General features: G+C 44.1%; 2 protein-coding genes across 3 annotated transcripts; one reads left to right on the top strand and one right to left on the bottom strand.

Annotated features, from left to right (window-relative positions):
* Positions 1-1,956: 1,956 nt before the first annotated feature.
* On the bottom strand, positions 1,957-9,531 carry LOC148480511 (uncharacterized). Of its 2 annotated transcripts, none has more exons than XM_088454261.1 (3): positions 9,406-9,531; positions 3,632-3,744; positions 1,957-2,703 (listed from the first exon to the last, which is right to left on the bottom strand). In XM_088454261.1, the coding sequence occupies exons 1-3, from the start codon at positions 9,413-9,415 to the stop codon at positions 2,350-2,352; spliced, it is 477 nt and encodes a 158-aa protein (XP_088310387.1). In that variant the 5' UTR covers positions 9,416-9,531; the 3' UTR covers positions 1,957-2,349. The 2 variants fall into 2 exon arrangements, with proteins under 2 accessions (XP_088310387.1, XP_088310386.1); XM_088454260.1 differs by lacking the exon at positions 9,406-9,531 and adding an exon at positions 7,917-8,046.
* Positions 8,082-47,630, top strand: RPIA (ribose 5-phosphate isomerase A). The gene is made up of 10 exons (XM_088454258.1): positions 8,082-8,227; positions 19,307-19,423; positions 22,313-22,373; positions 25,613-25,668; positions 28,038-28,097; positions 29,736-29,800; positions 33,041-33,109; positions 35,930-36,071; positions 37,980-38,079; positions 46,083-47,630. Exons 2-10 carry the CDS (start codon positions 19,331-19,333, stop codon positions 46,178-46,180), a joined length of 744 nt encoding a protein of 247 aa, XP_088310384.1. The 5' UTR covers positions 8,082-8,227; positions 19,307-19,330; the 3' UTR covers positions 46,181-47,630.
* The last annotated feature ends 13,318 nt before the right edge of the window (positions 47,631-60,948 follow it).

The following is a 60,948-nucleotide window of genomic DNA, read 5'->3' as shown; positions in this document are numbered from 1 at the left end:
CCCCCTCGGCTTATACTCGAGTGAAGTGTAGCGCTGACCGGACGGAGTTCGGTCAGCGCTACACAGCACAAACACACAGCCGCCGGAGCCGGCAGCTGTGTGTTTGCTGTAATCAGCAGCCGCTGAGAGTCTGTCAGACTCTCATCGGCTGCTGCTGCCCCCACTGCGGGAGCCATCTTCCGGCTCCCGCAGTGGGTAATGGGAGAGACGTCATGAGTAATGATGTCTCTCCCATGCAAAGCGGCCGGAGGAGCTGTTAGCGGCGGGACCAGGAGCGGGGGTTTCAGGTGATTTTTATTTTTTATTCCGTCTCTCTCTACTGAGGGGGGGGGAAGACTACTGGGGGCACTACCAGGGGGCGATTACTACAGGGGGCACTAAAAGGGGTTATTACCACTGGGGGAACTACCAGGGGGGGATTACTATAGGGGGCACTAAAAGGGGGGATTACCACTGGGGGCACAACCAGGAGGGATTACTACTGGGGGCACAACCAGGGGGAATTACTACTGGGGGCACAACCAGGGGGAATTACTACTGGGGGCACTACCAGCTGCTGCCATTTCCCACCCTAGGCTTATACTCGAGTCAATAAGTTTTCCCAGTTTTTTGTGGTAAAAGTAGGTACCTCGGCTTATATTCGGGTCGACTTATACTCATATATTTATCCAGACAGTCATTATTTGAGGACACTGTCCTGTAGTCCCGATTGGGACAGCTTTAATCTGTGGGTCAATAAAATGGGACATATACTGCATCTTGTGCACTGTGAAAGGGTGTGGGTACACCAATAAATCAGTGTTTGGTAAGAAGTATGAGGCAGCCTAAAGCCCCAAAAGCATTAGGCAGGCCACAAGGGTTGTGTCTATGACGGCACTGTGATGTATCCATGTCCACACTGGTCTACTCTTCTGGAATATCTGTGAGACTCCCAAATCAAGGGTACTTCTGCCAGCTACTGGGAAAGTGGGAGCAATCGTCCTGCACCCCACCACTTCAAGTATTCACCAATGAGGTTAACCACAAATGGCACAATCAATGGTTAAATCCATCGATGGCTATCCCTTATGCTGGGTACACACTAGACTTGCAAACGATGCAACGGTCGTCTAGATTTCCCTGGAACTCCCGGACAAACGATATAGTGCAATCTTGCAAATGATATAACGTGCATCGTCCGGGACTTCCAAAATCGTTAGATTGTTAACGATATATATTGCTTTCCAAACACCTGATAACCATCTTAAGGATTTCTGACCAAATTTAAATGGGGGCTGTACTATCTACAGGGTATATAAAGCAGGCGCCATTTTAGCTCTGTGCAGTTCTGCTCTATGACTAGCGAGGCTTGGTGTATACCTGCTAAATGCTGTACATTGCTTTATTGTTTTGCCTGGTTTAACAAAGTTGTTCTATATTATCTCTTGTGATGTATACTTTTCACTATGGAGTTATGGCATCATATGCTGTGGCTGTGGTGTTAGCTGATAGGGAGGGCCCAGAACAGGCTGAGACCATGCTGGAGAAAGGAGTGGCCGCTGCTGATGGAGATTCAGGAGAACAATCCAGATGACTACCACAACTTCCTGTACATGGATGACGCCACCTTCCAGGAGATGCTGTGTCTGGTGACTCCCTACATCCGGAGGCAGAATACCACGTTGCGGAGGGTCATCCCTGCTGAGGAGGGGCTGACTGCTACCCTGAGGTACCTGCCTACAGGAAGATCCCTGGCTGGCCTGAAGTTTGGCTCCCTCATCTCCTCAAGCTTTAGATGCCTCAACATGCCAGAGACATCTAAAGCCATCATTACTGTCCTGAGGTAGCAGTACTAGAAGGTAAGAAAAAACACCACTTATTTCTTGTGCGAGAAACTGTGCCCCGTGTAAAAGAAGATGGCTGCATATTTTTTTTTTCATTTTTAAAAAAGGTATAAAATGCAAAGTAACATATAAGTAAAATTTTACAAATTTGCACATTTAATGGTAACCTGTATGTGCATAACGATTAATATAAACTAACTTATAAACTACTACCAAAACATTATCAACATGTTTTAGCATACCCAATAGCTTTGGTGGCTCTGATATACAGTATGTTGCTGCAATCTGCCCTTACGACACGGGTTTATTGACCTAGACAAAACGAGCGGCGTATATCACAGCGCACCAAAGTTATTGGGAATGACAAAGCTCGTTGATAATTGGGGTACATATTTATAGATCACATAAACTAAAGATTATACAAAACGGAGGGTCCTCCTCTGCATTAATGCAGTACAGATGCCACTTGAAGATGTGGATAGGTGGGTGGGGGGGCGGAGGGATTGATGGGGTGGGAACTCTCATTCTAGCAATTGGGCTCACAAACGAATGTGTGCGGTGTTAATTGGCCAAGTTTGCCCCGTATTATGAGATCATAGGTGAGGCGTTCAAATTGGAGCTGTTGATCCGGAGCCATTTGGCGCATGGAACTCGCCAAATGAGAGGCTAACAGATCAAACTTATCCGGGGGGCTTTGGAGCACTTTTTGGGCATTTTCAATAAATTGCTCTAGAGTGCTTCCATGTGGCCTTAACTGTGGTGCAATTCGCCGTTGTTTTTTGGTGGGTGGTGTCATGGCTCGCGAGGAACTTTTCCCCTCAATTTCACCGATGCCGGATATTCCCTGGGTCACGCCAATCTCCAGGTCAGAGGTTAAAGTCTGTAAAAAATAAATAAATAAATAAATACAGTTATGCATAAACGTCATGTATTTACATTTTTTTATGTTTTATTTCTAGTTCCCTACAACCGTGGAGGAACGGAAAAGCATTGCTGAGGAATTTGAACGACGGTGGAACTTTCCTAACTGCGAGGGAGCTATAGATGGCAAGCATGTGCGCACAACCCCACCTGCCAAAACCGTATCGTATTACTTTAATTACAAAGGATGCTGCAGCATTGTTCTGATGGCCGTGGTCAATGCGAACTACGAATTTCTATTTGCGGACGTTGGAAAGAATGGTCGTGCTTCAGATGGTGGGTCCTTCAAACAAATGGCTTTCTCCGATAAGCTCATCTCCAAAACCCTCAATTTACCGTCGGTTTAGGGAACGAAGCATGGGCTTAATTTTGTGTTCGTGTCGCACTAGACGAGCGCATTATGAAGCTATATGCGCAAAAGGAACTGACCAAGGAGAAGCGCATCAACAACTACAGGCTTTCCAGGGCACGCTATATTGTGGAGAACGCGTTTGGCATCCTCAGCAATCGTTTCCGCATCTTCCACACAGCCATCAACCCGCGTGTGGACAAGATCGACTGGATCAGCTTGGCGTGCGGTGTCCTGCCTAATTTTCTTAGGCAGAAGACCATCCAACAAAGTAGAACAAGCACAGCAATGCCGGATGACCCAGACCAGCCAGAGGACCTTGATCGGTGGTCTTCTGTAGCACCATCAGGGGTTTTACAAACAGGCACAGCACTCGCAAAACAGGTCAGGCCGGAACACCCGATATCTATTTTAGTGGAGTTGGGGGCGGTCCCATGGCAGGACAACTGCATAGAATAAACTATAGAGGAGAAATTTGAACTTTATGATGGACTATAGAACATTTGGCCTGGTGTCTTTGCACTGTGTCTCCACCTACCAAATCAACGCTGGACGTTTCACCAAACTCTTCCGCCTCTTCTCCAAGGTGAGAATCCAAAGAACTCCGAGATGGGCGCTGAGGATCCTGGTCCAAGGTGGCCATAGCCATATCTGCAAAAGTTTGTTTTTACAAAAAATAAAGACTATGTATACAGGATCCCATTGCCAAACACATTGAAAAATAAAGTGATAGATCAAAAACAATAAATGTATGACTACTAATCACTGGCTGGGGGGGGCAGATTTCTAGACATTTAGGGGCCCATTTATCATTGCATATTTTGCGGCTTAATCCCTGAAAACACTCGGGGGGTTAACAGCAAATATTACGTTACCCCTAGATGTATGAAGGAGAGACCTCCTGCCATCCCTCCATTCCCGCTGGCAGCAGCAGTATAGCCCATAGGTGTCTATGGGGGATGAGATGCTGCCAGATTTACCGCATTCCGGTTATTGGCCCCCGCAGTTAACGCCATCTGAGGATGGCGTTAGTCACAGTAGCCTATGCATCGCACAATTGGCTGGAACATGCTTATCAGCCCTGGGAGCACTCCGGGTACATCGCAGGGACTGGCTCCTATCGGAAGCCCCACTCCCTGCATGTGCCGGATGGTACATTCAGGTGACATGATGGCATTTTGCAATGCGATCATGGGTGGTAACGTCATGCCCAGTTCACATTGCAAATACCATCATTAATAAATGGGCCCAATCAACGGGAGCCTTTAAACATACCTGTACATACACACACATAGTGCGCGCACACTTCACGATTTGTCGTTCCCATGCGTCGGAATCGGCCAAAAAATATGTCTAGTGTGTACGGGGCTTAACTTTAAAGGTGGGAGGGTAGGGGAGCTTGGCGACACGATAGTAATGTGTCATGGCGAACACACTGCCATGAATCGCGATTCAGGGCGCCATGCTCTCACCTCTCCCACCCGGATATCACGCAGCACTCCTCCGATCCCGTGGAGTGGCTGCTTCAGGCAAGCTGGACTGCCTCAGGTCACATTCCCTTCCCCTGAAAACCCCCCCTGCACTCAGCACCCATTCATCACTGAGCCACACTACATCCCCATCTGCACGGCCAGATCGGGACAGAGCCCCCCCATCAGGGCAGCCTAAAGCTGGGAAGTGCAGAGTTGATATTACAGTGGGTGAGTGACTGGTGAAACGAAGGTGGGCCAAATAAATCCTTTCGGTTAACCAGCAGAACAGGGTTGTTGTGTTGCACAGTTAGAAAAGATTAGTCACCTATGCGCACAGGATAACAGATATCAACAAAGGGAATATTGCTTGAATGTTAATATAAATCAGTGTCCCATAGAGAAGGTGTTCAGTCTTGTGGTATAAACAATAAATGTTCCTGTACAAAAATAGAGGGTATCCGACAAGTATTCACAACGGCTTGTTCACAATGATCTTCAAACTCCCATAACACATCCGTTCATATGAAAAGAGAGAGAAGAAGGTGTGGGTGTAAGCAGAATACACCTAAATCGCTCAGATAACACTTCCTGGGAACAGGAGTCAGTGGAAGTAAACAACCTGCGGTGCCTCTGGATAGTCCCCACTTCCTGAATCCAAGCCTTCTAATAAAACACCTTCTGGATAATGCACTACGATGGTTCTTCTCTCTCTCTTTTCATATGAACGGATGTGTTATGGGAGTTTGAAGATCATTGTGAACAAGCCGTTGTGAATACTTGTCGGATACCCTCCATTTTTGTACAGGAACATTTATTGTTTATACCACAAGACTGAACACCTTCTCTTTGGGACACTGATTTATATTAACATTCAAGCAATATTCCCTTTGTTGATATTTGTTATCCTGTGTGCAAAGGTGACTAATCTTTTCTAACTGTATATATATTTTTTGGGGGTACATTTATAGGGATTACCCCTTGACACCCATTGCTGCATTTTCATGACGCGCGGGTTCTCATATTTCTTTTTTCCTTTGTTGTGCTGTATCAAACCTTCTAGAGAGGATAAATTGCCCATAGCAATCAATCAGCTTCATACTGTCATTTATCTATTATTATATATCAGATTCTAGTACATGCTATAAAATGACAATCTGATTGGTTAGTTTGGGTAACTTCTCCACGTGTCCTCCCTAGAAGGTTTGATACATATCCCCCTTAGAATAATAAGTTTACAACTATAATAACAAAAATAGTACATTAGGACAAACCTCAGTTACTTGCTGGGTAGCTGGAATCTTTCCACAGCTGAACTGTAATACTGTATAGCAGGGCAAGCAATCTGTGCCTGTGCAAGGGTGTGCTGGGACTTGTAGTCCTACACAGGGATGCCAAGAGAAATCTTGGGCACTGGTACAGCAACTTCCTGCCCCCCCCTCCCCCTGGAAGGGGTGTGGCCCTAGCTTGTTGGGGGACATGGCTGCACCTCTTTTGGGGGCATGGCTAGCAAGTGAAGAACCCCCACTCTCTTAGGAGCATGACATATTTCCCAGGAGCTAGGATAAAAGTATTCATTATTAGGATAGTGGGACAGTCCTTAGTGTGCTCTGCTTCATGCCATTCCTTCAACAGGTTTAAATTCATTTTAGAGTAGAAAATTCTCTTCGAGCACCCCAGATATTTCCCAGTGCTTTTTAAGACACAAAAAAATGTTTAAGAGCTGCTTTTTGCACACAAATAATGATTTTAAGAGTGTCCCCAATGTTTTTTTTTGGACACAAAAACATTTTTTTAACAGCAGCCCAGATACTGCACCAGTTGATGTTTATACACAATTTATTTTTTTCCTTAACAGCATTCAGATGCCCAATTGTTTCTTAGAGCTGTATTCAATATGAGCCGAGCCGCAATACTTTTTCGCGGCCCGGACTTTCCGCCTGTTTGGCAGGCGGAAAAGTATCGAGCGCGTGCCTGCTTTACCCCGTATTCAATATGAAAGTACGCAAAAACTGCACCCGGCGAAACGGAAACAGGCGCAAAGTGCTGTCAGGTTTGGGGAAATCAGTCTGACACCCCCCAAAAGATGCTCTGACATGGGGATTCACTATGATACCCCCCGATTTAGCTTGCTGAAGGTATTTGGAGTTTTTAAACGGGCTCAATAGCTGCTAAATAGCGTTTTTCTATATATGGTGCAGAATAGTATTCTGGAGGTGTTTTTTCCGAAAATAACTATTCCCAGCAAATTTGGGGTACTTGAAAATGGGGGTCAGCATATTTAAAAGTTGCTAAAGTGAAGTTGAAAAAATCGTGAAAAATCCACCTTCCGCAAGCACCTGCCATAAAAAAAAAAACACCTGGGGCATACTCGGGGACCCCCCCAGAGCCAAGTTCGCTAGTTTTTAACTTTGTACCCACATTTTTTTTAAACCCCCTTTTTCAAAGTCATTTTTTGGGGGGGGTCCTTAAGTGTTTATTTTTTTATTTTTTGACACAGTTCACCTTTGGGGGACTGTCTGAAGGCTGCAGGGAGGTTCCCGCAACGTTGCACCCCAGAACCCCAATTCTGCACTTTTTTCCACCTGCTATTCATAGGCGAAACTTTAAATTGAATACAGGGTAAGACCAAAACAGGCGAAAATGACGTCACCCACGAAAAAGTTTCGCCAAAAACGGCTTTTCGCTCCAAATTGAATACGGGCCCAAGACACAAAACATTTATTAAGCGCTAATTAGATACTGCCCACTTGTTTTTTGGACACAAATATTTTTTCTTAACAGCACCCAGATACTGCGCCACTTGCTGGTCACACATATGGCTCAGTAACACACAACACGTGGCGGCTGAAACGCAGCGAGTGGACGCAGGACGTCTGTTCACTCTCTTCACCAACACCCACACGCCCTCTCTTTTACACTGGTGGAGGGATATGGTCTGCCCTCCAATCGGACGCCTTCCGGGAACTATGACGAGGTCACTGACACGCGGCCAATAAGTTGTGCTGATGTTCTATATGAAATTTCAGTGCAGCGTGACGTTTGGGTGTTTCAAAGTGCCGGGCAGTAGGGGGAATTATGGGTGGGGAGAACAGTGATTGATATATATATATATATATATATATATACATACATACACACACACACTGTAAATATATCAGTGTTGGGTGTATGGTAATCAGCATGCACACACTATGGGGATGTGTGTGTAGATAGATAGATAGATATAAACAGACGTGTGTGTGTGTGTGTGTATATAATAAATATATATATATATATATATATATATACACACATACATATATATATATATTTACTTAGAATGTATCAGCACGCAGTGACTTTGTTACTCACTCTTCCTTGTATTGCTCCAACGAGCCTTCAGTCCTTCACTGAACTGAACCACAGGAAAGAACAGGCCGACCTGTATGGGCATAGAACCGCACTTCCGCCCTCACTCTACGTCACTTCCAGGTACAGATACTAGAAGGGGACCCGATAATGAGCAATGTCAGGTCACGTGTGTCTGTCTCTTGAATGCGCCCATCCCATACTGTTGTCTAACCCCGCCCAGTAGTGACGTTCCAGTGCCCCGGTGCATTACTGGGAAGGGACCATGTTGTATGCAGTGTGATCACATTGGGAGAGGCTCAGGATCCATCACAGTGAGTCGGGCGGGGATTTCTCTGTGTACTCTGGTTTTCTCTTCTCTATATATAATCTTACTGTGTAACCTCATACATTGCATTCTCATGTGTCCTATTACAGCATACATGTAACATACACGTGTTGCATGGATTTTCCCCTGTCATACAGTTCTTGTAGATCAATGTAGCTAAATATTGCAGGAGAGAGCTCGTTGTGCTGTATATTCATTCATATTCTCAATTAATGTGGCAGCACGGTTGATTAGTGGTTAGCTTGTCTCACAGCGCTGGTGATATGTGTTCAGTTCCCTGTCAGGACCCTATCTGTGTAATGTTTGTATGTATCCCCTGTGTTTGAGTGAGTTTCATCTGGGTACTCAATTTTTTTCCCACTCAAGACATGCTGGCAGGCTACCTGACTGCTAACAATAACATTAGTGTGTCCATGTGATAGGGACTGAAGTGAATGACTATTCTCTGTAAAGTGCTGCGGAATATGTATGCGGTATATGAATCAGAATAACTGTTAGTAGTAAATATGTTAATAATATGTATTCACTGGAATTTCTCTTCCACAAGTCTAGAAACTCTGTGGATCTATTCTTGTTATGGATTGCTGCTCTGATATATACACCGATCTAAAAGAGAGCACAGTCCTGTTCTCATAATTCTCTCTGTGCCTGATTCATTACGTAACGCAACTGTGAATGCAATAGCAATTACGCATGCAGTCTCACTACGATAGCATAGCGATCGCGATGTATTAGCATACTGACGAAAACTTTACCTTGCACAGCCGTAATGTTTAGCAAGACTGCAAAACCATCGAGTACCATCATTGATTGGTTGGAATGAAAATCTGGTAAGGTACAGGAGTAAATGATGATTAGCAATTTGCTCCTAAATGCCAGAAAACAGATGAAAATGGTCGTTCAGACAAGTTTGTTAAATGTTGTTTGAACAAATAGTTTGGATCAAAGTTTTTTGTCCATTTTCCGGTGTTTGGGAGCAAATTGCTGATTGTATACCTTACCAGATTTTCATTCCAACCAATCAACTTGTTGGCTGGTTGGACAGATAATCTTTAGATGTGTGGCCAGCTTTAGTCCTCCCAGACTTTCCTGTGTTCTGTGAACCAGACCCAGTCCTGTGTCTCTCCCACACTTCCGCCTGACAAAGTTCATGATACAACTTACTCACGCTCATAGAAGAACCCAGAATTCTCTGGAATGATGATGTCTCGTCGGCTCATTATTTCATGTGCCTGTGGTTACCATGGTAGTTTGATGATACTTTGCCAACTGTGAATCGTTAATTAATTTGCATCCAAAACTTAACAACAACTTAATGCCTACCCTCCAACATGACCCATTCCATTAGATACAAAACACTCTGCACAAAAAACTCTGCTCTTGGACTTCCCACCTAAGGTATGATTGCAGTCACCTCTGTTGAACTAGGTAATTGATGACAGGTGTTTCAGCACAGGTGTCTGCAATCATCAATTAAGAGGGAAGTCCAGGAGCGGAGCATTTTGTACCTAATGGAACGGGTCATGTTGGATGGTCTGTTAATGGGCACGATTCTATTCTATGCGATGTGAATAGCGCCGGGAGATAGCACCCGGAGCTATTCAATTGTGCGCTGTGTTTAGTCGGAGAATGCCCGTTCTCGCGACTAAACACCCTGTTTAATGGCGCGGTAATGGGCATTCCCCGACCTAACTTCCCGCCGCGATGCTGTTTTCCCGGCGCTAAGGGCAGAAAACAGCCTCACGCCGGGATTTTTGTCGGATTTCTGCTCTCATCCTCGGGGGGGGGGATGCGAGAATAAATCCTAGTCGGACTTGGCAGCGCGGTGTATTGAATAGCTCCGGGAGCTCACTCCCGGCGCTATTTTACATCGCATAGAATAGAATCGTGCCCTTCTTCATTTTTTTTTTTTTTTTTTTTGTACCAGTAGCAGCATTAGACAAAAGAAAAATAATATATTTTTATAGGGGACTGCAGCGTTAGTGTTTTTAATGTAAAATATTGAACCTTATGGGGTACAAGGTTACGTAGGGTTTGGCATGGTGCGACTCCACAGGATGGTGCAATGTTCTATGTACCATGATACCCTGAAATGCATGAAGGAGCACACGGCTTAATTAAATGGACCCAACGTGTCTAGAAAAGAACATTTGCACTTCTCCACTAAAGTGAAACAGGAAGGCCCAAAAATGGGACCACAGTTTGTGGAGTGACTTTCAACACATTAAGACATGTATAACGTTTGTACTATCTGCCCCTTAATCTAATTTTAGTCATCTCAACCAAAAAATATTATTATTTTTTTTTTAGCACTGTTGCACAAAACTGTCATCTGGTCCACTTTCTCTGCAATTAGCAAGGAACACCCTCACGCCGGTCAGGTTTTTCTAGCAGCAGGTGGATATGTAGGCGCATCTGTGCGGCAGCGCCACCTATTATTATTTTACCTGCACTTGGTAAATGAGGCCAAGAGCTATACTGCCCATGTATTGCAGCTGAAGTGGATATGTAATGTAGCTTTTGCTTTCCGTGTATAGTTCCTATATAATTTTATCTATCGCCCATGGCTGTAACTAATTTTGGGCAATGACCGACCACATCCTCTTTACTGTTGCTAGAGGTTGGGTAAGATTTGGGGGATGCGGCAATATTTAGACCTTAAACCCGTCTTCTTTGTGATATAAAGTTCTGTGACTGTCAGTTTGGAAACAAAAGAACATTTAAATCCTTTTTTTTTTTTTTTGTGTGTGTTTATAATACATTTGTGTATATGTTCATGCATCAGACACTAGGGGCTCAATCCTATTGTACACGATGTATTCGCGGGTGCAAATAATCACGCTTGACGGCAGCCTGGATTTGCCTAAAGTGCTCGCAGCCCCACAGGGCTCGGAGCGTGTCCCGCGAAGGGTGCGAGGTGCTGACGGCAACTCACACCCTTCTCGTGGAATAGGATTAACCCCTAAGGGGGAACTAAATTGTTTTTTGGATGCCCGTTAGTAATGGGCGCCCAACGGAGGTATTCAATTGTTGGTCCGATCGGGCATGAATGCCCCAGTTGTTGCGCCCAAATGCATTGGGTTTATTTGTGTAAAGCAGCTAGACTCGTCTAAAGTACTGTGTAGGGTGCCCAAACGGCCAGCTTTTTCTAGATTTTCTGCTCGCCACCTCAGGGCGGTACGAGCAGAAATGTGGACACTCGCGTCCCCCGATCGGAGCAACAGCTCTTTTGGGCGCCCATTGTTGAAAAACCAATTGAATTCCCTGCTAAGTGCTGTGCAATTGCCAGTGTCTGTTTGTATCGTATAAGTCTTTGCCAAAGACAGTGTGCTCTGTGTTGTGTAAATTTTATAAATGGTAACAACACTGATACAGATTGTTTGCCGGGGAATTAGTGTTCAGGGTCCTGGCAGGTGCAGCCTATAAATAACATCACCTTGTCTGCTTGTTGCATCCATTAAACTTTTATACCAAAGGGAACCTGTGTCGTTCTTAACATCTTCCTCTAATGCAGCAAGACCATGGAGGTTTCAGCGAGTGGTGGAAAGAGCAAGATTACCGATATTGGATAACGGGATGAAGAGGAAATATTTTCAGGGCATCTCTTGCTGTGTAGAAGAACCAAATGCCGTTTCCCCTCTACAAAGCCTCTTGATCATCTTTGCACCACCTCAGAGCTTGTGAAGATTAGGTCATGTTCCAGTAGAAGTTTGCATTGTGTTTTAGGATTATTTTATTTTTTTTGGGGGGGGGGGGGATCAGGGTTAAGTGTGGATTGGGGATATGACCGTCTAGTTCTGCACTTATGTCTGTACTAAATCTCTGAGCCATTTGGACCTTGGTATGAGCTTTATTGTAGACCTGTGGTTGGTAGAGGTCTAATACTAATTATCCGGTTTGATTCAGAGTTATCCATCCCCAGATTGAATTATATTTCAGTACCTGCAACTAGAACATGCACTTTGACATCTTAGGGGGAGATTCAATTCTTCTGCGGGAATTTAGCTCCTGTGCTAAGTGCCCTGAGCAATTCAAGTTACTAGCCACGGCCTGAAAGCTGCATCGCAACCACGCACTTAGCCGCAAGCTGACTCACCCTGGGAATTATCGCGGAAAAAAAGTGGCCATCACAGGAAGTAGTTGGATAGCTCCCGGGATCTAAATTGCCGTATAGGATTTAAAATCTCTCTTACTGTATATCCCTGATGGGTATCTTAGTTTTCCTTTCCCATCTGGCAGAGACCGTTGCTCAGTAATTTTTATATTATTTTGTTGCAGCCAGAAAACTTGCTTCATCCAAAATATATAGGATGGATTGGTGGAAATGATCCAGGGTGGTAACTCATGGCCCAATACTAGAGCCCTAAAATCTAAAAGCTCGGTCTTCTCATTTGTCAAGATAAATCCATAAATGTATATGACAGAAGGCAGCTGGTTCCCACCGTATTACACGTATCGTTGTCCTTGTTGGTGCGGATTCCAAGTCTTATTTGTTACCTATTGTAGTCCTTCCCCAAAGTTTCGAGTTTTTAGGACGACTTGATGGAGGACGTTCTAGGGTTATCAATTTCTGGCAGTCCCTGTAACTTTCTACCAAGTACAACGTTTCCGGAATTTTGGAAAGTACCAAAAAAAAAAAATAATAAAAAAAAATGTCAATTTAATAAATCTCTCAGCCCAAATCTCCGTACTATCCAAATCCCTCAGGCTATACTCTGCACGGCTAGATGTTGTCTCCGTAGTAAAAATGCCTCCTCTCTCCCCACGCACTCGTGCGCCATTTATCTTAATCTGTGCAACACTGACATATGGTGATGGAAATAATTTATTCTGTATTCCATAACAGAGCCCGCAAATTACCTTAATCTAGGGTCCCTGCTCTACTGTATTTCTATAGCAGACAGCAATCTTACTCCTCCTTCCCCCCACACTACTGAGTCTATACATTATCATCACTTTGCTTATCTCTCAATAACCAAAATCCAAATGATTGTATAAAGACTAGACCTAATAATGTATAAACGTCTAGCAGTGGCCTCCGGGGGCTCCTTTGCTTGGGGTTATCTTTGTAGAAGCCCTCCATCCCTCCACTTTCTTCCTCATTTATTATTTCCTTCCCTGTGTTACCTTTATAGATATTACTGTACAGATGTATGCATTGCGTTGCTGTAAATGAACTGCGAACGCGCATGCTGTGAGGATTCACAGGAACAGACCATTATGGGGGTGTTTACAGGGAATTCCGGGCAAAACGCAGCCGTCCCAGGGTCGTTTCCTGGGCGTGCATTAGCCAGCGTCTGCGATCATAATGCAGGCAGGGCGCCGGACCTAGGGCAAGGGCGCTTCTGTGCACGCCTGACAAGGGGGCGTGGCCAATGAAAAGGGGGCGTGTCTGCGTCCCCCTTTTCGTTACTCTTGGGCGTTCTCGACACTTACGGACATGCGGGGCAGACCCCCAAGCGCTGTGGTCACTGTGAATGGATGCCAGGTGCATGTGCCCGGCATCTATTCACCGGCTGTGACCGCTGTTCTGCCGTTTTTGCCTACCCGCGGGACACTGCGGCCCATGCGTGTAGGACAGAACTCGCAGGCTGTTTCAGCGGGGCATCGCGCTGGAGGGCAGGGTGCTTTCTGCCCTTCAGAAATAGGGCAGGGCGCTTTCTGCCCTTCAGAAATAGGGCAGGGCGGGGCGACCCGCTGAAACAGCCTAGCAGGAACGCTAGATCAAGCACAGAACAAACCTCCAGCGTCTCTCGATCACTACAGCTATTAGACTTACACGAGCTGTCGAAGTCTTGAAGATCTGTGCACAATGCTGCGTTTGTGTACGTAGCTGCGGGCAACTACGAGGGCTCCAGTGAGCATCTCTGTACAAAACCTGCCGCCTGTTGCATTAGCATATATTTGCTACTGCGATCCGTGAGAGTATGCAGTGGCGTATGCCATTACCGTTGTCACTATTATGTACTGTACCTAACAAAAAAGAAAACTTTTTTTTTTTTTACAATTTTGGGGTTTAGTAGTCCTTTAAAATTGAATATAGCTCTCTACTGCTCCAAGTTGTCCACGATTTCCAACCGCACAGTGCTCGTTCCTGGTCCAGCTCTCTCTATACCCCTGTGCAGGCTGGAGGAAGAGCACAGCAAGCACACAAACTGCTCCTGATACTATGTAGCAAAATACCATAAACCCTCATCACAGGTCCACTCTAAATTATAATTATTATTATTATGTGTTCTGCAGCGCCTTACAAAGTACATAAACAAATAGATTGATTTACAGTGACTTACAATACAATACAATACATTACAGGACATGGATAATATATATTGCTACATTCGTGACCATAACACCCAGATAAGCAACAATGCAAAGCAACCAAGTGTTAGGTGCCCTGGTAGAGAGTAAGAAGTAGATGAAGGTAGAGTAAGGAGAAGCACAAGAGGGTAGGGGGCCCTGCTCATAGGAGCTTACATTCTAAAGGGGAGGGACAGACAAACAGGTGTGACACAGGTGGGGTAGGCAGGGAGGAAGGAGCATGTAGCAGCAAGTTAAGATGAGAGCTGGAAGGCTTTGATGAAGTAGTGGGTCTTGAGAGCCCGTTTGAAGGATTGAAGAGAGGTGGAGAGTCTGATGGGGAGTGGGAGAGAGTTCCAAAGGTGGGGAGCAGCGCGGGCAAAATCTTGGAGGCAGGAGTGGGAGGAAGTAATCAATTGGCATGAAAGGCGGTGTGCATTTGTTGAACGAAGAGGGTGGACAGGGGAGTGAAGGGAGATGAGGTTAGAAATGTAAATGGGAGAGGAATGGGTGAGGGCTTTGTAAGTGAGTGTGAGAACCTTAAATTGGGTTCTAAAAGGGAATGGGAGCCAGTGGAGAGCTTATATCAGAGGGGAGGCAGATGAGCCAAGCAGCAGCATTGAGGATGGACTGGAGAGGGGAGAGAAGGGATTTGGGGAGGCCAGATAGGAGGAGGTTACAGTAGTCCAATCTGGAGATGACCACTGAGTGTATGAGGGTTTTAGTGGCATCCTGGGTGAGAAAGGGTCTAATCTTGGAAATATTTTTAAGATGAAAACGACAGGACTGTGAGATATTCTGGATATGTGGTCTGAAGGAGATGGAGAAGTCCAGGATAACTCCAAGACAGCGCACTTTGGGGTTAGAGGAGATAGTTGTGCCATTAATTGATAAAGAAATGGGGGGAAGTGTGGTTATGTAGGGGGGAGGGAAGATGATTAGCTCAGTCTTAGACATATTAAGTGTAAGAAATCGCTGGGACATCCAGGAAGAGATGGCAGAGAGGCAGTTGGAGACGAGAGAGGGGGAGAGGTCAGGGGAGGAAAGGTAGATCTGAGTATCATCAGCATAGAGATGATATTGTAGGTCAAAAGAGCTGATGAGTTCACCTAGTGAGGACGTATAGAGGGAGAATAGTAGAGGTCCAAGAACAGAACCTTTTGGAACACCTACTGCAAGAGGCTTTGGGGGAGAAGAGGAGTCATGAGAGGAGACAAGATATGCCCTCTCTAGCTCCGGCGCCCTGCCGGAGCTACTGGGAACACTAGAGAAGGAGCGGTCAGAGAAGTAGGAGAATAGCCAGGAGAGGGCAGTGTCACGTACACCAAGGTAGTGAAGGATTTGCAGAAGGAGAGGGTGGTCCACAGTGTCGAAAGCAGCAGAGAGCTCAAGGAGAATGAGTAGAGAGTAGTGGCCTTTGGATTTGGCAGCAAGGAGGTCATTGCTGACTTTTGTGAGGGCAGTTTCAGTGGAGTGGAGAGAACGGAAGCCAGATTGAAAAGGGTCAAGGAGAGAGTGAGCAGAAAGAAAGGTTGTAAGGCAGTTATAAACAACACGCTCAAGGAGCTTGGAGGCAAAAGGGAGGAGAGAGATAGGACGGTAGTTGGAGAGAGTGTTAGAATCAAGGGTAGGTTTTTATTTAGTATGGGGGCGACGGCATGTTCGAATGCAGACGGGAGTGCCTGATAGGGAGAGATTAAGGAGGTGGGCAAGATGGGAGCAGGCAGAAGGAGAGAGGTAGCGGGGCGACGTGAAGGGATAGGGTCAAGGGGGGAGATGGAAGGGGGAGGACTGGATGAGGGACATGGCTTCCTCTCCAGATACAGGGGAGAAGAAAGTTAGAGTAGGTAAAATGGATGGGGTGGGGTGATCTGGGAAGAGAGGAGGTGGATAGCAGGGGGACTGGTGGGATGTGATGTCCTGATGTATGGAGTAAATTTTACATGTAAAGTAGGTAGCAAAGTCAAGGGCAGAGCGAGGAGGGGGTGGGCGGAGGAGGGAATTGAAGGTGGTGAAGAGACGTTGGGGATTTGAGGACTGATGCCACTAATTCCCGACATATAAATACAAATAATAGTCTAAGCGACCTAGGCCATGGGGCTGCAGCCCAGTCCACGCTCAGGTGCACCACTCCAACAAATTTACAAATAGAAATGTAAGCGGTCCAAAAAGGCGCTGTCCCCAGTCAGAAACGTCCTGTCTTATTCTGCCGGAGAAAAATATGACACATGATTATGCTTCAGTATGTAACGACTACCATCACTTTTTGACAATGGCTAATCTGATAACTCATACAAGCACCTATTGATAAAGCCCTTATATATTAGGGCGAAACGCGCCAGTGGACCCCCCTTTTACAGCACTTTGATCTGAGTTAAAGACACTGGAGTGTCGTGCCGAATACCGGTTGGACGCTAAGCGGCTAAACTGAGCTGGAACACACGGGAGCCAAACATGACTGCTGGAGCTGGGTAACCCGAATCGGGCTACTTCCCAGAGCAACCCCGTTGCTCAGGTACACCTAGTGCAGTCAAAGCTTGTGACACCAATTAAGCTTTACAAACATTACCTCACGTTTTTTCCTATTTGGGACTGTTAAATCTTACGTGATCCTGACAGAGCATTCTGCACAGAATATTCTATTTATACACATGCAAGTGGAATTCTACTTAACCATCAGTGAACATTAGATAAAAAAAATTTTGTTCCGTCAATAGGTGCTTGTATGGGACTATTCTAGTCAATGTGTTGAATGTTGAAATTATACAGATCGTTTTATCCAATTCATGATCTAAGAATTCTAGTTATTCCTAATAATATATATTGAAGTGTATTGTTATATATTAGTATTTTATTCTTATATGTGGTTAAATTATTATTGGGAAACCTGACTGCTATATAATTTTTCTGCCATTTCACAACTTGGTTCTAATATATAAGTGCAGTCCCATTCCTAGTATATAGTTTGTCTCTCTCTCTCTCTCTCTCTCTCTCTCTCTCTGTCTCTCTGTCTCTCTGTCTCTTTCTCTCTCTCTCTGTCTCTCTCTCTGTCTCTCTCTCTCTCTCTCTCTCATTATAGTTTTTTTTTTTCTTTTAGATTTGGTTATACAATAAAATAACTATAAAGATTCTTAAAAGTTAGATTACTACCGAAGTCATTTGTTTTTGTGCCTACGTGATCTGATAACTCGCCTAACTGTGGTGAGATGTGTTCCCATAAAGCAGAGATGGGGAACCTCAGGCCCAGGGGCTGTATAAGGCCCGTGGAATCATTTGGTCTGGCCCTCAGAGTTTTTTCCCACTAGCCTCATTTGGCTATCAGGGTGCCTAGAATGGCGCACAGCAGCCAGAGTCTATGCAGCAGTGCCGCCTGGAGAGTCTTTAGGACGCTTCACAGGGTTACACTGCTGCCCTTACAGCATTGCTGTAATCACTGGCGATTGTGGTATACGCCCCGTGTGACATCACATGAAGGGGGCGTGGCCTGCACCGGGCCCGCAGATGTTATATACAGTATATCAAAATGACCCTCGGCAGAGAAAGGTTCCCCACCCCTGCCATAAAGGTATCCTTTTAAGTACTCCCACACACTTGTTTAAACGGTCATAAACCAATGCTTGTTCCCTTCTGGGAATAGACTCAGCTGGGACCAGGTATTGACGTTCCCCAAAAGGTTTCTTTATGCCACCGAATGTTTGTGGTGTTCACTTCATGTAGGCAGGAAAAGCCGTAAGTTGAGCAGGATACTTTCCATAAAGTAAATTATTTCCAAGTAGATAAAAAGGTAAAAAAAGTTCACTTAAAAACAGAAGATAGTCCCTTAATCGGGGCCCTCAGTATCATATGGACATCCCTGGAATAAACAAGCACCTCACCCGGAATGAAATGGGGTATATTGGTACATCAGATGGAACAAGATGTATAGGTAGTTCCACAGCAGCTGACAGTCTTCCTTTACCACCAACGCGTTTCTGACTATTCTGGTCCTTCCTCATATCAATGCTCAGGTCTGGACCATGAAAGTGCTACCCTGACATTTTCCTGCCGCTCTGTTTCAAAGATTTGTTGTATTACCTGTCCCCTCCACTAGATGGCTGCAGTTCCTTCCACATCTTTATTGCAGATCTGATACAGGTCAGACACCTGAGTTTCTGTGACATCACTGGACCCGCCACCCGTGTGTCTGATTCTGCCAACCCACAGACCGCATTTCTGCAGATCAAGGCAGCCAAGCTGTCAGTGACTTGGCTAGGGAAGCTCCTCCCTCCTAACATGTCTGCCTGCTGACACAGAGCAGGGGGGAAATATTAATTTCATTATAATGACTGTTATTATCTCAGGTATATTATACAGATCAAGATCAGTCAGTATGACATCGGACATATATAGATTAGTGGCTTTAATTGCTCTTTATGTCAACCTCCCCCCCTTCCCTACACACACTCGCACACACTCGAAATGCATGAATATTGGATGAAAATGCAGGTTATAAACACTGAAGTGTAATGCAGTGTGTATCTCAGCATGCCTGATGTATAACTGGGTGGGTACAGACAACAGGATGCAGATGACAGTACAGATCTCTTATGCAGTGAATGTAGATCCGTGCTGACACAGGAGCTGTGCCCTATGTGGGAGGATTGCTGTTGATGTAAAGGATAAGTCAGTTATACATGCTTGGTCACATGCCAGCCTCCTGCATAGAGGACAGAGCCTGGCTCAGTAACTCGCTGCGGGCACCCATTACTATGTTCTGTTTCCTGGGCAGGTCGGATCGCAGTGAGGACTCTGTATGATACAGCGGAGGCTGCTTACTACAATCGGCAGGATGACAGAAGAGGCTAAGAGGCTGGCAGGCTGCGCGGCTGTGGACAATCATGTCAAGGTATGGGAAGTACCAAAATGGTTTCGTCCCTCCTCCGATCCGTATCTGTGGAAGCATTAGCTTCTTTGCGTTACCAGCTGTACCAGAGCTGATGCTGAATATTACCGGTGTTATAGTCAGGAGTAATCTGTGAGCCCTATTCACTTCCATTTACAGGGACTCTAAGGGGCCTATCCATTAGCAGATACAATTAACCATTGTACGATTATATCATTCAATCGTTCATTATATCTGCTAATGGATAGGCCCTGAACGATGACGGATGCGCACTCCCGCGCCCGATAGCTCGCATCTATCATCTCTCCAACATGTTGGTTAATTATCGGCTATAGCTGTACGATATTAGCAATATCGCGCAGTTTATATGCGGCGAACGACAAAAGATATTAGCAGCAGCTACAGAGCGCTGCCGAGAAAATAATCCACTCCCTGAGTGATGTCATGCGATATCGTTCATCGTTTGCCAAAATCTATCATGTACATGATATCGTTCAGCACAGCCACCGGAATTTTTCAAGGGATATCTTTTGCCTTTCATCGCTCAGAAATACATCTGCTAATGGATAGGCCCCTAACCCTGTTCTTCTTTTCCCCTGTTGTATTTGCTGACTCTATGTAGTAAGGGATGACTATATAAAAATGCTTTAAAGTTCCATTGTCTGCTCTCTCTTCCCCATAATCACTTTATTTCCTCCACAGAGATGTCAATGGTCAATCCAATAGAGGTGTGATAATCCCTCACAATACATCAATTGTTTTGCCCCAATGTTTTAACCTTCCAGTCCGGTTATAAATTTGTTGATAAAATACAATAAACATCACTTCAATTTTTTTTTGTTAGCTAGTTTGAATACAGATGTTTTTTGTTCAGCCCGTGGTGGGTTACTAAAACATAAGTGTGCTCCCCTCCCCCCCCCCCCCCCCCACCACTACCACCACCACCACCACTCATGGCCCTAGATCCTCATGTGCACAGAACCCTACTGAGGTTAGGTGTGTGTATGTGGGTAAGTCGCTGTACGGCTGGGTTTTACATCTTACAAGGTCAAATCCACTCTGATCAGATTTACACCAGTTCAGATTGGACTTCACACTGACCATTGGTTGTCTCATTTGGCTTATGGGGCACATACATCAGCAATCAATGGGGGCAATTCTGCGTTTTGCATACGATTGTGTAAATCCGCAATATTTTGGGGTTCACTGATGAATCGGGTTGTTCAGCATGTTTGGTTTCACCGGCCAATCGGAGCTGTAGTTTGCTAGTTTATGGTAATAATAAGCCGATTTGCAGACCGTTTACTAGTGTTACATGGGCCACATTACATAATAAAACTTGTTCATCAATCAGTAACTTCAGAAATGTATTTATAGTTTTGCATAAAATTACTGAGAACCTTTTTATCCATCGTATTCCTGTACATTAGGATCTGCTCCCTCTTTCCAAACTCTTTTGGATCCCAGGCTTTCAGACTACATGTGTACTTCTATATAGACGAGGCCAGCCTCTATTGTGTTCTGGCTGCATGCAGAGTGTACCTAGGGAGTGACTGAGATTATATAACATTCCTACATTATACCTGCCTCTGTTACCTGGCTGAGGGCGAGTTCTTGTCTTTGTACTCTTATATTTTGTAGGAGGGGGAAAATGTTTCCCCAGGGGGAGGAGAATTTTATCTTATGCACATCAGACTTTTAACGGACATTGTATGTAACCCCTCTGCGACATTTTTCAACGTATAGGTGCTTGATTCAGAGATGTACGCTAATGCCGCTGCTGCTTTGTCTGTGTACGCAGATTCTATGAAAAAATAAGCAAATGTCACAGACGCAGGGAGATATGAGACGCCCACTGGCAGCTTTGCACAGCCAAGCATCTGCGTATTAAGACCGCTTCGGTCGCAGATCATATGATTGTCGCAGTCCTGGGACTCCGGAGCCATTTTTCTTGCATAGGGAATCGCAGGTTGACTCCCCCGAAACGGTTGCCACACGCCTGCGGTCTCTAACGCCACTCACCGTTACCTTCCCCCCCCAAAGCTCCCTGACTGTCAGCCACACTGCGAGTAAAGAGTCGCTGTGTACGACTACGGTAATGTACCTTTACCCATGAGGAATGCGACTTGGATGCATGCACGGTTTAATCATTGCTCAAATTTGTAAACCTCGCCATTGCGTTCAACTCTGAATCCGGCCTATAGAGGTTTTCATTGTTCAGTTAATTTATACAACGAGGAACCCAGAAACATTCCCAATATATGGAAACATATCCCGGTCTGATGGAGTTTAGCTGTGACTATTAGTACCTGACTGATTTATTTTCTTGCCCCCTATAGGTGCTAAAAACATTTAAATTGTCCTCTGTATGGTTACAGATAGACAGCATAGCGTATGCTTAGCGCTAGTACTCTATGGGGTCTATTTACTAAGCTGTGTTAGGTGATAAGATACCAGCCAATTAGCTCCAAACTGCCATGTCACAGGCTGTGTTTGAAAAATGGCAGTTAGGAGCTGATTGGCTGGTACATTATCTCCGTTCACTTTATCTCCTAACACAGCTTAGTAAATAGACCCCTATGTAGGTAAAAGTGATTGGACACTGACAGCAGCAAGTAGATCATCAAGATGTTATTGAAGTCAGTCCTTTGTAATTCCAGCATGTGCAGTGATTACCGCAGACACCCTTCTTGGCAAACCCCCCCCCATATCCTACAAGTTTTGCCTGTCCCTCTCCTACGTCATTTGTAGCAGAAATGTGACATTGGCTTCTGTGCGCTAATAATTGTATCCGCTCCTAATGCCGTCCCATGGGCAGCGTCCTGTGTCTGTCTGTGCTGCCAGCGTGACGGTAACGTTTAGTGATCCCCGCGTGTGTCTCTCTCTCTGCAGAATAATCAGGTGCTCGGCATTGGAAGCGGATCTACCATTGTCCACGCTGTGAATCGATTAGGTACAGTATTAAAGTATTCTCACAGTGTCTCTTCTTCATATCAAAGACTCACTACAGCTATGTTTTTGTGTTTTTAATTTTTTTCCTTTTCCCTTTCTATATGTACAATGGAGTTACTGTATAGTAATATGCTGAATACACAGCTGATGTTATTATTTTATGTCATGTAATAAAATAACTTATTGTGTAACCAGTGAGTTTCTGATGCTCCAGTTCAGCGTTTATGATAATGAGGACTCATGCTTCTCGTGCTGTCATTTTGTTATGGATATCAGGATTTCTCGGTCTACAGCCTTGTGTGATTTATACAGATGCGTTCCTGTACATCTAGCCTGAATACTCCATGTGGTGCAAGGTGTCTGTCGCGAGTGAGACGCCAAGCCCTGCAAAACTTTGCTAGCTTTGGGCGGCTTTTTCACCCGAAAATACGTCTTAGTCACAATGCGATGCGACTGGGACACTTCAGCACTGTGCTGATTAATTTGATATGCGACACTTGTACATCCCCTCACTCTCTCTCATGATAATAACATAAATGAGACTAATACCCCTTTTACACCAATCTAAAAATCCCTGGGTGATGCGCATCAACCCGGGTTTTTTGTCTGTGTAAATGGATACAACCGGGTCCAGGGACCCAGAGATCCAACTCTGGTACTTTGCATGGTTGGCCATGGGTCGTTCCCGTGGCACCCTGCAGTGTAAACGTCCGATTGGCTGGCTTCAGTGGCGCTTGGAGATGACATCATCTCCAAGCGTCCACTGCAACTCCGGAAAAGCCGGGTCACTGCAGACCCGGCTCTGGTGTGAGCGGCGCCGACTTGAGAATATCCTGGGTCGGCGCCGCAGTATGAAAGTGGTTAGTTCCAACCCCCGGGTCAGACCTGGAACTTTGGAATAAAAGAGGTATAACTGAGCAAAATTTCAGGTCAACACATTAAGTGGGCAACCCGAAGTCTACACTGGACTTTCTAGGGCTGTTTTGTATTCATTATAACGTGCATATTTAGTGTCTACTAGTGCAGGTGCTTTCCTCCCTCTACCCCCATTTACAGGGGTGTTTTCAAAGATCTGACCCCTAAAATTCACTCAACAGACATTTCATGAATGAGCCTTAGGGGTCGATACAATTGGCTGGAAATTACTTGTGGCCATAAATAAGTGCTGCTACATGCTGCACTTACGGTACTTCCAGACTTGAAGATTTTTGCTCACAGCCCCTTAGGGCTGCGAGCAAAAATGTGTGAGTCAGTACCCTGAGGGGCGCAAGTTGTGGTGCCAGCAACCAATAGATCCTCCGTGAATTTCCCGCAAGTTGTATTAAATTAAGGAATCTTCAACCACCTGTTACAATAAAAAAAAACCTCTCTCCTATCCTATTTCCTAATATGTCAGAAAGGGGAGAGGTGCCTCTAACTACAGGATGCCGTAGCAGAATTAGAAGGGTCCTACTAGGGTGTAACCATCACATTTATTCAAACTTAGGAGCATATGCTCCATTTAATGTGCTTTACTGCACTTCTGAGGGAAATGAGATGCCCTCATTCTGGGCTAGCACCCTACCTTATTGGTTTAAAAGCATGTAGTATGGTAATGTATATGCACACTGTATTAGGCACAATTCTAGGTAAGTCCTAAAAGTTATATACTGTAGTGCAATTTTGGTTCATTTTTGGGGCGTGGGTCCCCCTGGATTGCATTGGCTGGTTTGTCTCAGGGCACTGCATTATAACACATTTTCCATTATAACACATTTTAACCCTTCACTGTGTGTTTAATATATATGTACTTCACCTTTTTTTATTTTCATTCCTTATATGCAGCTGTAGCTGCTCTTAACTATCTCTTTACACTGCACTTTTCTTACTATGCTAGTGCCCTGGGGCAGCTTGGCTGGGGCATTTTTTGGGGGGTCCTGCACTCTGGATTTGAACCTTGGTATGTTAGGGACCTACCCGAAAGAGGTTACCTGGATATTGGTGGGTAGGCCCATAAGCTTGGCCATGATTATGCTAAAAACCTCTATTGATTGCAAAATGTTATTGCATTTATATATATATTATTAATAATTTGGAGCTGTGCACCTGAGATTTGTCTGTTTCTTTCCCTGAAATTCACTCAACAGACATTTCATGAATGAGCCTTAGGGGTCGATACAATTGGCTGGAAATTACTTGTGGCCATAAATAAGTGCTGCTACATGCTGCACTTACGGTACTTCCAGACTTGAAGATTTTTGCTCACAGCCCCTTAGGGCTGCGAGCAAAAATGTGCGAGTCAGTACCCTGAGGGGCGCAAGTTGTGGTGCCAGCAACCAATAGATCCTCCGTGAATTTCCCGCAAGTTGTATTAAATTAAGGAATCTTCAACCACCTGTTACAATAAAAAAAAACCTCTCTCCTATCCTATTTCCTAATATGTCAGAAAGGGGAGAGGTGCCTCTAACTACAGGATGCCGTAGCAGAATTAGAAGGGTGCTACTAGGGTATAACCATCACATTTATTCAAACTTAGGAACTGACCAAGTGCACCATAGTGCCCCCGTTCTGTTCTGTCTCTGTAGTTCTGCGATCTCACACAAGTGTGCCACTGTTCTGTTCTGTCGCTGTAGTTCTGCGATCTCACACAAGTGCGCCATAGTGCCCCCGTTCTGTTCTCTCTGTAGCTCTGCGATCTCACACAAGTGCGCCATAGTGCCCCCGTTCTGTTCTCTCTGTAGTTCTGCGATATCACACAAGTGCGCCATAGTGCCCCCGGTCTGTTCTGTCTCTGTAGTTCTGCGATCTCACACAAGTGCGCCATAGTGCCCCCGTTCTGTTCTGTCTCTGTAGTTCTGCGATCTCACACAAGTGCGCCATAGTGCCCCCGTTTTGTTCTGTCGCTGTAATTCTGCAATCTCACACAAGCGTTACGTCCCTCTCACAATGCGCCTTCTGCATTTTCAGGTTTTGCCTTTTATGTTCTTTATTTGTTTTTTACATTTGCGTTTGGAGCCGGGGCTCCTCCAGGAGGCAGGAGGGTGTGGGGGGCTCTCAGGGGCCCCTTTTCACAGGGCAGCAGGATCTGCGCTTACTGGTGAAAGCTGCAGTTATAGACCCAGTATTATAGGCTACAACAAAACCTGCTGCAGCCTGTGTCAGTACAGATAGATAGATTTAGCTACTTACCCCATTGCAGTTGGGCTGTGTTATGTGTTCATGTTAGTGTATATACATTTGTTTTCTTTGTTCCCCTCTCAGCTGAACGGGTAAAGAATGAGAACCTCCGCGTGCTGTGTGTCCCCACCTCTTTCCAGGTAAGAGTCACTTTTCTTCTGTAATTGGATTATAATCCCATCTCCTCAGATGTATATATTATAGCTACGTTCCTAGGTACGGGGGGACGTGTTTTTCATTTGCTGTCTTTCCCCATGTAACGCTTGGGCTCCAGTAGTAACACAGGGGGGCTATTTAATTAGTGTCTCGGCCGCCATGCTAGACCCTCTCGCACCATAGAGATACACAGGAAAATGACAAATGTCGAGCTCGCCTTAATGGGCAGCTGTGCATCGCAGGGTGTTCGGTGACACGTCGCCACTAATAGCGTCAGCCCCTTTAAAGTTGAAAGGACAATTCGCTTCCCACATGTAAATGTTCCTATACGAAGCACGGAGGTAACATACGTGGTCAGAGTGGTTTGTGGAGCGGGATCTCTCTATTACACTGTAGACAGATGAAGCTCCTCCCACGTCCTGCAGGCAGTGTCCTGATGGGGTCTCATGCATTGCCTAGAACAGGCCTGGCCAACCTCTGGCTCTCCAGCTGTTGTGAAACTACAAGTCCCAGCATGCCTTGCCAGAGTTTTAGCATTCCCTAATAGCAAAACTGTGGCAAGGCATGCTGGGACTTGTAGTTTCACAACAGCTGGAGACCTAAATCTATTGATCCGTAAAGTTAATTTCAGCAATTAAAGTAGGCAGAATTCAACATTTTTATCTAAAGAAGCTACAGAAGGGGTAGAGAGCCCGGTGGACATGTAGTATGAGCACATTAGTTATTCTTGTATATTACACGTCCAAGCACATTCACATGCTATCAATGTGGGCCCAGCCCTGTGTCAATTCAAATGCATAAAAGAGCTTCAGTTTCATATTCTCTAATTAGCCAATGGAGGACAGAGGATAGAAGTTATATTTTAGGTTTAGGGGCCTTTTAAATTAAGATTTAATTTGTGTACCAATTAGTTTCTACTCATGAGAGGTGCGTTCGCCGGGAATACCAGGGTGTTTAGGAGTTAGCAGTTGTTATGTGCGACTCAAGGACAGAACCCAATGTTTTTGATAAATATATATTTTTTTCCTGGAATACCTCAGACTATGTAGTACCATAATGACACCTCAGGCAAACGGGAGATTCAAGGCCGTTGACTCTTTCCGGAATAAAGGGTTCTCATTTGCAGCTGTCAGAATCCTGGGCGGCTCATGTTTTGAGGACTAATTCATTTCCATGTTTGGGTTTGGTCAGATACTGTGGGCCTGGCTCAGATGCATTTGCATCCGGCATCAGCGGCTTATTTACTAGGTTGTGCCAATACGAGTATCCGTGCATCCGCCTTTGTCTGAGTTGCACTGCCCACTGTTTTTTTTTCTGTCCGCAGCTGAAACGGTTGTCATTAGTAACACGCTGTGTGCAAAAGATCTGTCTGAAACTGGTGTCTGGATCCGGATGCCTCAAACAAGCGCGGAAGTCGCGCTACAGTCCCACGACACTTCCACAAGACACTGCTGTTCCGTGCATCCCAATAGTCGCCGCCCAGAAATGCCTAACTCACATTATGCTCCATCCGATCGGGATACAACTTTGATGGAGCTAATTTGGACACGTCGTGCAGCAAATGTGCAGTCTCCATGTCCGGCTTTAGAATCATGCGCAATTGGCGTACAATTGCGAGATGTTTCCGTTTCTGCGCATATGTCCAAGTCAGGATCAGCGCCTTCTCTCAACACTACACAAGCGCTCTATAAACCTATACATACGCCATTTTGAAATAACTAGAGCTGCTCTAAACGAAGCGCAGTTCAAATAATTCTGTACCTTGTATCTTCATTGTATCATGGGGGAAGGGGACAGATGTGTATTGTGTGGATTACAACACATACATAACAGTGAAGGCAGCGATTTGTGTGCTGAGCCAATACACCTGCCCCAGTGGGGGTACTAGCTCCTAGTCACCTAGGTTAAATATTGTCACATCCCACTAAATGACTATATGTGGTCTGGAGCCCCCTGTACCTGAGATTAGGTGATAGACATAAGTTCTTTTTCTAGAATAAAGAATTTGGGGTCATTTTACGGCTTATTCCCTACCAATAATTGTTTCTTCTGCTGGGAAATGCAGCAAAAACCAGAATCCTTTTATACATATTGAATTTTTTATTTAGGTTTCTTGTTAATGCCTTTTAATCCCAATGGGTTACAATTGCAGTTTATCAGCACCGGAAAGCTACTTTTTAATTTGAAAGTACAAATATTGGATGCGGGTAAAAAAATGGGCTTACAAATAAAGCCGGGATGTTATTTAGCTTGTGCTCTCAATCCTACATGATCTTTGCTGAAAGTTCCCTTTTAAAAATAATACCGTGCAGCTATTTCCGTGAAGTGGTCAGGCCTTCTCTCTTCTCCACAGGCCCGGCAGCTGATCCTGCAGAATGGACTCACTCTGACTGACTTGGAGAGGCATCCTGAGGTAAGGACGGGGCTCCCAGCATAATGGTCGTCTTTCCTTCAGTGCTTTACTTATACTACTACTCATTTTGTGGACCAGAGAGAAAACTAGGCCTTTTCTGCCCAAGTGCGGGAAATAGTTACAGTTCCTGCCTGGAAACCGGATGCTGAACTGCTACAAAGTGCCAGCAACATACTTCAATATGATAGTGGTCTTTCACTAAATCTTTTTGATAAATCGTATAAAGCTCAGGTGGGACTTGTCTGTGCCCGTGCTTGCAGCATGTTAAATAAAAACTGTAACAATCAGGCATTTTTTGCTACATTTTCTGGAATCTTTCTCTTTCCTCTATCTCCTCTTTTCTCTCTCCCCCCCCCCCCCCCCCCCCCTATGGTTATATTAGTGATAGGATGTGCTATAGGTACATGTCTGACCTCACTAAGGTCTCCACCTTCTCAGGATTTAAATCTCTGATCTTCGTTTTGTGTTCAACAAATGTACATTTTATTTTACGGCTTTGCCTTACCCACGTACCCATAGCCCCAGAGGTATGGTAAGCACTTAATGACTTTTATATTAGTATAAAAAAAAATCCCTTCTTACTGGCCCCTTCGCCCTGTCCCAAGTTGATATAGAACTGATTGTTTCATCACATCAAGTCACTGCGACTTTGCAGCTCCACGAGCTGGAGAAATACTTTTCTTTCTATGTCCCTTTTTTTTTTTTTTCTTTTTGTAAACTGGCAAAGCTGACCGTGAACTTATATCTTTATTTTCCTGATCCATGCCTCTATTAGTGTGACACGGAGCTGAATTAAGTAGTTTAGATATAATATGAAATGGCCACCGGGTGGCACTGTTGTACATGTCAGTAAGAAATGTACACGAGATCTATATTTTTTCAGTTTAGATGCTGATGTAGCTCCATGGAATAATATGACAACTACAGATACAATAATGTATAATCTCCTCTATATAATGTAGTAGGAATGCATTAATGCAAGTTATTGCCTCTAGAGGGCAACGGGTTACTGTAATATCTCACTATTTCCTGTAAGTGCTGTGTGAACCCACAAAGGACTGTATTCCACTACTAGGGCACAGTTATTGGCATTGTAAGAATATGCTGCCGACCCTAAACGCACACGTTCCAGTCACTAACATGTGATGTCTACTGAGCGTAGTTATGCCGTAATGCACTTTGTAAAACCGCTTTCCTAGAGAGTAGGAATGATTGGTAACAATTGCCCCAAACCCACACATAATGAGCTGGTCAATGCTGGAATCCATAGACTATAACCGCACAGTGTCCCATGGGGCAGATGGTATTGGAAATGACAGAATTACCAGCCTGACTGTATCCAACATTTCTGTAAGGTTACGGCCAGCCTGCCCGTTTCATTCATTTAGCGGCAATAATTGAAAAGGCAAAACCAAGTTTAAATGATTGCCACTGAAGGGGGCCGTCTCACCGGAATTGCACTGATGCCTACATCTCGCAGGCTATTACATTTCCCCCATCTTTCTGGCTCAGAGCAGCGGCAGACGGTGTCATCGTACAGAGGAGTATAATTTGGTGACCGTAGACTTATGCTGGTAATTATCTGTATATAGCTGCCCCTGCATGGTTATATTTACCCCCTGTGTCCTCTGCACGCAGCTCGATGTCTCCATTGATGGAGCAGATGAAGTGGATTCTGACCTCAACCTCATCAAAGGTGGCGGGTAAAGTACAGTCTCACATACTACTGGCGGAAGCTCCTTTATTGGTAATGTAATTGTTCTGCAGTGGACTTTTAGGAGGAAGGTATGAGCGAGGGGGATTACATTATATGTACAGAGATGGAGAGGGTGTGACAGATGCCAATAGACCATTCATTTGCGCCACACACACACACACACACACACACACACACACACACACACACTCACACTCTCTCTCCCTATCTCATGAGAATGGCTGACTGAGGCTATGCTGCTGCGACCACTTTAGCGTCCTTTGCTGTAGCCCCGTCTGCGCCTTTATGCTAATGCAGGAAATGGCTCCTCCCCTGCCGTACAAGCCTGCGTCTGATTGTACAAGGGCTGGAGCGCCCACTTTGTGCTTCTATACATGCACCAGTCCCGCTTGGTACCATCATATGCCCCATGGAAATGTGCACCTGCCCCATGCTAGGTACAGATCCCCCCCCTCCGAGTACGGCCTGCAGTGTGATTGAGGGCCTGATTCAGAGATTGAGACAAATCCCGTTGTGACTGCGATTCCGTGCACAGCAGACTTGCAAAGATATGCAGACGACTGAGCTGGTGCCTTGTGCACGGAGACGCCCACCTCCGGCATCTCACAACTGCGGCTTACACACAAAAGCAGAAACATCGGTCGCACATTGAAACTTGTGAGTAAGCCTGTGCTGTCTCAGACAGAGCGGGTCTCCTAACACGCCGGGGCCTCTCCAGGCAGAGGCTCACCAGGGCACATCCCGAAAACGGGCCTGACACGCCTACGTTATTCTAGCTATCGGACAATACATCACCCTACATCTGAATAGCCACCTCCCCTTCTCTGCCTAATGCATGTCTGAGTCCCTGTGTCCCAGTCACTACTGCGCTTCTGTGCGCACACGCTGTGGGTTACATGCGCTGTGCGACTTTTTAGCTACTCAGACTCGTGCGCGGTTGAAAAATATCAGCCGTTTGCAAGACCATAGGCACTGCGTGCAACTCCAAATCCTGCCCATAATGTTTAGTGGCACCAAAGGGTTAACAATTGGCAGAATGCTTTCAGCCGTGACCATGAAATGGTGGAGAGAGCGACGGGGTGCCACCAACGGGCAGACTTTAGCTTCTGATTAAGCTTTGCCCTATATGATCTGCGTTCTGTTACACCCATAAAGCCTGATTCTGTACTGCGACTGCATCTCCCAATATTTACCCCACTGCAAGTGCCGCAGCCGACACGGGCAACCCTGAGTCAGACGCGTCTCATTAAAGGACCCTCGCCTATAGGAGAAACGTACTATGGACATGTAGTTGGCGGAGGGCAGGGGAGGTTCTGTCACACAGATGTGTACTCCATGCATAGGACTTACTGTGGCTGGAGACGCCTGGAATTGTGGCTGCTTTGTGTGGGGAGAAAGAACAGACTGTAGCAAATACGAGCGGTACCTACAGCACCATCTGCTGGTCAAGAGGGGGATAGTAGCCTTTCTGATGGTGACAGCGTACATACAAAGAATTGCTGCCTGTAGGTGCAGGGTTGGACTGGCCCACAGGGGTACAGGGGAAATCCCCGGTGGGCCCTACTGCTGAGGACCCGCCCCTTTTTCTAGGAGTCTGGTTCCAGACTCTGCATATGTTATATTCTACTGCATTCCCAGGATTATGGTGTATTCACAACAATACATTGTAGCTATCAAACTGGTAAATTTCATACATGCACTATCAGCATTTACTATATATATATATATATATGTATGTGTGTATATATATTATATTAGGCCCAGACCGTGCACTCTCTAATGGTTGCCCAAGCCTCTGTGGTGGTTAGCCACACTCCCTCTGGAGACTCCTTAAGCATGGGCCCCTGCCACTGCATTCCCCTGGTAGGCCCTCCATGCCCCAGTCCAACACTGTGTAGGTGTGATGGGCAGGAACCAGTCCACCGAGATTAATTTCCTTTTTACAAACTTCATCTTTATAAACCACAATAGACCCAAAGTCAGTTCCTGCTCCCTTACAGAGCAACTTTTATTAGTCGGATTAAAAATGACAGATTTGAAATTTTATCGGCATGAAATGAACTATAAGCTACAAAAAGAAATAGAAAGTGATTGTAAATTGCTGTGTACTGCATATGTAACTACAATATAATTTATTAGCCTTACTTGCTAAATATTACTAATCTCTCTCCTTGTGATTTTACTCACCCCTCCTTTGATTGTGTCTATGGGGAAGTGCTCCCTCTAGTGGTTACATTGTTTCACACTGATTTACTCCATCTGTCCATAAAGGTCAAACTAGATGCCATGCACATATATCGGGGTCTATTCAATTACCCTTGCATTTACTGTACCCCCGAACTCAAAGGTTTTTTGTTTGCAGCCCTATAGGGGCAAGAACTGACGGCAAGTTAAGTTGCCGTTGGCATTGTTTCCGTGCCGTTACTGTGGAAACGGCAACCCACCCCCCTCGCAGCTAATTGAATTGATCTCATAAGCTGCATACACACACAACAATTTGTAAATGAACGATTTTAGTAAACGATTTTTGTTCATTTTTTCAAGGGAAAAATTTACGAAAATCGTTTACTAAAATTGTTCATTTACTAAATGTAATGAACGATTTTTTTTGAACTACAAGCGATTTTTGCATATTCCCTTAATGAAAATCGTTGTTGGTCAGTCTGACTGAACTACAAGCGTGAACGCGCATGAACGATAATCGTTTTAACATAGAAAGGGAACAATTTTTTCACCGATTGAATGATAAACGATATCGTTAACGGTAATCGTTCAAAAAATCATTGTGTGTGTGTGTATGCACCTCTAGTGTTATCACCTGGGTCACAAACTATACGACTAATCCACAAATATATATATATATATATATATATATATACGGTAATATGAATTTTACACAATCAGAACAGTCTATCCGCACAGTACGGTAAATGCACCAATGCTGAGTATAGTGTGTATCGATATGTGTATGAGTTCAGCAGTAGTGCCCCCACACAAGGCGACTATCCATTTATAGTTCAGCCAATATTTGGGATGGAGGAATGAAAATATAGCAGTGATTAGTTAAGGTTCTGTGCACGATATTCTCTGCTCTGTGTTTGCAGCTGATATTATGGCGATCGTCGCTCATTATGTTACTATAACTATTTCACGTGTGCTCACTGCTCTCCAGGGTAACTGGGTTTTATATTATTATACGTTTTAACTGTTTGTTTCCTTTTTTCAGGGGATGTTTAACCCAGGAAAAAATTGTTGCTGGTTGTGCCAAGTCCTTTATTGTAATCGCAGATTATAGGTAAGCGGATCATTGGGATGGGGGAACAATTGTTGTCCCACTACCAACATGTTCTATTGGAGCTCAGGTCAAATGTTAAGTATATTATTATTATGATTCCATATTAGATCACTATTTACTCACCGGTACATTGGATATATAAAGTATTCCTGTTTTTATATATTACCAGTTATTTATATAGCGCAGACATATTCCGCAGCGCTTTATAACTCGTTTCTTTTCTTAAGAGCATATTGCTCTCATATAGTGGTCTGTGGGCCTGATTCAGGAAGGATCGCAATTGCAAAGACGCACGCAATCGGTCGATTAATTCGCATTGTGCATTTGTATGCATTGCAGTGTGCATGCACGAACTAGCAATTGCGATTGGAACTGTAATAGCAGCGGCTACGCAGACCCTGAGCACAGTGACTGACAGGAGGTGTCATTTGTGGGTGGTGACGGGGGTGTGGTCGGGCTAACGCAGGCGTGTCAGTGCGTTGGGACAGCGTTGCAGGGGCGTGCATAAATTATCCACTATGATACCATACGCAGCTGGAGGCCTCATAGCGTGCGCTGAAGTTACCAATTCCTGAGTGAGGTCTTACCTGCCTTACCGGGCGTATGGGTCCGATGTTACCAATTATTTTGCTATGTTGCCCAAGTATACGGATGTGTGTAAGGGGAAGTTGGCGTCCTTATGGTAAGCTGTGATCGCAATCCGATTGCAAACATTTGCATATCACCGCTGATATTAGTAACTGCTTCATTCTCACCCTTCATTCTTGGAACAGCACATTAATAAGCTGTCATACACAGCACATACTATACATCTTATTCTAATTGTTTTACAGCATCTGTTAAAGTGTGAACTGAGAATGTGGGATGTGAGATTAGCAACTATAACTACCTCATGGAAAAAGCTCTACAATAAAATATATCAATATGCAGAGGGCCTGATTCACTCACAGATTGCAACTGCGATTACACACGCAATCGGCCGATTGTTGCGTTATGCGTATGTATCACAGTGCGCGTACGCGAACTAGCCACTGCGATCAGGGCTGCGATCGCAGAGACTACGCAAACCCCATCGCAGAGTGATGGACAGGAAGTGACCATTTGGGGGAGGGGTGAAACGCAGGCGTGCCAGTGCGTTGGAACGCAGTTTCAGGGGCGTGCATAAATTAGCCACTGTGATGCCGTACGCCTCATAGTGTGCGATGAGGTTAGCAATTCCAGAGTAAGGTCAGAGCTTGTGCAAGTGTGCGTGAGGCTGCGATGGTGCTCGATTGTACCGATGGTTTTGCAGTCTTTCTAAACATTACGGATGTGTATAAGGTAAGGTGGGCGTCCCTGTGTAGTGCTGCGACTCCATAGCGATAGCATGGATTAGCATATCATTAGCATAATATCTGCTTCACACTCCATAATTAAAAACAAAACCCTGCCACCACCAAGATGGACTCCAAGAACGGACAGTTTACTTTTTTTAATCCTTCTAATTGTGAAGGATTATGGGATTACAAGGAGCGCACTTGATATAAAAGTAAAGGTTACTTAAGCAACGGGTTAAACAGCTCCACCTCTTCGTACATCATAAATGATTAATAAAAGACTAAAACCAATATGACTTTAGCCACTAGATGGCAGTAACATCACATTTAACGCTTGTAAGTAAGAAAAACACAATGCAGCCTGGCGTTTCCCTTCTGGCAAGAGGAAGGACCAATCATCTGTTACTTACTCAGGCACATGTGCTCCTGCATTGCTTATAGATGAATATATGCCTTTATTTCCATGTGTGCATCTTATGGTGAGCTGACCCCCCCTATGTGTACTAAGGGTTTGCTGCTAGTCCTTGTCGTCGTCTGTGCACTATTTGCCGCTAAAGACATGTCTGAAAACAGGTGTAGTTACTTTTACACCCAGCTCCGCATAGCGTGCAGTCCCGTCAGCCTGTCCCTGACAATACTTTGCCTATGTGAGAGCCCCCGTTACAGCCCAGTTACGCTTCTGCAGTAAGTGGAAATGTGACTGTAATGCGCAGGACTCTGTATTGCCTGTTGTCATTTCCGGTGCTTATACAATGCGAATACATGCACGATACCCCCCGCCACCAGCCAATTAAAGTAAGCCACCTGCAGCTGTATTGCTATTGCTGATAGTTAAATTATTACATTATGTGGTTAAAATGAACAGAACCCTTATTTTAAATCTTAAAGAACAGCAAAGTAACAAATCTGTCTATATACCTATAAAGCTACTGTAATATATCAAAATAAAAGACACTACTGACGCGCTTAGCAAGTCTTCAGGTACTATGACTTATTAACTGCCCAGTTTAGTAAATGCACTGTAATCCAAACCTTTCCCTGCATACGTATAGAATTCTATAAACCACAATTGTTCAGCATGTGCATTATCGGAGAACACGAAGACAGAACTTTATTAAATGGAAATTTAATTTGGCCTGGACCTAAAACCCTTATTTATTAATATTACATTTGGTAATGGTGTTCCTTTTAAAACTTAAAGGGGCACTAAATGTTTTAAGGTTTAGTTACTAATGTTTTGCAAATAAACAGATGTCCGGTTTCATTGTTTGACAATGTGATGGTTGGTATGGGTTCCAGCATAGAGCCGTTACCGAGCCTCATCCTTATTTACCTTTATGTTTATGTATTCACAGGTCTACACTAGTATTCATGTATGTCATGTGTACACGGATAATGTATGTCATGTGTACACGGATCATGTATGTAATCTGTACACGGATCATGTATGTCATGTGTACACGGATCATGTATGTAATCTGTACACCTTATTGGTTCTAAATAGGAAGAATTCCAAGAATTTTGGTGACCAGTGGAAAAAGGGAATTCCTATAGAAGTCTTACCCATGGCCTATGTTCCTGTGACCAGAGTGATACAGAAACGGTTTGGGGGTGCGGCGGAGCTGAGGATGGCTGTTAGTAAAGCGGTAAGTTACCACAGGTATCGCAGGAATACTTTAATGAATGGGATCAAGAAAAGGGGAAACATTAGCTCTTTACGTGTAGTCGCTATTATGGCGGATCAGCACTTGCTCTCTATGAGGAGGAACCAGTTTCATTTGTAGGTGAAACATATCCACCACTGTTATCTATGCTGCTAACACCCCTGCGTTACTAGGTAAGTAGGATATATTTTAACACTTCAAGCGATTGTACATTTACTATAAGGCTTATAAGGCTTGCTTGTCCCTATCTGTGTGCCCGCTCATGTTTCCTGTGGTCATAGATCCCCCTCTGGTCTTTCACCCAGCACTGAATTCTGCTGGGGTGGAAAGCAAGCTAGCCAGCATCAGACTGTCCGGATGCATGGGGTTATCATTTGGTTTTATAGGCCCTATGAACCAAAAGTGCAGCCTGTGTCATCCATGGTCCATACGGCATGGGAACTTGGTATCATTATACTGACTTTGTCGTTTTCCTGGTGTGTATATCACTAATTTGACACCAGGGCATTCATGGGGCAAACAGTCTCTTCGTGGCTCTACGACCTGTAAGAATATACAAGGGCTATTCAACGGGTAGCACGCCGGCTGCTGTGGAACTACATATCCCAGCATGCTCTGTCGCAGTTTTGTTATTGAGGCATGCTAAAACTGAGGCAGGGCATGCTGGGATGTGTAGTTCCACAGAAGTTGGAGGACGGCATGTTGAATACCCAATATATATACCCTAGAACATGTATTATTTATCCCTGCTATTTCCTATCATACAGTGGCCGAAACTAACTGCATATTGATTTTTAGCCCCTTATAAGGTCTGTCCCGCTGCTGATTTCTTCCCCCTCCCTCTATGGTAGACTCGGCCGGGTTTTCATTGGCCGCCGTGCTGAAGTAACATGACCAAACCTGAAGAGAACACTGCAGCTGGTCACTAGTGAAGCAAATTCCTTCTGTTCAGATGGTCAGGGCCGTAAGGAGGGCACCGCGGCCGATGCAGTCGCACAGAGTGGGATGCTGTGTAGCCCCCAGCACTTGCTCGCCGGCTCCCGCACAGTGTGGGCAGAGACATCTTGACGGCTCCCACAGTGCTGTGTGATCTATACTGTCCGAGGATGCTCCAAGCGGCACCTTAGTTACCGATGAAGTGGCCCCCGCCCATCCAACCCCTGGGCCGCAGGGAAAGGACGGTATGGGCGACGCTCAGGGGGCTGGGCTGCTGCACGGGACCCTCTGTTACGGGGCTGTACATACGTGCCTGCTCTTCTGGGATGTCTGGGATACTCACAAATTTTGGGGGAGCTCTCCCTGACTCCCAGGAGGGCAGGAAATACTCACACATCCCTCCCACTTCACTAGGTAAGTGGGCGGAGCTGGGGCTTGATGACCTGATTCGCTAGGAATTGCATCATTGTCCTGCCCCCCACATTATCCTGACATTTTGCGGCGTTAAGCTGCACGCGTGATGGTGGCGTGGTCATGCCGACATGAGCATTATCCCCGGGCTCCCCTAAAAGTCAGAAAATATGGTCCCAAGATTATGGGGGAGATTTATCAAACCTTCTAAAGAGGGTCAGGTAGAGGTGTTACCCATAGCAATCAATAAGCTTCAAGCTGTCATTATGTAGAATGTACTTGATAAATGAGAGCTATAATCTGATTGGTTGTTATGGAAAACTTCTCTATTTGTCCTCTTAAAATGGTTTGATCGATCTCCCCCTATATGTCCTGTCACCGGAAGTATGTAACGAGTGGTGCAAATGTCCATACGCCCTCTGTCTACATTGGCAGACCCCTGGCTATTCTTTAAAAATAATTATTCATGTTTATCAGTTTTTCTACTATATTCTCTCATTTGTGTGTCTGTGTGTGGTTATTGTTTATTGTTCCTTATTGCAGGGCCCAGTGGTGACAGATAACGGGAATTTTTTACTTGACTGGAAGTTTGAGAAAGTTCATGACTGGAAAGATATTAATACAGCCATCAAAATGATTCCAGGTAATGCCAGCCTATAAGCAATCTCTGTCTTGTATTTCCCATCTATGTCCAGCAGGTGGAAGCAATGAACCATCAGTGAGGAGGTTTTGGTAGTTTTGTGGAGAGCAGCTTTCACTAAAGCCGCCGCCGGCAGCGGTCGTTTTCGCTTGTGTTTGGAACGTGAACTGAACGCTGCTTACTTGTCTTTTGTGTAATTATGTGCCACAGTCTAATATTGAACTTATAAAGGGCCTGACTCACAGCCACAGGCAATGCTGTTGTTCACGTAGTGGAGCAATGTTTGGCTACTGTGCATGCAAAAGGGCGTCGTTGTGCCCTTGTGCACGTGCAGTAGCTTTACGATGTGCTTAAACAAGAATGTGTTCATTGCTCACATCTGTCCCAGCCCTCAGTGCAACTTGGTCACAATCGTCTGGTGAGGGATAACTTCATCTGTGGCCGCACAAACCTTGGCAGAAGCCGGCTACGTTTTAGTCCATGGGGGGAACCAGAGCATCTGGAGGAACCTCGCACAAACACATTGGGAAATATGCAAATTTAAGAGTATAGAGGCCATAAGAATGGAGGCCATGGTCCCTGTGAGGCATTAGTACTGCCATTTGTACCCTCGTGGCCAGGTTAAGGTTGAAGGAGGCCCAGGGCAACTAACTTCTGGGGGTCCTTACTGATAAAACTGTCAATATTAAATAATCGTCATGTTATTAAAAAAGTATAACGTGTCAGTATTCTCAGCACCACAAATCTGTTGAACACACGGCAGTGCCCACAGTTCACATTATGAATCACAGAACCCACAGTTCACATTATGCCACAGTGCCCCCACACACTAATGTAGCTAAATGTAGGGGCTCCCGGCCGCCCTTTTCCTAATACAGCACTGCTGCCCCTAGGTTTATGTCATCTAGTGACAAATATATATAGCTGAAGATCGCAGAAGACAATAACAAAACAAATTGTCTGATTATAATGAAACGCGTGGGGTCGCTGTTCTTTTCTACGCACTTTATTTGTTCTTCCCCATGGCATGTTAGTCCCACGACCCAAATCGCGGGTGTCATCGTCATTTATGCTCCTCTATGGGGAAGTACTAGTCCTATTTAAGGCTGCAGCTGTTGGGACCATGACAGATGTTGCTTCCGATGGACGGGGCCGGCTGGATTTCTGTTTTTCTTGCTGGACTTGGGTCACCAGAGTAGAGCACCTAGTATTGCGTCTGCATGCACAAATGCGCTTTCATGTTACGTCTTCAATGGGAGAAGATCACACATATAAGGGTATATGTATCAAGCAGTGAAAAGCTTGGTGATATGGACCAGTGGTGAAGTTGCCCATAGCAACCTATCAGCTCCTGCCTATTATTGTATAGACTGTACTTGATAAATGCTACTTCAAAGCTGATTGGTTGCTATGGGCAACTTCTCCATTGGTTCTATTCTCCAGGCTTTTCACTGCTTGATACATAAACCCCCCAGGGAGGTATTTACCCCATGTATTGTGTAGCTGCAGAACAAAAGGACTCTGATTTGTATACGGCCTCGTGGTGTCGGTGATCTGGCTGTATGCACGCTTTGCTGCAGATAACAGACCATGTATACATATAGGGCCTGATTCAGAGCCGGTCGCTATTTGCGCTCGTTCGTTCCAAAAAAAGGGGTGGCTATTTCTGTTCACGCCTCTATGTCTGAACGAGCGAACAAAACTTGCGGTCGTTTTTTGGATAACTACGCCCCCTGGCCGCTCGCATCCTACGTCATGTCCGCTATTTATTAGATTAATCGAGTACATCGACCAGGGTATGAACTGCTCGCTATTCTTGTGGTTGGTTTTTCCTACCACAAATTTGCAAGCAGTTCTGACTATAAAATAACCCAGTGACTTGGTCAGTGACGCTGCTGTATTAATTATGCACACACATAAAACGCCCGTTTTGACCTTTAAGCACGCCTGCGTTCTGATTTCCACTCCCCGTTTTCAAGCACCTTCCCCTGTTACCACCCACATACGCCTCCTTCTGTCACTCATATTAGCAGGCATTCGCTATTTAGCGAACACACGATTTTCGGCCGCACTGACTGGTTCGCGCATGCGTATTACGATTCGTACGCATGCGCAGTTGGGCAAACATCGCTCGGAACGAACGAGCGGCCGCTTACGAGCGGCTCTGAATCAGGCCCGGTAGTGATCGCAAACAGTAGCTGCATACACACGTAACTATTTTATTAACCAACGATTTACGTTCAGATTTTCCCTTGAAAAAGTGAACGAAAATAGTTTACAAAAATCGTTGGTCACTTAATTAATGAACAATTTTGTGAACGATTTTCAGGAACGATGAACGATTTTTTTAATCATGCATACAGTGAATGGACATCGTTCATCGTTCATTCGGTCCAACATGAACGATTTTCTGAACGAAAATAGTTATGTTGGACAGTCAGAATGGACGCTAAACTACAAACTGGAGCGCTCGCTTGAACGATTATAGTTTTTTTTTTTTTTTTATAACTATGTCGTTATAGTTAAATCGTTAAAAAAATCGTTACGTGAATACGCACCTTAAAGGAGCGTACACACTAGACGATATGCTCCCTGAGCGATATCGTCTACTGTGTCCCTGGCAGGGTGTGCTCAATGTCGTTCATGATATTGAGCACAGCCGCTGAACGATATCATTAACGATATCGTTCAGCGCCGGGCTCTCTCCCCCCTTCCCCAGCATGCAGCAACCTGACAATATCGTCATGCATGTTTGCCCGATGAACGATAAAGACAAACGACCTGCGGGAACGCGCATCGTTCGTTGTTCATCGTTCTCGTTCATCATTTAGGTAAAAAAATGGATGATAAAGTGAACGATAACGATATCGTTATCGTTCAGTAGTCCACTTTAATCGCCCAGTGTGTACGCACCTTTAGAGATTTGTTTTCAATGTGCAGTTTGTATGTGCTCTCTGTGTTTCCATGGGTCTCCTTCGGGTACTGAAGTTTCTTCCTACAGGCCAAAAGCATACTGGTAGCTTAATTGATAACAGACATGGTTATCGGGCAATCCAATTAGTCGGTGTTTGCGCTGGTGCAAATTCTTGTCTTGCAGTTATCACGTTTCTGTTTTTGGGACCCTGGAACAGGTGATAAGTTGTGGAAAACTCCTATTTTTGGCTAAAAATGTCAGGACATGGTGCTGAACCACTGCGACACCCTCCTTAATGACTATTTAGGTAAAAATATTTTTTTAATTAGCTTAATTTGGTCAATAATTACATATTTTTGGGGGTGAAGAAAAAGTAAAAAGCGAAGAAAGTTTTCAACAGCGAAAAGTTTTTCACATCTAATTGGATTTCCCTCTTATTATTCTCAGTACAGTGCTGTATTAAACATTGGCACTATATAAACTATAATAAATATGTGCTAGCAAATCATGTAAGTGCCAGATTCCCAGGGATAACATATACACCGTCCAGTCCTCACTACACAAACCCTTGGTTCCTTCCCTGTGTTTGAGTACAGCGGATTGGCCTTTCACCTGGAAAGTGTCCAGCAGACATTCTTCCCAAAAGAAGATTGAAACGGAGGACTATTAAAAATTTCCTCCTGTGTGTGGGTTTTATTTGACCATTGTCTGTCTGTCCATTTGTGCTTTGACTTTTGTTCCAAAAGCTCCTAGAATTTTTTAAAACCACCTCGAATTCGAGGACCTGCTCTGCTCCCTGTATATAATGCTGAATATATACACAATGGTTGGAACCACTTCTTATAAAATGGCTTCAAATTTTATTTCAAAGTTCAGTGCAGTTGATTCAGACATCCTAAAGGTGGCAGGGAAAACCGCGTCTTACATAAGGCAAAATAGAACAATAGCATTAACTGGTTACGCGTTTCACTGGTCGCTGAAGAAGTGATATTGACTCTTACTATTGGAATAACGTGCACCAAAAGAGAGCCTTCCCTATTCCAAAGTCACTATGAGGTGTTCTGGAACCCTCTCCTTCCTTTAAAAAGACAGCAGCTACTACCAAACTCCTTCAATGAGAGGGTGCAGATCCTTTTCCTCATCTCTCTGTCAATTTGTACCAGGCAAAATCCTGTAACGTATATCACATTATCTGTATGTATGTATGCATTTGGAGTATTTTGAACTGGGGCTTTGAGTAGAATGTCCTCTAGGAAGTCATTTATTTGGGTGTGAGATGTGCCAGTCAGACAACCAAACTCTTGGAGAACGTTCTTCAGTGTGGACAATGCTTTTCCTTGTACTGTGGATGTATTGCCCCATTGTATGGAATCTCTGGCTTGGAAAGTAGAGACCATGACTTGCCTGGATGTTCCTCTCCTGGCAAGCCTGTCCCTCTGACCTCTGTACAACATTATCTTACTTCATTTTTTTACTTTATAAAAAGTATCTGAGGTTATCGATGGCTCCATTGTTCACCTGAAGGTTTCTGCATGGAGAACACCCTACATTTCCTGGTAGATTGGGACCCTTCTACAAACTCATTGTCTTCTAGGTCCTGTGTGATTCCCCTGAGGGCCCTTCCTATTGTTTCAGACCACAAAATGTCTGCCTCCATTGTGGTTATAAAGGGATATATAGAGTGCAGCTCTTGACCAGAATTAGTTAGATAAATCCAAATACAACATTAATTTATAACATGGACATAAATATCATGTAAAGGCAATGCACATTTAAAGACCAGTACAATATAATCACAATATACAATCAATATGTTAATAACTACTTCTCAGCATATGTGCATGGAATCAACAAGATATGAGTATATGACGCTAAACTTTCATCAGATGATCCACCTATTCGTGCTAGAATCGCGCTGAGTCACACAGGTATTAATCAGACTTTTCTGTTGTCAGAGACTCATAAGTTCCATATGGAGAGACAGTAACATTTGTAAATTGCAACAATGTATTTCAGAATGGTATTTGGTCAGAGGGCGAATCTAGGGCACTTTTCAGTATAGAAGGGATAGTCCCGTGTCCTTTCATTTGTTAATTAGTATCACTCCAATAATGTTCTAGACCAATATGCAATTTCCAAAGAAATTACATTGACTACTAGTGCTCCATGATAGATCAGAACTTATCTGTATTATCGAACAGCCGGGGTACTAGAAAGATGCAGTGTCTTGTAATTCACACTAAAAGTAGCAATGTCCCGTCAGTGGTAATGTTCCGTCAATAGCACTTACATCGCTTTTGGGCACTCTCGTTGTTCCCTGCTGTGGAGCTGGACTACTAGTGAGCCCCAGTTGCAGCTATCCAGGGTTGTCAGCGGACGTGCTTGTAGAAGTGGAGGTCTCCGTATAGACGACAGCGGTCAGACAAATTAACTGGCGGGTATATTCCTAATGCTCGTACGGTAATAGGACGTAGCAGCAATGTCTTGACGCGTTTCTCCATGTGTGATCTGTCCCGGTTTCATTAGAAGGCAAGGTTCTAGCATGAATAGGTGGATCTTCTGATGAAAGCTTAGAGTCATATACTCATACAGGTTGAATCTCCCATATCCAAATATTCCGAAATACGGAATATTTTTAGCATGACTGAGATAAACCTTTGCTTTCTGATGGTTCAATGTACACAAACTTTGTTTAAAGCACAATTTTTTAAAAATACAGTATAAAATAACCTTAAGACTGTGTGTATAAGGTGTATATGAAACATAAATGAATTTCATGTATGTACACAAACTTTTTGTTGATGCACAAAATTATTAAAAATATTGTATAAAATGACCTGCAGGTTTTGTGTATAAGGTGTACATAGAACATAATGCATTCTGTGTTTAGATTTGGGTCCCATTCCCAAGATATTTCATTATGGTATACAAATATTCCAAAATACGGAATATTCCGATATCCAAAATACCCCTGGTCCCAAGCATTTTGGATATGGGAGACTCAACCTGTATCTTGTTGATTCTATGCACCTATGCTGAGAAGTTGTTATTAACATATTGATTGTATATTGTAATTATAGTGCACTGGTCTTTTAATGTGTATCGCCTTTACATGATATTTATGTACATAAACGTTATATTTTCAATTCATCTAACTAATTCTGGTCAAGCGCTGCCCTCTGCGTGTTCTAAGGAATGATGTATCATCTACTGTAAAATAGAAGGGATATTCGGTAATGGATAGAAATTCCTCAATCTTCTACAAAGTTTGTGTGTGTGTGTGTGTGTGTGTGTGTGTGTGTAAAGTCCTCAGTCCAGTCTTGGTACACGTCTGCAGTCAGCACTGAGCTCCTCATAGCTGTGACTGTATCACCAGGCCAGGTGCAGCTCACAAGATGGCTGCTTCCGCTGTGTCCTCCACCCTAACGAAACTGCCTCTCTCTAGTTTCTCTGACTAATTCCCATAGCACCGTTACATGTACAGCTCATGGAAACGGTTGTGAAAGCTGTGAACAGGAATCTGTATCTGTCTGAGCAAAATGAGCCGTACTGGGCAGCGATTATAGGGAAAATGCAACCTAATTATGTAGTTAGTAGGTTTACCTCATGACTCTCCCTTAGGGTGCAAGGCACAATTTAGTCTCCACAGGCAACTTTGATTTACTGCATGTTTGCGAATTGTACTATAGGATGATCAAGATAAATGAGAAAATGTCACTTGAATAAAAGTGGTCTCTAACCTAAGAATACTCTTATTTATGTTATGTGCATAAGGAGCTTACAGAGGTTTTAGGGCACATTCATACAGTGTATCTGTATAGTTCTGGGATGGTAGTTGCTCGAATACGCTGTGTACTGTACCTATATTGGGCAAATGTATCCACCATCTCTCTGCAGTAGGGCTTATCGCCTGATTTGCCCGGTGTGCGGGCACCTTGCACTGGACTAATGAAAGCTGATTCTGATTGGTGGTTGTTTTGCAATAAGGCAATGCCTGTATGGTTGGTGCCCACTACAGAAGATCTTCTCCCTGCCAGCCTGCCTTTGACAACCTGGAGAGGGCGCCCTCTTTCACTAGCCATGGGGCTGCCTGCATAGAGACGTTGTTCTGTCCAATCAGCAACTATAATACAAAATGACGCAGTACTATTTTGTATTTGAACTTCTACAAATTTTAAAGACTGAGGCAAGAAGCATTTGCAGTCTGTGACCTCTGGCATTAAACCTCCACCAGTAGTTCTAGTTATGAGTGAGGGGTATTGATAGTGGGTGAGGGTGAGGGGTATTGGTTAAAAATTACATTTTATGGTTACGTGGTTGTCCTTAAAGTAAAAATGTAACTTAAAACCTCTAACACATTTCGAGTGACTGTACCAATTTTCCAAATATTTTACCATGTTGGGCTTGGTGTAGTGGATCTTGGCATTTCCTGGCAATACAAGGGGGGTTGTATTATTATTATTATTAAATGTTTTTTTTTTTTTTTTTAAAAAAGCTTGTAATGGGTGGCCATGTGCATCAGTGTTCTATAGTAAAGTCACACACCTGGGGAGCTGCAAGTGCAGATAATATGGTACATTTTAGCCAGTGTGCTATGTGTTTCTGCCGGGATGTAGTCACCAGTATCCCGACCGTCTGCATCCTGAAGGTAAGTATCGGGGTGGCTAGGGTTAGGCACTAGGGGGAGGGTTAGGGTAAGGCACTGGGGAAGGAGTGTTAGGTTTGGGGTTGCGGTAAGGGGAAGTTAGGTTTAGGCACTAGGGAGGGAGGTTAGGTTTAGGCACCGGGAATGGGGAGGTGAGGTGAGGGGAGGTTATGCCTAGGCACTGGGGGGGGGGGAGGTTAGGCCTAGGCATCGGGGATGGTTAGGGTAGGGGTTAGGAAAACACTTACCGTTAGTTCCTATGGGTGTCGGGATTCTGGCTGTCGGGATGCCACTTTCGGTATTCTGACCAGCGGCATCTCGACAGCCGGGATTTCATACCCAACCCGTTTCTGCCATATAAGCCAAGTTATGGCCGTTAGGCTTGCCTGTACTTTCCAATGTGTTCTTGAAAAGTAAAGCTACTAATTTCTGGTGACTCCCTTACAGGTGTGGTGGACACCGGGCTCTTTATTAACATGGCCGAGCGAGTCTACTTTGGCATGGAGGACGGGACCGTGTCTGTTCGTGACAAGCCTGTGCATTAGTTCCAGCTCAGATGTGCCTAGTGCTAGTCAGTCATATCTGTGCCAAGTACATGTTTGTGTGCCATACCCAGTCTTTGCCATTATTTTTGTTATTGAACTTTACTGTTTTATATTGCGCCGTTGCCATTTTTTTTTTGTTCTGGTACGTGTCATTGTGGTACATTTAAAATATTCCTATATATAAGGGTTTTAGGTGTTTCCATTCTAGATCTTTACCTTAGGCAGTTATGTTAAAAAGCACCTGAGGAGAACACAGCAGTGGCAGCCATTTTTTTTTTTTAATGAGGCTGCAGCCTATGAATCCGATGGGAGCCAGGACTTCCTATGGACCGTAAAATGATTTGTGTGTGATTAAATGCTGTACTGCTAAGTGGCGTTATGTTCCCTACATGAACGTCACTGATGCTGTATTATATTCCAATGGGTAACCAGCAGTAATCATCCACTGAATATAGACTGATAAAGCTAATTTCTTTTGTTTATACTGGGTTTTTGTTTTTATTACATTTTGCTTCAGTGCCGTACAATTTTGTTACTACTATTGGGTAGTTTACTACTAATAGGCAGTTTAATTTACATGACTAAAAAGTGCTTATGTTGCCTACACAATAAAACGGGGAAAGCAGCCATTTTGTGTCTTTAATATTCAAGAAAATCCAGTCACTATGAACCGGTGACATCACTGAGGCAAGAGTACTGGTCCCTCCATGAACTGATTTGGGTTCAGTGATGTCACGGGTCCATAGTAAAAAAAATAAACAAAATAAGATGCATTGTTACTAGATTAAGGCCAAAAAATGGCTGACGCCACCGTGTGCGGTTGTCATATATTTAATGACATTGAGCAATTTGGCAGCACATGTGCAACTTTTATGCCAGGAGGAGTCTTGTGTTACAGTTGTATGTGTTTGTAATGCATCTGTTTTAAAAAAGTTCAACTATTCAGTTACTCCAGTATAAAGGAAAGAATTGAAAAAAGAAATAGCCACTGTTTTTGGATGCTCCAGGGAATCACAGGTGACGTGCTGGTTGGATCCACATGTATTTTAGGTTCTGGATTCCTTTAACACATACTGTATACATCACTTATGTAACCTTTTTCAGTTTCTTATGCCTTCATTTTCATCGTTTAGGAGGACATGTTTGACCAGATGTACTGTATATTGTTACCTTACTGTACTATTTTTAGTTACAATATTTACTAAATATTGGTATGGTATATTGGTGATTTCAACCTTCTCGTGTGTACAATGTAATGCGTTGAATATATGTTGCTGCTATATGTTGCCCTGCTGTACTGTGGTACTGGAAATCCTATGTCGCCTCAGGAATACCACTACTTGTCCCTCTTTTTTGGATTTAGATTAGATGGCACAGGTCTGGATACATTTCTATCAATGCAATTTAAGATGTAATGCAATATTGTACAATAAAAGCCTTAATTCTTAAATCTTCTGTTTCATATGTATTGTCTGTGAAGGAATGTGTTGTTATTACCCCATCAGTGCTAAGTATGAGTTTGTCTCATCCTCGGAATATAGGCTTGAAGGCACCTACTCCCTGGGGACAAGATGACTTCAGTAAACCTCTAGGGTTGATGCAACACCACCACACATTGTTATATAGAGTCTGGGAATTGAGGAAGGGGAGGAGAGGGTGAATCTCCCACATCTTTGAATCTAGAGACTTGGGGGTACCTTTTGTTTGAAAGAGGGGTGTCCATTTTGTTTTTGTTTGCTCAGTGTGGTCACCAGGCAATAACTCCCTATACTACATAATTCATAAGGAAGGGCTGGGGAAAGATCTTCCTCACTTGTTAAAACCATACAATATCTTCCTCACTTGTTAAAACCATACAATATCTTCCTCACTTGTTATAACTATACCGTATCACCCTCACTTGTTATAACTATATCACCCTCACTTGTTATAACTATATCACCCTCACTTGTTATAACCATACCATATCACCCTCACTTGTTACAACCATACCATATCACCCTCACTTGTTACAACCATACCGTATCACCCTCACTTGTTATAACCATACCGTATCGCCCTCACTTATTATAACCATACCGTATCGCCCTCACTTGTTATAACCATACCGTATCGCCCTCACTTGTTATAACCATACCGTATCACCCTCACTTGTTATAACCATATCGCCCTCGCTTGTTTTAACCATGCCATATCGCCCTCACTTGTTATAACCATACCATATCACCCTCACTTGTTATAGCCATGCCATATCACCCTCACAACAGAAGTAATAGAAGAGCCAGGGAATGGGGTGGGGCACTTAACATACCCAATCTCCCCCATCCTAGCCCCTACACACTCAGGGATGCCCCTATTTGAAAATATGAGTCTCCTCTTTCAAGTGATGTGCCTCCTTTTATGTGATGTGCCTCCTTTAGTAGTTATTGTCTGATGACCACCAGACTATTATACCCTATACAGTAAAACGTATTAAGTCCAGAGATTGATGTATTCTGAAGCCCAAACCTCACCCATCCTGGCTTCAATAAACTCTGGTGTGCCCTGATCTGTTGCAGTGAGTTGCCTAGTTTTCAATGTTATTCGTACACATTTTACACGTATCTTTAACAGTATCAAAAGATGATGGATTTTCTTTTAGTTCACGTTCTTGACGTTCCCATCATTTAAAAAAATGAAAAAACAAAAAAAAATCCTTTTTGTGGCCCTCTTAGGTACATTGTCTTTGCCATGTGAGGAGACATAAACACACTAATGGCATTTGCTGAAAATTTTCAGAAAACAAGGTGAGATTTGTAAAATGTTACCGATATTAATAATCCAATAGCCTCAGCGCAGGGTAAAAAAAAGTGTCAGTCCTGAAGGGGTTAAAGCAAAAATCCTCAATCCTATACCGGTCTTCTATCCATATTACCTGAAAATGTGTATTGTTTGGTACAATTTTAGGCATTAAGCTCACGTTGCAATCTATATTTGCTAGCCCAGCGTTTCCTCTATACAACCCCTGACCATCCCCCTCTTTGCTAAATAGTTTAGCAGTGCTCCTCGCAGTGACTGTAGGGAAAGCAGGCTTTTCTGTTTCCTTTCTTTCTGACCTTCAGAACTTACTGGATTGCTGTTACTATACGGGTACTTACCTATCTCTAACAGATCAGTTTTGGGGGATTTCAGTAATCGTGCAAAGGTGTATTTGTCATTGGGCCTGATTCGGAGACTGGCAACATCGCAGCCTTGCAATTCCATCCCTCTAAAATGCAAATACAGAAGGAGGTGTCAGACACTTCCTTGCTGCATCTGCGTGATCACAGCGCTGCTTACCGCAGACTCGCTGGGTCCTGGTGGATCACAAGGCCAGGAAGTCTGCATCCATGGACGCAGACCCTGGCCTCGTGTCTCCCGGAAACCGGGGACGACACGTTTCCGAGAACGTTGGCCAGGAATGCCCCCTACTCCGCATCCCAAACGCAGCAGCCTGTCAATCATGCTGAGGTTGGGAGGCTCTGCGAGCAAAGTCGCGGCTGGTGGGCTGCACATGCTCCGTACACCACCAGCATATGTGCAGTCCTGCCACCATCGGAGATGTGCGCTAACCATCAAGTAAGCATACAGCTCTAAATCAGGCCCATTGTATCCTGGGTCAGTAATTGTCACATGACTTGTTTTGGGAAGATGAAGAGCTGTGACAGTATTGTCTCCGGGTACAATACATTGAGTAGTCCACAGGGGCCATGCACCAAAGTGGGACTTGGTTTGCCAGACTCTACAGATATCCAGTCAGGACCATCTAACATTCCCCTGCCGGGCTTAAAATCTGTGGTTGATACAGCAGGAATCCTGAGTGAATGGATGGATGGGGCACACGCAATCGACTCCAAGATTAGTATAATTGGTAATTTCATCATTAAGAGTGAACAATTTTTTTTCTTCTTTTGTGTATTATCTGGCTTTTTAGCCATGTTTCTGTGCATGTGGCCAATGAAAATAAAGATGCAGTTTTCTTTTCATTGCATACTATAAAACTGCATCTGTCCTGAATGAGCGATTATAGCCTATGCTTGGATAGACTTATACCCCTCTCACACTGCCAGCAAATAACCTGGGTTATTGCACATGATTGCGCAGCAACCTGGGTTACTGTGCAGTGTGAAATGGGCCAGTTAAAATAACCCAGGTCAAGCGACCCGGCATTTCAACTCAGGTAGCGAGTTCAACCCGGCGTGTCCCGTGTGAACAGGTAACCCGGGTCCAGGCGACACGGGTCCCGTTCACTACATAGGGGGCGCTGGTGCTTGGAGATGGGGCAGCACAGATGGTGTAATGGTTAGTGTTACTGCCTCACATGACTGAGGTCATGGGTTCGATTCCCACCACGACCCTAACTGTGCGGAGTTTGTATATTCTCCCTGTGCTTGCGTGGGTTTCCTCCGGGTGCTCCGGTTTCCTCCCACACTCCAAAAATATATACTGGTAGGTTAATTGGCTCCAAACATAAAAATTAACCCTAGTGTGTATGTGAGCATGTGATGGGGAATATAGAGTGTAAGCTCCACTGGGGCAGAGACTGATGCGAATGGCCAAGTATTCTCTGTAAAGTGCTGCGGAATATGTGTGCACTATATAAATAACTGGTAATAATAATAATAATCTCTCTCCACGCTTTGATAAATCTCCCCCTTAAGTTATTAAACAGCACTATACATTGTTCTTATTAGAAGCAATCTATAAATAACACACTTGGGATGTACTAAGCTCTGAAAAGTGATAAACCAGCAGCCAATCAGCTCCCAACTGTCATGTCACAGGCTGTGTTTGAAAAATGACAGTTGGGAGCTGATTGGCTGGTGGTTTTATCACTCTAGAGTTTATCACTTTTCAGCGCGTATGTTCACATGCTCTATCAGTTTTTATCATTGGCATCTTAGTGATGCGTGTCTTAATAAGTATCAGGTATCCTTCGTATTAGATAATAGAGTAAACCATTAAGATTAAACTGTGCATGTGTTTGCTGAGGATCAGATGCATCATATAATAATTGCACTGTTCAAATAAACTGCTGATCAGGATAGAACCAGCTTATAATATATGACTTTATTTTGTGCCCTGATGAGATTGAACAGAACTGGTATAAGTTATCTCCCTATAATGGCCTACTGCGCTATAACCGTACGTTTTACAAATGGTGATCGCTGCCTCTCCCATACTCACCTTTTTGACGGCTGCTACTTATGTACTAAGTGAACTAATGGGGGGTAGCAGCCCCTTTTGTTCTGTTATTGCATTAGGACATGTATGATTGCGATATAGGGACACATGTCTATATTATGGAATTATAAACCCATAGAAATCACCATCTGTAAACCTTCCGGCTATCACAATGCGCAGTAACCAGTTTTCAGCTTTTAGTGTGTGATTCAGAGGCGGACGCTAAGGGTACCGCTGATCCGCCTTCGTACGCAGCGGCAAGTGGCGTCTTGTGTTAGTGGATGTCCACTGCCGGCTTCTGTGATCCGCTGGCTGCCTCGAAGACACAGCACCAGATCTTCTGCATGGCCATCGGACATTTGAGTAACCCTCCTCCAAAACCACACTGCCGGGGCCAGTGAAACTGCACCGAAGGATGCAGCCACCGGCTTCAGCTCACTCAGAAAATGGGCCAGACGCGCCCTCCCTTTTCTGGGTCACTCCCCATCTCTGCCCACACACACTGGTAGGATGTCACCCAAGCTGCTGCATACAGGGTACTGCGGCCGATTTGTAGGAGCAGATCTTTAGCGAGAACGTCGAAGTTCTATAAATCTCTGGATCAGTGTCTCTCTTGCATAGGATCAATTAGATGTATTGGCTATTATAATTCATGATCCATTCATATTAATAAACAGTAACTAAAATGTTACTTTCTTGAATATAGAATCACATTAAGAAGTTGTTTATAAATTGATGTTCCATTCTACCTTTTGGTGCTATATAATTGGTTTCCTTGCATGATGTATGGGGAGCGTTCAGCCGACCATCTGATTACACACCTGCTGGTTTCACTTCTCTCATGCAAATCTTACATGGGCAGGGAACCAAGTGTGATCTCCCCGCAAATGTGCTCAGTTACTGTGTTCTACAGAAAATGGCATTGCAGGCTTAAAAAAATCGGATGCATGACCCAAAGTATTGTATTGTATGTCTATATATCCATATGGTCACTATGTCCCCTACTGTACTGTACCCTGTCTGACCTGCATCCATGGGCTGTACCTTTCTCACATCTGAAGATTACTGTTTGGTCATCTTCTTGTTACAATTACATCTTATATCCTCACAGTACCCGGCTTTATCCTACTACAGTACCCTCACAATACCCGGCTTCATACTACATCTTACATTCTCACAGTACCCAGCTTTTTAAACTACATCTTATAGCCTCACAGTACCCGGCTTTATACTACTACATCTTAGATTCTCACAGTACCCGGCTTCATACATCTTACATTCTCACATTACCTGGCTTCATACAGCTTACATCCTCACAGTACCCGGCTCCATATATCTTACATCCTCACAGTACCCGGCTTCATACATCTTACATCCTCACAGTACCCGGCTTCATACATCTTACAGTACATCCTCACAGTACCCGGCTCCATACAGCTTACATCCTCACAGTACCCGGCTCCATATATCTTACATCCTCACAGTACCCGGCTTCATACTACATCTTACATCCTCACAGTACCCGGCTTCATACATCTTACAGTACATCCTCACAGTACCCGGCTTCATACAGCTTTCATCCTCACAGTACCCGGCTTCATACATGTTACATTCTCACAGTACCTGGCTTCATACATCTTACAGTACATCCTCACAGTACCCGGCTTCATACATCTTACATCCTCACAGTACTCGGCTTCATACATCTTACATCCTCACAGTACTCGGCTTCATACATCTTACATCCTCACAGTACTCTGCTTCATACATCGTACATCCTCACAGTACCCGGCTTCATACAGCTTACAGTACATCCTCACAGTACCCTGCTTCATACATCTTACAGTACATCCTCACAGTACCCTGCTTCATACATCTTACAGTACATCCTCACAGTACCCGGCTTCATACATCTTACAGTACATCCTCACAGTACCCGGCTTCATACATCTTACATTCTCACAGTACCTGGCTTCATACATCTTACATTCTCACAGTACCTGGCTTCATACATCTTACAGTACATCCTCACAGTACTCGGCTTCATACAGCTTACATACTCCCAGTACCCGGCTCCATATATCTTACATCCTCACAGTACCCGGCTCCATATATCTTACATCCTCACAGTACCTGGCTCCATACATCTTACATCCTCACAGTACCCGGCTCCATACATCTTACATCCTCACAGTACCCGGCTTCATACATCTTACAGTACATCCTCACAGTACTCGGCTTCATACAGCTTACAGTACATCCTCACAGTACCCAGCTTCATACAGCTTACAGTACATCCTCACAGCACCCTGCTTCATACATCTAACAGTACATCCTCACAGTACCCTGCTTCATACATCTTACAGTACATCCTCACAGTACCCGGCTTCATACATCTTACAGTACATCCTCACAGTACCCGGCTTCATACATGTTACATTCTCACAGTACCTGGCTTCATACATCTTACAGTACATCCTCACAGTACTCTGCTTCATACAGCTTACATCCTCATAGTACTCGGCTTCATACAGCTTATATCCTCATAGTACTCGGCTTCATACAGCTTACATCCTCATAGTACTCGGCTTCATACATCTTACATACTCACAGTACCCGGCTCCATACATCTTACATCCTCACAGTACCTGGCTCCATATATCTTACATCCTCACAGTACCCGGCTCCATATATCTTACATCCTCACAGTACCCGGCTTCATACATCTTACAGTACATCCTCACAGTACTCGGCTTCATACAGCTTACATCCTCATAGTACTCGGCTTCATACAGCTTATATCCTCATAGTACTCGGCTTCATACAGCTTACATCCTCATAGTACTCGGCTTCATACATCTTACATACTCACAGTACCCGGCTCCATACATCTTACATCCTCACAGTACCCGGCTCCATATATCTTACATCCTCACAGTACCCGGCTCCATATATCTTACATCCTCACAGTACCCGGCTTCATACATCTTACAGTACATCCTCACAGTACTCGGCTTCATACAGCTTACATCCTCATAGTACTCGGCTTCATACATCTTACAGTACATCCTCACAGTACCCGGCTTCATACATGTTACAGTACATCCTCACAGTACCCTGCTTCATACATGTTACAGTACATCCTCACAGTACCCTGCTTCATACATCTTACAGTACATCCTCACAGTACCCTGCTTCATACATCTTACAGTACATACTCACAGTACCCGGCTCCATACATCTTACATCCTCACAGTACCCGGCTCCATATATCTTACATCCTCACAGTACCCGGCTTCATACATCTTACAGTACATCCTCACAGTACTCGGCTTCATACAGCTTACATCCTTATAGTACTCGGCTTCATACATCTTACAGTACATCCTCACAGTACTCGGCTTCATACAGCTTACATCCTCACAGTACCCGGCTTCATACATGTTACATTCTCACAGTACCTGGCTTCATACATCTTACAGTACATCCTCACAGTACTCGGCTTCATACAGCTTACATACTCCCAGTACCCGGCTCCATATATCTTACATCCTCACAGTACCCGGCTCCATATATCTTACATACTCACAGTACCCGGCTCCATACATCTTACATTCTCACAGTACCCGGCTTCATACAGCTTACCTCCTCACAGTACTCGGCTTCATACATCTTACATCCTCACAGTACTCGGCTTCATACAGCTTACATCCTCACAGTACTCGGCTTCATACATCTTACATCCTCACAGTACTCGGCTTCATACAGCTTACATCCTCTCATTACCCGGCTTCATACATCTTACCTCCTCACAGTACCCGGCTCCATACATCTTACATTCTCACAGTACCCGGCTTCATACATCTAACCTCCTCACAGTACCCGGCTCCATACATCTTACATTCTCACAGTACCCGGCTTCATACAGCTTACCTCCTCACAGTACTCGGCTTCATACATCTTACATCCTCACAGTACTCGGCTTCATACAGCTTACATCCTCACAGTACTCTGCTTCATACAGCTTACATCCTCACAGTACTCTGCTTCATACATCTTACATCCTCATAGTACTTGGCTTCATACAGCTTACATCCTCACAGTACTCTGCTTCATACAGCTTATATCCTCATAGTACCCGGCTTCATACATCTTACATCCTCACAGTACTCGGCTTCATACAGCTTACATCCTCACAGTACTCGGCTTCATACAGCTTACATCCTCACAGTACTCGGCTTCATACATCTTACATCCTCACAGTACCCGGCTTCATACAGCTTACAGTACATCCTCATAGTACTCTGCTTCATACATCTTATATTCTCACAGTACCCGGCTCCATACATCTTATATTCTCACAGTACCCAGCTTTATACTACATCTTACATCCTCACAGTATTCTGATCAGAAATGATCTGTATGGCGTTTGTATATTTAGGTTATTCCAGATACATTGAAGGTGAAAAAATTTGTGAAGTCAGAATGGAAACTGAACAGCTTAAATCCCTCTCTCAGCCATTGCATAGATCACATATGGGCCTGTTATTTGTTCATGAAATATGTCATAATACCAGTGACCCCTATTTCCCTAAAACTTTTCCTAATTTGAGAGCAGAGTGTTCGTGCACTATGCGCGCTATGCCCCAGCGTAATTACATCACATTACAGCGCATTAGACAGGCCAGAGAGCAGCAATGTAAATGTTCTCATTCAGGCTGAGGCAGGGAGTCGGGTTTGATATTGCTCCATGCGAATAGGTTTGGATAAGTTTCCAATAGGAGACTACTTAAATTGATGAGCAGGTGTCATGGGGTGCACAGAATTTGGAAGTAAGAGATGACCTACTAATGTCATACACCGGTCTCTGTAACATCCGCTCTAAGGGTTATTAGATTTGTTGCATTACTCTGAATTTTGCAGTAGAGCTGATCTTTCGCTGTATCGATTTTATTTTGTTGCTAATTGTTAACAATGGTCAATAGATTTACTTGATGTTGGCAAGTGTAAGATAACCTGGCATGAGTATGCGATGGCGCAGAACTTCATCTTTTTCCATTGTACTGGAGCAGAGGACTTGGTACAGATAGTTATCATCTCCAAAATGGACTTCATGTCCTCCATGGTTAAAAATGGTGCTTTGGAATTGTGGACGCATGTTGTGTGAGTCTAAAGGCAATAGCTGATCTGTGTACTGAACTCAATACCCCGGTGGTTCCCAAACTGGGTGCCGTGGGGCACTTGCAGGGGGTGCCATGGGTTTGTGGTTCAGTACCAAATAAAATCATTTTTGGTCAGTGGGATTGGCAAAACCACTTGTGGTGGCTGCCAATCATAAAATATGTGGACAAAGGGAAGCACAACCCTTCCCACCACACCATAACAACCAAAGGAGGACAGACCAGCACCATTTACTTCGTGTAATCATTTTAGCTGAGTTTCTCAATTAGAAACTTTTGGCCTAGGGGCGCCGTGGAAAAAAAAATGTTGATACTCTACTCTAGGACGTTGCGATTTGGAACCACTGCAATACTCTATAAGCTGTACTAAGAGGTATCCATGTGTGGCAAGGCATGATGGGACTTGTAATCCCTCAACATCTTGTAAGTTGTTTTCCTCTGGAAAGCTTGAATCCTTTGTCCATTGTTTTGTAAAAGAATGCCTGAAAGAAATACGTCACATTGTTAATAATTATTATCATTATTAATGACTGTTTATATTATTAAGGGATATATCTATTTTTTTTTTAAGTTGAATAAAATCATATTTAGATATAGAATTATAGACTACAGTGACCACCAGAGCCTGTGGTCTGCATGGTACAGTAGCCACTAGAGAGGCTAGGGTATAAATTGTATAGTAATAAAGTATGGAAATAGAAGCGCTTGTAAATGATCTGTTATATAGTATTAAATGATAAATGATTAATGAATGAATGATTAAATAATAACTGAGGACCAATGTTAAATAACATACACCAACAATCAACATGTATAGACAGACACTGATGTTTAAAAAGCTCTCTTGTGAAAATTTATGGTGTTAACAGGATGGCATCCCCGATAAAGCAGCACGCTGGAATAGCTAGCAAACGCTAACCCTACCTTTCCCTATGTTGCCGCACTTCGTGATTCTCAGCCCTGTATCCTCTTCTGGCTCTCACTTCAGACCTTTAGTCAGTGAGCCGTTCGGTGGGTCCCGCTTCAGCCGTGTCCGGCGCTAATCCGGTGCTGTACGAGCGCTCTCCGGCTGAGTGCAGCTCGTGCTCTGGAATTGCGCCCGCCGGAGAGGCTCGTACAGCAGCGGGATGTTGGTGTATGTTATTTAACATTGGTCCTCAGTTATTATTTAATCATTCATTATTAATCGTTTATCATTTAATACTATATAACAGATCATTTACAAGCGCTTCTATTTCCATACTTTATTGCTTTATGTAGCCAGTTTACTGACTACATTAATAGGAAGCTGCTACATTTGGGAGCGCTAGATATTGTTTTTCTTATAAATTGTATAGTAGCTGCCAGTGACTGGGTTCTTTATTGTACGGTAGCAGTCTGTATGGTACAGTTGCCAACAGAGATGCAAGAATATGTGGTGTAGTAGCCAAAACAGGGATTTGTACTGTACAATAGTCTTCTAAAATGTTTTGCCTGTATTGTATATAAGAACCCAGGAGATTACAGCCTGTATTGTATAGCAGCACTAGGAGATTACATCTTGTATTCTATAGTGGTACTAGCAGATTACAGCCTGTATTGTATAGCAGCACTAGGAGATTGCAGCCTGTTTTGTATAGCAGCACTAGGAGATTATATCCTGTACTGTACAGTAGCACTAGGAGATTACAGCCTGTATTGTATTTTAGCACTGGCAGATTACAGCCTGTATTGTACAATAACACTAGGAGATTACATCAGGAATTGTACAGTAGCACTAGGAGATTACAGCCTGTATTGTACAGTAGCACTAGGAGATTAGTCTGTATTTTAGCGGTGGGAGATTATAGCCTGTATTGTACAGTAGCACTAGGAGATTAGTCTGTATTTTAGCACTAGGAGATTACAGCCTGTATTGTACAGTAGCACTAGGAGATTAGTCTGTATTGTACAGTAGCACAAGAAGATTGCAGCCTGTATTGTACAGTAGCACTAGGAGATTACAGTCTATTTTAGCACTGGGAGATTAGAGCCTGTATTGTACCGTAGCACTAGGAGATTAGTCTGTATTGTACAGTAGCACAAGAAGATTGCAGCCTGTATTGTATAGTACACTAGGAGATTTCAGCCTGTATTGTATTTTAGCACTGGGAGATTATAGCCTGTATAGTACAGTTGCACTAGGAGATTATACCCTGTATTGTACAGTAGCACAAGGAGATTGCAGCCTGTTTTGTTTAGTATACTAGGAGATTACAGCCTGTATTGTATAGCAGTCACTAGAATGATAGCTATACATTATATTGTTTGCTAGAATGCTAAGTGTATTGTATAATGGTCACTAGAAACTGCCCTTTACTTTATATTGGTCACAAGCATGTTCCCTGTACATTGTAGTGGTCACTGGTATCCTCTTTGTATTGTATAGTTGTCACTAGAATGCTCTCTGTATTGTATTTTGGTCGCTAGAATGCTCTCTGTGTTGTACAGTGGTCATTCGCATGAGTGTATTGCTGTATATAGCTGTCACTAGAATGCATAGTATAGTATATAAATGAGGTTATGATATATGGCAGTGGTTCTCAAGTTTTCCCAACAGGTCATGTTTTAAGGATTCATGTCTGTGGAAGCAGATGGGGGGTAGTTACTGACCCAGCAAAATAGTTTAACTCTGTGCATGATTAAAGAAATCCACAAAACATGACCTGATGGTGGTACCGTACTTCAGTACAAGAGTTGAGATCCCCTGACATCTGGTATTCTAGCACTATAGAATAACTTACTTTTATAGATTATTTTGTAGATTTCATTGCCTATTTAAATACTTGCTCATGAAAACTAATTTAGTTTTAGCGTACATCGTGCACAAAAGTCTCATTGTTTTCCCTGCTGACGGTTGATATCTCTACCTGTTACTGCTAAAGTTTTTATTTTTTATTAACCCCAGTTTAACAGCGACCGTTGAATGCAATCTTGATTTGCAGATATGTACATACGTTGGTGTCCTCTATGTGCTCCATAGGTGTCTGGCATCACTGCAATCATACATTGCAGATGTACAAGGCCTGTTCCTTATCATACTGTAACATGACTATAACACATGTTACACATTGATCTGCAGTCACGTACCTAGGGTTACATGTCCAGCAGCTATGAATAAATGAAACTGTACCGTGCAGCTGTTGCCTCCTTCCTCCTGGGATCACCCAGCCTCCCCCCCTGAGGGTTATCAGACCTGCAGTTACTCGTTACCCCCCAGCTCACCTAACACCTAGTTGCACCTTCTCTCTCTCTCTCACTCTCCATTGAACTGTGACATATAGGAGACGCTTTGGGCTGTGCAGACTTTCATGGATCAGCTCTTTCAGCCGTTTACGCTCCTTTATACTGTTGGTGGACAAAATGTCAAACTATTAATATGTTAATTAAATTGTAGAATTATTAAAATAAAATCTGTTTCCATCTCCTTCAACTGCAGTAAATTGGGTTGCAATAAATCCTGGATTTGTTTCAATGTAAAAGTTTACAAATCAGTGATGCTCCCTCAAAAATTATTTATTTACATTTAATAAATGTGTCGACCATTTTTCTGTCAACCATTAGTGTGTTGACCGTCTGAACTTGTTGACCTTTTAAACCCTGTCAATCTTCTGCACTGTCGACGATTTGTCAGTCCACCTTTTTGTCCCTGTCGACCTATTGCATGTTGACCATCCGGTGTCGACCTTTACATTGTCGATCTTCCATCCAATACCCAAGCAGACAGGTTAGTGGGCCCGGCTCACAAGCTTACAGTCTCTAATTCCATCACATGTAATATTATCTATACTATAACTCCTCCTAGGTGATGTCTGCATCATTGCCTGGTGGTCTCGTCCTGACTGCCTGTAAAAAAGAGAAATCAATGGATGCCTCCAAGTAGCCACAAACATCACCATCATACACTAACGCAGAGGTTCCAAAACTTGGGGCCTGATTCAGCAAGGATGGCAACTGCGATTACGCACGCAATCGGGCGATTGTTGAGTTCTGTGTATGCTTCGCGGGGCCTGTGCGGGAACTACTGTGACAGGGACTGCGATCGCATAGACTACGCAAACCCATCGCAGAGTGAATGACAAGAAGTGCCATTTGTGGGTGGTGACCGGGGGGGGGGGGGTCGTCGTTACAGGGGCGGGATTACACCCGCTCAGCTGCAGGTGGAGATGAGGACGTGTAAGACTCAGTCTACCCGTAACTGCCCAAAGTTTACGCATTCTTGGTACGGAGCGTGCCCAGTGCACAAGATCCCACCATAAAACGGACGTACGCGCAACTCTGAAGCAGCCCCTTTTTGTGCAACGTTATTCTCCTAAAATATCAGCCAGACAAGATCAGGATAACATTAACTGATACAGTTTTGAGAAG

The sequence above is a fragment of the Taudactylus pleione genome, unplaced genomic scaffold (genome assembly GCF_031769625.1).
Source record: "Taudactylus pleione unplaced genomic scaffold, aTauple2 ptg000611l, whole genome shotgun sequence".
Classification (NCBI taxonomy): Eukaryota; Metazoa; Chordata; class Amphibia; order Anura; family Myobatrachidae; genus Taudactylus; species Taudactylus pleione.
Note: the sequence above shows the minus strand (reverse complement) of the source record. Positions and strands in the feature narration are given on the sequence as shown.

Coding starts and splice junctions, on each gene's coding strand:
- LOC148480511 (XM_088454260.1), bottom strand. CDS start 7,998: ATGCCCATACAGGTCGGCCTGTTCTTTCCTGTGGTTCAGTTCAGTGAA. Junction 3,745..7,916: donor TTGGAGCAATACAAGGAAGA/GTGAGTAACAAA, acceptor AAACTTTTGCAG/ATATGGCTATGGCCACCTTG. Junction 2,704..3,631: donor AAACGTCCAGCGTTGATTTG/GTAGGTGGAGAC, acceptor TATTTTTTACAG/ACTTTAACCTCTGACCTGGA.
- RPIA (XM_088454258.1), top strand. CDS start 19,331: ATGATACAGCGGAGGCTGCTTACTACAATCGGCAGGATGACAGAAGAG. Junction 33,110..35,929: donor ATTGTAATCGCAGATTATAG/GTAAGCGGATCA, acceptor GGTTCTAAATAG/GAAGAATTCCAAGAATTTTG. Junction 36,072..37,979: donor GGATGGCTGTTAGTAAAGCG/GTAAGTTACCAC, acceptor TCCTTATTGCAG/GGCCCAGTGGTGACAGATAA.